The sequence below is a fragment of the Diorhabda sublineata genome, chromosome 10, assembly GCF_026230105.1.
Source record: "Diorhabda sublineata isolate icDioSubl1.1 chromosome 10, icDioSubl1.1, whole genome shotgun sequence".
Lineage (NCBI taxonomy): Eukaryota > Metazoa > Arthropoda > Insecta > Coleoptera > Chrysomelidae > Diorhabda > Diorhabda sublineata.
Genome location: NC_079483.1, coordinates 10,807,268 through 10,870,691, shown reverse-complemented (window position 1 = coordinate 10,870,691; position 63,424 = coordinate 10,807,268). Strand labels below are relative to the sequence as shown.

At 30.4% G+C, this 63,424-nt stretch overlaps 7 protein-coding genes across 10 annotated transcripts; 3 read left to right on the top strand and 4 right to left on the bottom strand.

The window, feature by feature from the left end:
- Positions 1-3,095: 3,095 nt before the first annotated feature.
- On the bottom strand, positions 3,096-13,577 carry LOC130449677 (transmembrane protein 145). Its single transcript, XM_056787632.1, has 5 exons — positions 12,992-13,577; positions 10,589-10,994; positions 10,086-10,223; positions 9,633-9,888; positions 3,096-6,613 (listed from the first exon to the last, which is right to left on the bottom strand). The coding sequence occupies exons 1-5, from the start codon at positions 13,468-13,470 to the stop codon at positions 6,363-6,365; spliced, it is 1,530 nt and encodes a 509-aa protein (XP_056643610.1). The 5' UTR covers positions 13,471-13,577; the 3' UTR covers positions 3,096-6,362.
- Positions 13,578-13,743: 166 nt separating this feature from the next.
- Positions 13,744-20,259, top strand: LOC130449675 (suppressor of cytokine signaling 7). The gene is made up of 4 exons (XM_056787629.1): positions 13,744-14,269; positions 14,423-14,536; positions 16,002-16,231; positions 16,663-20,259. The coding sequence occupies exons 1-4, from the start codon at positions 13,964-13,966 to the stop codon at positions 17,021-17,023; spliced, it is 1,011 nt and encodes a 336-aa protein (XP_056643607.1). The 5' UTR covers positions 13,744-13,963; the 3' UTR covers positions 17,024-20,259.
- Positions 20,260-21,008: 749 nt separating this feature from the next.
- Positions 21,009-28,542, bottom strand: LOC130449676 (ubiquinone biosynthesis protein COQ9, mitochondrial). Of its 2 annotated transcripts, XM_056787631.1 has the most exons (5): positions 28,272-28,542; positions 24,769-25,049; positions 24,491-24,703; positions 22,276-22,485; positions 21,009-21,147 (listed from the first exon to the last, which is right to left on the bottom strand). In XM_056787631.1, the coding sequence occupies exons 1-5, from the start codon at positions 28,315-28,317 to the stop codon at positions 21,112-21,114; spliced, it is 786 nt and encodes a 261-aa protein (XP_056643609.1). In that variant the 5' UTR covers positions 28,318-28,542; the 3' UTR covers positions 21,009-21,111. The 2 variants fall into 2 exon arrangements, with proteins under 2 accessions (XP_056643609.1, XP_056643608.1); XM_056787630.1 differs by having other exon boundaries at positions 21,009-22,485; positions 28,272-28,493.
- On the bottom strand, positions 26,336-28,156 carry LOC130449673 (glomulin). Its single transcript, XM_056787628.1, has one exon. It carries the CDS (start codon positions 28,113-28,115, stop codon positions 26,409-26,411), a length of 1,707 nt encoding a protein of 568 aa, XP_056643606.1. The 5' UTR covers positions 28,116-28,156; the 3' UTR covers positions 26,336-26,408.
- A 1,031-nt stretch (positions 28,543-29,573) lies between the features above and the next one.
- Positions 29,574-62,631, top strand: LOC130449670 (F-actin-uncapping protein LRRC16A). Of its 3 annotated transcripts, XM_056787623.1 has the most exons (23): positions 29,574-29,819; positions 30,419-30,516; positions 35,705-35,755; positions 36,974-37,183; positions 38,063-38,292; positions 38,739-38,998; positions 39,052-39,239; positions 39,293-39,370; positions 39,437-39,618; positions 40,267-40,418; positions 40,483-40,835; positions 42,010-42,231; positions 42,357-42,602; positions 42,791-42,966; positions 45,886-46,108; positions 48,236-48,256; positions 49,009-49,225; positions 49,306-49,557; positions 49,617-49,847; positions 52,027-52,272; positions 53,322-53,380; positions 55,087-55,183; positions 56,185-62,631. In XM_056787623.1, the coding sequence occupies exons 1-23, from the start codon at positions 29,783-29,785 to the stop codon at positions 56,217-56,219; spliced, it is 3,864 nt and encodes a 1,287-aa protein (XP_056643601.1). In that variant the 5' UTR covers positions 29,574-29,782; the 3' UTR covers positions 56,220-62,631. The 3 variants fall into 3 exon arrangements, with proteins under 3 accessions (XP_056643601.1, XP_056643602.1, XP_056643603.1); XM_056787624.1 differs by lacking the exon at positions 48,236-48,256 and having other exon boundaries at positions 29,631-29,819; XM_056787625.1 differs by lacking the exons at positions 48,236-48,256; positions 53,322-53,380; positions 55,087-55,183; positions 56,185-62,631 and adding an exon at positions 53,007-53,225 and having other exon boundaries at positions 29,631-29,819.
- Positions 30,645-34,015, top strand: LOC130449671 (DNA/RNA-binding protein KIN17). Its single transcript, XM_056787626.1, has one exon. It carries the CDS (start codon positions 30,737-30,739, stop codon positions 31,883-31,885), a length of 1,149 nt encoding a protein of 382 aa, XP_056643604.1. The 5' UTR covers positions 30,645-30,736; the 3' UTR covers positions 31,886-34,015.
- Positions 42,975-45,277, bottom strand: LOC130449672 (adenylate kinase isoenzyme 6). Its single transcript, XM_056787627.1, has 2 exons — positions 45,033-45,277; positions 42,975-43,510 (listed from the first exon to the last, which is right to left on the bottom strand). The coding sequence occupies exons 1-2, from the start codon at positions 45,226-45,228 to the stop codon at positions 43,161-43,163; spliced, it is 546 nt and encodes a 181-aa protein (XP_056643605.1). The 5' UTR covers positions 45,229-45,277; the 3' UTR covers positions 42,975-43,160.
- Positions 62,632-63,424: the final 793 nt, after the last annotated feature.

The following is a 63,424-nucleotide window of genomic DNA, read 5'->3' as shown; positions in this document are numbered from 1 at the left end:
AAAACTAAAAATTCAGAACCAAGCTAATCGTAAACGACCATTTTGTGAAACTGATTCGGAATCAGATCCGCAAATTAAGCTTTCACGGCATCCAATATCCTACACGCTAAGTTGACCGATGTTGACCGAATAAGATACTGTAGAGACAAACTTTACTTCAATTCGTGTAACCTAACCTCGCTCAACTTTCCTTTTTAATTATCCTAGTATGACGATGGTCCCAGAACCCATCCTTGGTGTGGCTAAAAGCGTTGCTGTGAAGGTTTACTCGCAAGGCGGGCTTGACTAAAGACATCTAGCATGAGACAAGCGAAGGTACACATTTCTAGCTAGACACTGCCGTGTAAGACGCCATACCCACACCATGGACATCACGGAGTGTCGTTGGCGCATGGAGGAGGACGAAACCGCAGAGCATGTCATCTGTGAGTGTCTTGCACTCATACGAGCGCGGTTTAAATACTCGGTCAAGCCTCACAGCTTGCCTAATGACATCAAAGTGTTCCAGCCAAAGCGCCTGATCGGCTTCTCAAAGGACATCTACGACTTCACTTAACTTCGTCGGAGCGAGGAATTTGGGGACACTTAACCGTTCGTTGTCGCTATAGTAATTGATTTCCGGTAATTTAACGGCAAGACATTGCCTGAGTGAGTGTTTTCTTGGTTAATTAGCAAAAATTCAGGAATATAGAATCGTTCTAGATCGTTTTGACGTTATTTTTTTCTAGATGTTTTACCAAAATGGTAGTCCATGTAACTGTACGGTCTAATGTTAGTTCTTATTATGAAAATCGCAGACCATTACATAAAATCTAATATGCCAGTTCAAAAATGGACGTGTGAAATTGTATTTGAGCAATAAATTATCTTAAAATGTGCATCACGTATCACTCCTAAAGTTAAAAATACAATAAAATAAATATTCTTATAACTACTTACATACTTTTGTGATGATGTCATCACATATCAAAAACGTTTTTTTAATAGATTACACTGAAATTAATAATAAATTTTTTATTGATTCGGATCCATTCATAGAACAAGAACAAATACCAATAAATATACACTGTTTACAATAGTGTAAAGTATGAGGATGGTCCCAGAAGGCCTGACCGAAAGATGGTGGTAGTTGATTGAAAAATACCACTGTATAGAAAGTACAAGATCTATACAGCATACGTTGTTTGGTAAAATTTTGGGTAACATAGTTTAAACGAGACCGTACGAACTACGAAGACTATCATCGCAGTGGTAGGTCAAATGAGGTGACGATTCAAAAAATGTTGAAGAAAATCCACAAAGCGGTACTAGATGATCGTCGACTGAAAGTGCGCGAGCGAGATATAGTAGACATTCCAAAAAGTGCAGTACATCGCATATTAACTGAAAATTCAGACATAAGAAAACTCAGCGTCGTGAAGATGCTTCCATCGAGTGTTCGGCAATGTTTCACAGACATTTTACGCCGTTTCATAACCATGAATGAAACGCGAGTTTATCACTTCAAACCCGAAACAAAAAAACAATTGAAGCAATGGACAAAGAAGGGAGAACCGGCTCCAGAGAAGGCAAAGTCATGGCGTCGATTTTATTGGGATACACGTCGGATAATTTTAATTTAGTATAATGCGTTGAAGCAAAGAAATCGAGCAAAAACGGCCGCATTTGGTTAAGAAGAAAGTGTTTCATCAAGACCATGCACCAGCTCACACATCCGTTATTGCAATGACAAAAATTAAAGTAAAAATTTCTAACTATTGCACGCTATTCGCCAGATTTAGTCCCCTCGGATCATTTTCTTTTCCCAGACTTGCAAAAATGTCTCCGTTGTCAAAGATTTTCTAACAATAGAGATGTGATTTCGGCATGAAGAGCATCACGATTCTTATTATAAAAAGGGTATTGAACTTACACTACTAACTATATATTTTTTTCCATAATTGTTGTATTTTTTTTATTGGGCCTTACTTCTGAGACCATCCTCGTATGATTATCACCAACGGTTCCAAAAATTGAAAAGAAAGATTGGTAATAGGTATTAAGGATCTTAGTCGAAGATACCAAAACGCGAAAAGAGAGGAATAGAGGGAAAGAGACTCTTGTACGAGAGATTTAAGACCACTTGACATGGTGCAAGACATGTGCACGTTGATCATAATATTGCATAGACGAATATTGCTTGTCGCTTGACATTACGAAGGTCTCTTGCCACTGCATCCTTTGTGGGCGGTTAAAAAAGTAAAATAACAAAGCTAGGTAAATTAAACAAGAAAAAAGTGGTCAGTACATCAAAAGCAAAAAATATAGGCCTTGATTTTGGAATCTTATTATCAGAAAAGAGCATCCCAGCAGTTTATAGATGATGATGAAAACAACAGAATTTCAACTGAAAAACAAGACAATTACTGAAAAAATAGTTAAAAGCAGGCGATTATCTGTAATTTCTATTCCTCAATAACTACATAATTTTAAAAGTTTGTTCTATAAAACATTGATGCGTTGTTCTCCGTCAATATTACAATTCTTCTATAGTTGTCCATATATCTCATGGATTTTTATCGTTTATATTGTTTTCAAATAAAAAAACAAATGAAATTACTCTGTTTCCAATTCTATCTTCATTGGCATATATTAACTTGATACATGCATTTTATAGTAATTGAAACTTACACGTTGTCTAATTTTATTAATGGGAGTACTATGTTTCCTTCTACCGAACATAACAGAAAAACTAATTTTTAAATTTCTCCATTTTAAAACTGTTGTTGTGTATGTTTTAATAAATCATTTATTTGTTGATTTTCTATGTACTTGATTCCATATTCATAAAAACAAATACAGAAAAATTTTTTGTTCTAATTCTTATTTCTAGGTATAAAAGCAATAAAAATAAATAACGTATAACCCGTGCGCAAAAATGTTGTAGACCAGTGTAATATTTTATTTTGTTTTATTCATGTTATTTGTTAGCTTATATCAAACAAAACTGCCAAAAATTATTTGTTAATTAAAAAACAAAAAACTCCGTCCTTTAAGGGTAATTATGACCAATCAAAATCGAACTTTCAATTCGATGGGAAATAATAACAAAAAAATTAATTTCTAGTTGTTGTATTCACAATTGTGTCATTTGAAAAAAACTGTTTTTGTAGAAATATTACTTATTGTAAACACTGTATTAAACTTAATCTAATAATTTTTAAAATTATTATGTCATCACATAAAATAGTAGTAGTGCTTAAATAATACATCAACCACAATGTAAATTATGTCAAAGTATATACAAATATCTATAAAATAATGTTTAAGATTTAAATATTAACATCACATATAAATATTTTTTTGCTTCGTTTTTCATTTTTTTAAACAAGTTTTCTTTCTAAACGGTAAATGTAAATAACACCTTTCAAAATGTGCTTGACAAAAAAATATCACAACAAGTTGTTAAAAAAAAACTTGAAATAGAATACAAAAGAATCATCTGATTGGAGAACGTGCAACTACGAACTTCACAACATGGCAACTATGCAACAAAAACTGTATTTTAAAAATCTAATGATTATTTTGTAGTTTTGTAATTAGGGTTATTGGATTGATTTCATATTCTGAAAATATTACAGGAGATATCAATAAAAAAGTAATTAAATTCTATCATAAAATCGTAAATTGGAATTTGTTGAAATGAAAAAAATTGTAGTCGGTGAATTCCATGTAAAATAAAATATACTGAGCCGCCAAAATTAATGCACAATCCTAAAAAACAGAAAAATCACCTTCTAAATCTAATGAACCAAACATATTTTTAAATAGCTTGATTATTTTAAAAACAATCCAATTATATCTTATGATTACTAGCCACTCTTTTATACTTGTTTATAATAGGGCTAATTAGTGGTAATTGACCGTTAGAAAAGGTTATCTACCTGATCCACCACTATCAGTTAGCTATGGAACACAACAACAAAGAATTCTACCTGCAAATGGACACAACAAATGATGAAGCTGCTCAATTGGACTGACGAACAATAGGACTCCGTTCTCTTCTCAGACAAAAGTAAAGTGTGGTAGCGATAGAGAGGAAGACCTGAAGAAAGATTCGCGCAGTCTGTATGAAAGAAAACGTGTCTTCTGGAGGAGGTTTGGGCGGGAATTTCAATGGAAACAAAAACCGAGTTGGTTTTTATTGAAATTGGTGGTGGAGCAGAACGATTAACGGCGAAGCGATATACAGAAGAAATTTTAGGGGATATCAACATCTATGGGAAAAAAGTTCTGGCTAGACATTCTGTAACCAGTCACGAAATCGGACCTCAAAAATGAGATAGCATTGAATAAGATCAAGTAAATAAACTTATTCGATCCATGAAAAAGCGATTGGAAGCTGTTCTTAGGACCAGACGAGGAAACACTAAATATTGATAACCTAATTTTAAATAACTTATTATTTTGACGAATTGTATTTGATAGATTTAATACCATGTACTGTCTCTCCTTGATATGATTACTGCTTAGCATCTTCGAAGCGTATTTAAAATCTGGTTCCTAAATGTATTTCTATTTATGTGAAGGTAGTAAAGCTCCAACCCGAGGATCCATCTTCTTCTTCTATGGTGCTGCTACAGCACACTGCGAGACGTGACCTCGCTTTCTTCCCCAATTGTCTCTGACCCAGAATCGCTCTCTTCCAATTGCATATCTCTAGAAGACTCATTGCGTCTTGTGTCTACCACCTTTTCTTCAATTGGCCTACGCCCTTCAAAAATTGTTTTCTCGGCATTCTTTGTCCATCAATTCGCACTATTTGTTGCGCACTCTGTACTCAAACAAAGTCCGAGATCTACAGTTTCTTGGATTTTTGATATAACTCATTTTATCTTCATTTTCATGGTATTTATGTAATCTGGCATTCATTGACACAAACTCATACGTGATTCTTCTTCTAATCTCTATGTTTTCGTTTCCATCCTTAGTAAGCTGTAGACCCAGACATTTGTTACTCTTTTCAAATTATCATCTCCTATCGTAACGTTTTGAAGCATACTATTCCTACTAGCTAGTGTTGATAATTCTGTTGTACTATGGTGACAATATATTCCTTGGTTGAAATAAAGGTATCTTGTACCGTTTTACTTAATAAAACTTAGACTTTGAATAATTTTATTAAATATTGTAAAAATACGACTCAACACAAAAACGGTGTATCAAAACATAAAAAAAAGATTTGAAAGAGATACCTTCTATTCAATTTTTCTATTTTATAAAAAGATGCATCAATTTTGGGGCGCAATGTTGATAAACTTTTTGTTTTTCGATAAGAAGTAAATGTCAAAACCTAACAAGTATTAAATATTTAAAATATTATAAATATTGATAAGATATTTTCTCAAAATCAATATAAAAGCAATAAAATAAAAATTATAAGCAATCTACAAATTGGAATTTAAGAAAAAGTATTTCTTCATGTACATATGGAACCCAACATATAACGAATAAATTGGGAAAATGTTCCTTGTGTAATTCGAAAAGAGCTGAGCCCAAAATTCACTTGGTTTCTGACAAGCTTTGAAAATAAACACGTAAGTGCACTACTTGATAATAGAAAACAAACAAATCACTATCTACACTATAATCACAACTGATATAACCTATCAAAGCCTAGTGATTATATAGACTCGCCATCTTTAGAAAAAATTGAGTAGCTAACGAATTTAGTTTTTTGCTCAAATTCAATGGTACTAGATGAAGTGTAGAATCATTTCTGAACCACTTCTACGACGTACTTTCAATGCGTCGACAAGAATAACTACTGAAAGCCATGGAACCGCTAATTGTGCTTTTCTTAAATGGTAAACGAAGCATGAAAAGACCTAACCTAAAAAAAGTATGATCTATATGAACATACAAAGAAAGGATTTGATATCTGGTATCTGAAATACTTAATTTAAAAATACCTTGCATTTTGTATTCCAGATACTTTGTATTTTGTACATCTCTGACTATCAAATATGATAAATGGAACCATTTAGTAAAACCTGTCTCAAATCAAAATCATAGATAGTGTACAGGTGAAGTTGGGCTTTGCAATGTCAATACTATGGCACTTTTAATTAATTTAGAAAAAAAACGATATTAGTGTTTTTTATAACCTTTCAGATGCTCTCATTCAATTCAATTTATACAAAAAAATCCAACTTTGATAAGTTAAGAGAAAAAAATCTCAGTCATCAAGTACTTACAGTTAAAATCGTACCTAGTCTTTGTATATAGTAATAGATAACTTAATTTAACCACACTTTCTTTTTCATTTCAACATTATCATTATCGAATATTGAAAAACAAAAAAAAATCTTTTTCCTTTTTTTTCACGTATTTATATTGATAAGTTTAGTTTTTTGGGTTTCGCTAGCATCGTATTTACAAATTTCATAAGAATTGATGCTGGACATTGAAGTGTAGGAATTATTGACGATATGAGGTGCTTCGTTGAATTCATCCAGTTCCTCCAAATCTGCTGAAGAAGGCCCCTTCAGTAGGAAATATTGTTCGGAACGAGTCGGCCATAGCAGATGGGCCATCACGCAATATGCAAAACAGTCTGCTGAATATGTTATACCTAAAAAAAATTATTTTTAAATTAACATATATTGTGAAATATTAAAACAATACTAAGATAGGGAAAACAGAGGAGACAGCAAGGGAAATAAAAAAATATAAAATAGATATTATGGCAATTCAAGAAATAAGATGGGAAATAGAGTTGAATTATATGTAAAAAAGGAATTGGAATTCCTACCTGTAAATGGACGGATAACACTTTTGAGGTTATAAATAAAAGGAAGTAATATATCAATAGTAAACATATATACGCCCATAGGGTCAAAACAAAAAGAAAAGGAAGAATTCTATGAAACGCTCAAAGAATTACCAAAAATTTGATGGGAGATGCTAATGTATAAATAAAGTCACTTGAAGACACCCGACAGAAAAAATAGAAGATCCCTGTTCTCGTACGTTTGCTCCGCCACTGTTTTGAAGAAAGATAAGACAAAAATAGTCTAGCAACACTGACCTAACCTCACTTTTATATTAGGCAATAATAAAAATTTATTGAACACAAAACAAATCGCTACCTCGAGCCGACAAGGTTTTAACTGACCATCTGCTATTTTTGACAAAAACGTTGTTAAATTTTCCAATTCTTTCAGAGTTTATAGCTTTTTACTTAAAATGTTTAGATTTTTTAGAATTTCATCTCTCCACTTCTTCCCTGCTCTCATACTTTCTAGTATAGCGTATACCTTCTAGAATATTCAGACACAATCAAAACAGTCTAGAAAACCTTCAAATTATTCAGTAGCTGCATAATCAAACAGATTCTAGTCACTGATTAGGATAGACAAATACACCAACGGCTCCAGAACCCATTCTTAGTGTAACCAAAAGTGTTGCTATCACTCAACTTGCAAAGTAGGATAATAAGAGGTAAATAGAGACACCTGACATGCCTAGCTAATGCACACATAGATGGGGGTCTTTTGTCTTTCTTATCAAACAGCTGCTCCTCTTAAATAGGCGCGAAATTCGACTAGAGACTGAACTTTTAACCAGTCAGGGTTATTTAAGACGCCATCTCCACACTTTAGGCGTCACGGAAGACCCAGAGTTTCACTGGTGCACGGAATAGGAAAAAACTGCAGATTGCATCATCTGTGACTACCCAGTATTCACACAGGCGTCATTCAAACACTTGGGCAAGCTCTATAGCTTACCTAATGACGCTAAAGATTCGAGGTAAGGCAACTAATCTGCTTTTTATAGGTCATTTATCTTTGGTAATGTCAAGTGGGGCTTATCAGAAGCCCTATGTGCTTAACGGTTCTTAACCGCCCACTATTCAACTATAAACTATGAATCATATAGATAAAAGTTTAAGTTACTGGAAGTAAGAAGAAGAACAACCTATCTAGTCTCATTACAATACTATTTTTAATTGTTTGAATAAAACCAATATTCCGCATTTATGCTTTTATCAAAATACGTCACTTTATCAACCATATTTATATATAAACTGGATGCGAACGAACAATAAATCAATTTCAATTAGTTTTTCTCATTTTTTTATATGATTATATATATAATTTATGATCGAAATTAAAAAGAGATAAAATTTTCACATTTACTTCAAATAAATCCACTGAAGTATAGTTTTTAACCTAGCCCAGTGTGGCCATAACTGAAAGATTTCCTTAAATACTTTTTATAACTGAAGGATCAAAGGATCAAATCAAAATTGTATATTTAGCAAATATTTAAGTACTGTTTACACTAACACTACACACTCACAATTACATTGTTTAAAGCGCGTTTCGATAACCAAGTTTTCTTCTTCAAAGACTGAAGATGAACTAAAACCTATTGACTTGTTTTATACTAAATTGTTCAACCAATAAACCTTCTGTCGCGAAAAATAATTATTAATCTTTATTCAAAACGTTTATTTCTCTTTTGTTTTGTCAACTTTAGGTTTTAAGTCGACCACAGTTGTAAGCATACTTGATTCTTTTCCCTTTGCACTGCAGTTAAAATTCATAGGCTCAAACACCATGCGGGAAGATTTTGAAAACGGCACACTTTTGTAGTACATCAACTTTGATATTATTAAAAAATCTTTAAAATCTGATTCTTTTATCTGAAAGATTCGAGTATTGTCTACCATCTGAAGGTAAGTATGTCCAGGCATAAAATACTTCATAGTAAGTGAGTTTCCTTAGTGACTTCCTTAAGGAAGTCCGTAATTGAGTTTCTGTTTTGAAGCACATATAAATCCGACCTTATAGTCAAGTTAGATAAATCTTCCTACTGCACTTGCAATAACGTTGCCCTCCCTTCCACTCATGGTTTCTATCCACAGAGCACAATAGACCTGGTTTGTAACACTGTAACAGCTGTCATAGAATACTTAGCAGTTTTGACTTCTCTGCGCAATGAGTTTTTGGTAAGTATATAAGCATTTTACTCATTAGTTAGATCTACAGATAATGTACTAGTTTTCTCTGTTACTGTACTCTGTACTGTTATTATATGACATAGAGGAATAGAAGCTGGTAAAGAAATATAAACTGAGTTATAGTGAATAAAAACACAAATTTTTGCAAAAATTCAGAAACCAAGATAACAAAATGTGATTAAGGGTTACCTTGTTTATGTATAAAAATTTCTCCCAAATCGTTTTGTCTTTCTAATGCAAAACACCGGTATATGCGGTGTTAAGTATAGGTATCAAAATGTGTTATTACAGAATTTAAATATCGATAATTTCCTAATAGTAACATTAAAGAAAACACAATGTTGTGCAGTTCCCTATGCTTCGAAAAAAGGCTTTTCTGAAAGACAAAACTTCCTCAAATCCTTTCAAAATATTCACTTATCTGAGATATACATTTCTAACCTGAAAATTATGTTTCAAAGCCTTTACACAAACAGGAAAATTTGACATGTCCTTTCAGGGACTTCACACAAGCACCTTCGGCAACAGAAGCCCTAATTAAGTAATTTTATGCCATAAAATACTAGTTTTAATGTTGGTTAATAGATTCAGAAATGTAAAAAAAATATTTCAATAAAATACTCACCTAATAATAATTTGAATCTCCATAAGGCGGACACATGTAAAGCTATAAGTGCCAATATCGGTAAATATATGAACCAAACTAAACTAGATGCACCGAAGTGGAGCAAAAAATTCAATTTTTGAGTGTTATGTTCGTATAACATAGTAGTACGAAGTTCATATAAAAACCAAATCATTATCAACGATCTAAATACGATTATCAACCATCCAGGCCATGTTTGATATTCATCTATATCTTCTATTATATCCACTTCAGTCTGAAATAATATTTATAATACTACGACAAAAAATAGTTAAATATTTAAGAATTTTACAAGAAATTATAATTTGATTAAAAGATTCTTCAAATTTTTTTCTTCTGTACCTTTTTAAAACCTCAACGGTTCCGGAGAAATAATCATTTACTTCTAAATATAAATACTAAAAAAATAATATATATTCATTGTATACTCACTAAATTCCAAACGTATAGAAGAATGTGTACTATACCATAGCACAACCATATAGCAAAAACAAGAGGTTTCCATGTCAATTCTAAACGAGTTACAGCCCACCCCTTAGCTAAAAGAAGCAGTAGAAGCATAAATGTAGTCTGAAATAAAGTTAGTATCACAGAAAGAACTGTAAAGTGTAAACACAGTGTAATCTAAAAATAAACTCTAAAATAATACCCCATCTATTAAATAGTGGCAGATTTGTTTTCGTTCAAATTCATCACAATTATATTTTAATAAAAGCAATTTTTGTAAAAACATAGTGGAACTTGAGAATAATTACAAATTGTTAAAAAGTTATTGTATGCAATTTAAATGTAATAAACAAAATACTTTTATTGGATAACAAAAAGTTTGATTATTTTTAGATCACATTAAAAAATTTTTGTTTCAATATATATTTCAAATATTAACAGGTATAGTATTATAATCAGGAACAATTTTTAAGAAAAAGATTACTCACCCTGGATAAAATATCAAATATATCTCCAGCCAAAGCTAATTTAGGATACCCTTCTCCATCTAAAGCATACCTCAATGTGTGTACCAAAATGAGACAAAGTGCTATGAAATCCAATAATAAACTTGCTGTGAAGAGTCTAGTTACTGGATGTTTCTGGGTTTTAACTGCGTGACATTGAAGTGGTACCAATACCATGTAACACAACCAAAATACAAAGTAAAGTTCTAGAGTGTTTTGTCTGTCGAAAGAAAATTGGTATGTTAGTGAACTATATGACGAACTGTTAGGATTGCCATTTACAAGCCAGATATCATACTCTATTTCGTAATCAGTGTAGGTTTTGTATTCGTGCCATTCGCAGGTTGTTGTATCATGGTAGCAAGCTACTATTGAAAGGTACCAAAATCTAAAATTAAAATTATATTTGTACTTGGAAACAACTAGCGTTGATTCATTATAAAAATTGTAACTAAGTTTATTTTTGTAATTTCACCAAAAATTACTTTACGATCATTATATTAGTAAATTTAAAGTTTGAACAGTTTCATGAATAAAACTTCATTCAAACGCTTATATTTGGATGCAGTCCTAATTTATTTGTTCTAAAAAATTCATGCATGTTTTGTAAAATTAAAAATTGACAGTATAAAATTTTTAAAGTAAAATCAATGAATAGAAGATATATCTGTAGAGTTAAAGAACAAATTCATAGAAAATAGCAGTTGTGAAAGTCCGATTACTATTAAAGAGTGAAAGGCTTCACAAAAAAATTAGATGAACCTATTGATTCTACTGAAAGTAGATTTAGAATTGATTTTTTATTACACTGGTTGATGCAGTTATACAAGACATTAACACAAGATTTACTGCACTCACTGAATATTTCAACAATTTTGGATTTCTGTAAGACATGAATAACTTAAAATCTTTGCCAAATATTGATGTTTTGATTTGAAGCAATGTAATGATTTAGATCTAGTATTCAAGATGGAGATGGAGCTTCATGAAGAACTACAACTTTTAGTGCCTATTTTACCAAACTCCATCAAAGACACCAGTCAGATGATTTAATAAATAGTTACAAATGAACTGGAAGATATATATCCTAATGTTTACATTGCTATCAGAATTATGTTGACTACACCTGTAAGTACAACTTCCACAGAAAGAAGTTTTTATATGAAGCAGGACTGACTTAGTCGAAGCAGATTTAGCAGCAAAAATTAATTACAAATTTTTATTAGAGGACTTTAGTAAATAAAAAGCCGAATAACATTACTTTTATTAGAAATTACATTAATTACAAAATTACATTTATTGGTAGATCTTGAGAACAAAAGAAGTCTATATTAGTCCATGCTATGCCACTGTATATAAGACAGTGAACCAACAGCATGTTATGGCATTCTGGTGTGTGAAAATACTTATTTCATTAAAAGAAATGCATTAAAAACAAAAACATAGTATAAAAATCTTCTAAATAACATACCAGAAAATCCCCAATGTTAACGAATTATCCCTATTTTTTTGGTCTTTAATCTAAGGAGAATTAATATAATAATAATTCTTTACATCTAATACATATTTGATTATACTTCCAATTCATCTATATCCACAAGAATTTTTTCACAATCATGTTTCTGTTTATTTTTTTATATTTTTGTAGGTTTTTGAATGAATTTTTGACCAGATATATGGTTTCCTAATGAGATGCTATTTTTTTCTTAATACCATATGTTTTCATTTTCAAGTTGTTTAGTATTCAAATTAATTGTACATGTACAGAATTTAAAACGTGGATTTATCTTGGAATCAAAATACTATGGTGAAAAAGAGAAAGTGATTTGGAAATTACAATTATATAAACACAAAAAAGCATGAAAGTTTCACTAATTTATGTAATAAGCAAAAGATAGGAACTATATTCTAACACATAATATATTTTTATCAGTAAAGCCATATCACCAGAATGTTTGATAATATTTGCAACACAAGTTTTTTCTATATAGAGGAAAACTCATATTTATTTAAACACATGAAAGCTAAACTTACTAATAATAGTAGAAAAATGGGTAATCAAAAATGAAAACACAAGAATAAAATTACTCTAAATATTACCTATTATTACTCAATTAACTTTTATGGTCCCATGTTGTTTATTAAATTTTAAATACAATAATCATATTTTATATTTAAATTAATAACTGATAATGTAATTGAATACTAATAATAATTTAGAAAATTGTTCAAAAATAATATACTATTTTCAGAATTTTTCAAAAATATTTATGTACTAGTAAAACAAAATATTTTGACATTGTTAGGATTCATGTACAGTTGCAGTATAGTTTTATTGAATTATTAAATATTTGTAAGAGATTGAAACATATTTATTGTACTTACGATGGTTGTTTGAAATCTTGAATCACATATGTGAACTGATAATTTTTAACAACATTCCATGAGTTGTCCTCATCTTCACACAATTTATTTTTCGGGCAAGGAATTCTTCGCAAATAATCTTTTCCATCTATACTGCACTTACTATCGTATGCTCTGGTTTTAAGTGTACTAAACATTCTTTTGCAAGCCTCATTTTTATCCAATATTACTCTGTTCTTATAATAATCCAGAAAATAGGGCCTATCCAACACAGCAAATGTTATAGGAACTGAAAATTGTTGTTTGGATGTAATATTTCCAAATATATATCCATGAGTAACTTCTGCTTGATGTTGATCAGTCTTTTGGAAACCAAATTTTATTAGAAATTTAAAAAAATCACTAGATTTAAATGTCCCTTTTAAATGTGTACATTCCCCTTCTTCACTAAACATAAAAATCAACAGAACAAACAGCGAAAATATGTGTTTTCTATACATTTTTTTTTGAAAATATATAATTTTGACATGGTACCTCCACCACAGTGCCAAATGTTATGGTTGTCTAATTTTAAGTGGACATATGTTATATTATTCTTCTTTTTAACAACTCAAATGTCAGTAATTCATCTATTGTTTTAAAATTTACGGTTTATTCGTACATATTAAATATTTAATAATATACATGTTGTGAATGATTTGAACAATGAATGTAATTACAGGCCGACTTTAATAATTAAGACTGGTTACAAGGTCTAGGTGAATGAAGACTTTGTTAAAAGAAGATTTTTGACATAACAAAGCTAGAAACGTCAAAGCTGTTGAAAGAAAAATCAAAAAGTAAATTGGTTCCGTAATTTAGTTTAAAGTTTATGAGAGACAATTATCTAATTTTAATTGCTAGGACTTTCCCCTGACGGTGTTCCACTCGTGAACGATGACTGAAAGATAGTACCATATTCATTATAGTGATCATTATTGTTTTCTTTGAGGTATGGCAAACTCCAACAATAAAACCAACAATTGGTTGTCACGCCTACGGCAGTTGAGTATACGAAGAAGATCTACAGATAATATTCATAATAGTATTTCCGATGGGCATGTTGCGTATAGGAGAGGTACTACATCTTATAGTGCAGATAATATGGCACATCCTAATAGTAACAGTGTTCGAAGAAGTATTATCAAGATGCACATAAGGGTTAAAAACGCATTTAAAAATAGAGGATCTAGTAGCAACACTAATAGAAATAGCGTTCTGGCTCCCACCAATTCCAACTCATCAAATTCGAACAGTAGAGTAAGTATTTAGATAGATTATCATTTAAAATTTAATGCTGTAAAGAAATGAGTAAATTTGATGTAACTGTCTGATTTAGGCAACCGCTTATTTCTGGAATAAATATATCTGATAGATAAACTATTCAATGGTAAACACTGTACTCCTTTTTAGGTGACACTAGCAACTACAGTGCTTCCTAAAGAAAATATATATTTACTAGAACCAGTAAGGAGAGATAGTTCTATTCCTCAGTACGACGATTCACCTTTATGCTTACCAGTGCAGGTAAAGTCACACACAATTTTTTTTCCAAATGTATATATTATTTAGAACTTAAGACTAAATATTTTGATAAATACAGAAAAAGAAAACCAGATGAAGACTGAAATAGATGTTTTAGTAATATGTGCAAAACAATTTGACACAAAAAGTATCATAGTACTACACCAAAAAATAACATGGAAAAAGATAAAGCAGAGAAGAAATAAGCAAAAAGCAAGGTGAAAAAGAAATTTAAAAAACTGGAAAAAGTTATGGAGAGAATGAAATAACACAGGAAAATATAATATGGATGAATAAAGAAGAAAAGAATGGCTGGGAAATAAATAAAGAAGAAAGAAAAACATGAGGGATTCCAAAACAGTGGGAACATGCACTCAAACTCAAAAAAGAGGATTGGGAGAATTACAGATTGATATGTTTGGCTCAAAGTCGATTTAGAAGATAAAAAAAAGAAATCCAGTAAGAAGAATAATTAGATCTACATACATTGATGTGAGCTTGACTATTAACACAATAAATATTGAGGGAATGTGAAAAAGCTTTGGAAAAATCAGAATACCAACAACACTAATAATAAAAATTAACAAACATAACAGAAAGATGCCAGATACAGATATGTGGAAAAAGATTGGATGAATTTATAAACAAAAAATAAATGAAAAAAGGAGACAGTCTAAGTCCATTTTTTAGATATGAAAAAGAATTAAAAGCAAAATGTAGCTGTACAAAAATGAAGATTGAATAATAAACAAGAGATACAAAGATAGTCAAAACAGTGGATATATTTGGCTCCAACTCCATTAAATTCATATATAAATCAAATAAACTTAAGGAAATATTTGCAGAATAGGTTAGAAGGCAACCAGATTTTTAACCAGACAATCAAGCAATAAAATTATACTTAGAAGACAATAACGGAACTAAAATCTGGGAAGGAAAATAATTAGATCTACATACATAGATCTGAGCATGACTTTTGGCATTATATATAAAAAGAGAATGTGGAAAAGTTTAGGAGAAGTCAAAATACCAACAGCACAAATAATAATAGTAATAAAACATAAACCAAGAAGAGATAAGTTTGACCAAATAAAGAAAATAAGAGGTAACAAAGGGAAAGCAATGGAGGAAATGAAATATATATCAGGTGCAGAAAAGCTTGAAAAAAAATAGGTAACACCTTAGACGGCATAAGGATAAAAGGTTTCAAATCAAATTGTGCAAATAAAACATTTTGTTTAAGGAACTTCATATTTGAGATTTTAGTCTAATAAGTGCTTCTAAACTTCTGCCATTTTTTTATCAATTCATAATTTAACAGAAAAATTATATCAATATAAATGGATAAATATTTTTATCTACGAAAAGTAATACATAGCATTAGAATGCCTCTCTAATATTATATCATTTTATGCAGTATTTATTTCATGAACTTGTAGCATTTTTTTCCAAAATTTATATAATATAGGCATTGATAGAAGATAACCAAAGCACAACTGCTCCTGTGATACCACCTAGAAGACGAAATTTTCCACAATTATTATCAGAAGTACAAAATGGTAGGATACCAAAATATGAAATAGCAAATCTTTCAAATTTCTACTGGTATTGGGGACCAATATCCAGATCTCAGGCTGAGGAAAGACTTAAAGAGTCACCAGATGGTGCTTTTCTTGTTCGTGATTCCACTTCTGATAGGTATGTAAATTAAGATTGTTATTAATATCAATACCAATCAGTATGTTATGTTTCCCATCAAATGTTTTTTCTATTTTGTCAATGATTTTTTAAGTGCTTAGCCCATTGGGCATTTGCCAGGCCCACATCACTAATCAGGAGGCCTATGTGCACAAAGGTTCTTGACTGCCCGTTTTTACGAGTGTATATCTGAATTTTTGTTTCAATTTTGTTACACAAATATTCATAATCAGTTTTTGAAATTAAAAACCCTATATATGAAGGTACTTTGACTGAATTATTAAGTATTAAAAATTTGTACAGTAGAGTCAAGTTCCAGTACTGATTTTTCACCCACTTTATTTGTAAATATCATATTTTGAATTACAAAAAAAAATTGTTTATATATTTTATTCATTATTCTTTTCATGTTTAATCAAAGTATATTTTAGGTATTTATTCACAATGAGTTTTCGGAACATTGGAAAGATCCTCCATTCACGGATAGACTACAGCAACTCAGGCTACAGTTTATTTGATCAAGTAGGTTATAACAGTATCGTAGAACTTGTAGAAGATGCAATATCGAAATCAAAACACGGCGTCTATTGCTACACGAAAACAAAAGATGAAATTCACCCGAATTTTCCCGTTAGACTGACATTACCCGTATCTAGGTACGACAAGGTACCGTCGTTAAAGTACCTAGCTCGTTTCGTTATCAGACAGTACGTCATTATTAACGATATGGACCAATTACCGTTGCCTGTATCGTTAGTGAAATATTTACAAGAAGACGGACCTTATTTTTAGTTTTTTTTTTTATAATCGAATAATATATGGAGATGCTGAGTACTTATTTTAATTCTCATTCTTAAGTTTTCAAATTTTATGGAATCTATATCAAATTATATGAACGAACCTTTTGTTAGTCTTTTGAAAGAGTTTCCAAATTTGATTTGGGTTAACTTTTCCTCGTTTTTCTATACCACATTATTAGAAATCAAAATTTTCTTTTTGACTATTTCAATCAATAACACTAGTAGTTATATGAGGCGCCTCGAATCAAAACCCGCCAAGTCCATCTCAAGAAATTTTTGGAAAAGTGGAAAAACTGTCACAAACAGACCAATCATAAGAAGTTATTGATTTTTTTAGCAAAAAATTATAAATCGTCTATGATGTAGATCCCCAAAATGGTTTCATAAATAATTAGAAAAATTTAAAATCAATATCTGGACTTTTCGGATTTTGATACTAAGATTGGGATTTTACGGGATTTGAAAGAAAAATAAACTTAGGCTGCAAAGGGATTGAGCTATAAAAGCTGTACTAATTGTAATTTAATATTTTATTAAAAATAAACAAAGTCTTTATTGTTATACTAGATCACACAATATCTGTATCAATTTCCTCATCAACAATAATGTTTTCATTTTCTTCATTGTTGAGATCTTCGCCTTCATTGTTAAGACCTTCGGCTTCTTGGTTTTCCCAATCGGGATATAATTTTAATGTCTCGTGTTTTCTCCACCCTTGTCCAAAGTGTTTTGTTAGCAGTTTCGCAACATCCTGTATTTTAGCAGCCTTAAGGCTAACCCCCTTGTTTATGGCTTTTGGGTTTATGTGAGACATATTAAACTCTTGGTTTTGTGACAGATTTCGCTTGACAAGTTTCAGTTCTATAAAAGATTTCACCCTAGACCAGAATGTTATTTTTCTTCTTGTTCTTTTTTAGCATATTTCTTTTTGATTAATTGAACTTGAAGTGCCACAAGTTCGGTTTTTTTGAACTTTTTTAGAATTCAAATTTTCAGACTTTAACCGGGATAGTGACTCTTAACATGTTTCCCCAGAACTTCTTTATACTCTTCTGTCTTAAGAATAGTGTTGTTCTTCAATTTGCTACAAAATAACAGTTGTACTGAATTCAGTATAGAAAAATCTATAAGAAATAATATCAAACTCACGTTCAAAAAATATGAACTTGACGGTTTTTGATTCTAGGCTCCTCATATACTAGTTCGATATATTATGTAGCTTTAGGCACTGGTTAACTTATATTCTTGCTGTAGTATCTAAAATTCACAAGGAGTTGGTGATTTAATGTTTTCAACTGACCAACGTCAATGCAGATTGTTTCATGGCATTGTTTTTGACTAGAACTCAACCAACAAAGTTTATTTCAAAAGACAAACAAAATTAATAGGAATTAATACTGTAAAGTAATTTTTCATTTCTTAAAATAACAAGAAAAGAATTTAAAATCAGAAATCAAATGATTTATACCATTTTTAGGTATATTTTTTTAAAAGACAAAACTTTTATACATTTTCGAACAAAATTTATATATTTTTCAGTCAAAAAAGTGATGATTTGACAATTTGAAAAAAACTGACTTCTTTTTACTTAATTATTTTTAGAAATGAAGAAAACTTCATGTAATCAATCATCGTTTTATTTTAATAAATGTTATTGTAAATATTTTCTTCTATATACATATACAGGGTTTTTTAAAAGTCTTGTATAACATCATTATGGTTACTTTATTTCTATTAGTTAGTCCTTATATTTTGTTTACATTTCCACGCTATCTTGGACGTACTCTCAGTAGCCTTCAAGGCTGTTTGGCTAACCTGAGAAAATGTAAATGTGCTGCTGATTCTAGTTAAATTTTGTACAATACTAGTGGAGTGGTAAGACTCCGCTTTACGGACAGCCCTTCACTTTATTCCGTTTAGTTCTGCCCTATTTTCAAATAGGAATTTTCATGTCCTGTTCTTCTAAAGCCCTTTTGATGCATTGAGGTGAAATGTTGTCAGGGAAGGCTACTTAGATACGTTTTGCTGTCAACTAGGCAATGTAGTAAGGCATATGAAACAAATTCGCTCTCTAAAAGAAAATCTTCGGTGTATGAAAATTTTGAATCATTTGAAAGTATGTTTATACGGCTTACTCAAGGTAAGAATCTTTTTTTTTCATTGTCTCTTTTACGAAACCCTGTATATACTTTTATACATAATATGGTGCCTTGACAATTCGTGATCATTATTATAAATATGTAGCACATATTTTGTTACTAGAGTAAATCATAAATACCAAATATTTTACACTTTTGACGCTTTGTTTTGCATTAACCGAAGCCGAAATTTTAAATTCGATTTTTTTGTATAAAAAATAAACTTTCTTTTGTTAATACATTTTTATTACTAATTAAGAAATTGGATTAAAAGATTTTAATATATGGATAAATTTCGTATTTAAAAATTCCACTCTCAAAGAACATATCTATATATTTATATCCTTAATAATGTTCTGCTGTTTGGTTCTTCAACTTTATTACCATAATGTCCGAGTTAGCAGTTTGCACAATAAATAATTAACTGGCGATCCATTAGATACTGGTAGAAGTTATTTACCGACCAATAAATAGTTAAAGTTTCTTTACGAATAACCGAATATTTCACCTCAAGCTTATTAAAAACTCTAGAGGCGAAACTAGTTGGTTCTCCTTGACAATAATGAGGCATCACGTGTCAACTTCAAAGTATCAGGATCATAATGTACTAGACTAACATCAGAACACATGGTTTTTTAGATTTAACTAAAGCACTCGCTCAAATAGCCCAAGTTACATTATTTCTTAATAATGTAATGATTCACCATAATAACTCAAAATATCAACATTAAGTCTTACTTATGAGGTCTAGGACATTCCATAATTACCTTGATTTTATATCATGCTTATATAGTCTTACTTCTGAAGTCTAGGACATTCTATAATTGCCTTGACTTTATCCGGATTCTCGCGCAAGCCCTCCTTATTAATAATAAAATACTTATTTTAAATTTAAACATTTTTATAGATTTAGCTTCAAACCGGAAGACCTCACTCTCCTTAATACTAGGTCTAGATTTTCTAAATTCTGTTTTTTATCGTTATCACAATATTTTCATTGAGAACCTACTCTACAATCTTTTGAGATATGCTATAAGTTGGGTTGGTACCATTTGACAACCGATTTAATTATTAAATACTCCTAGGGCGTGTTCCGACATAATTTTGTTTGTCTCTTCAGAAAGCTGATTTTTAAAATTTTCAGTGAAACATTCACCACTTTCGAAAGCTGCAAGTAAATGCTCTATTCTAGGCAAAGGATGCTCAACATTTAACAAATATATATATATATATATATATATATATATATATATATATATATATATATATATAATAATAATAATCAGCATATATTCCGAGCTTACATGTCTTCTGGACAACGGAAATTAAAGGAGTGTTCCAGTCTGAATAATCATCTAACTCTTCATTAATGACTTGTTAATGATAAATGTTGAAGCTTGCAAAAAATAGGCTTTGTCTCCTGATTTATTTTCAAATCAACCCTATAATGTCCCCACTCATCTTTGAATAAGTTCTTATGTATATATTCTTTCTTCAGGATTCGAGATATCTGCTATTGAATTTAAAAGCTCTTTACGACATTGAAATACTTCAGCATTTATATTCACGTCTTCGGTATAGGTCACTGAAAGTTTATTGAGAACTGGAACAAGATCCCACGAGTTGTTTTTTTCTTTTGTGAAGTGTTGTTTAGCATGAAATAGTATCAGATGATTAGTCCAATATGTTTTTAGTAGATTTTCATAACTATACTGTCCAATGCCTATTATCTGTTTTCTGCACTATCATACAGTTTCATCAGTTTCATTTTTTCCAAGGAAGGCTAAAAAACTACAATTTTCTTGAATTATAATTGTAATAAATAAAAAGTTCTCAAAATAAAACTCAATTTTTAATTATTGCAATAATACTAAAAATCACATCCATTTTGGTAAAGAGAGGAAATAAAAATATATTAACTGGTTTTTCCTAAATTATTTCTCTATCTAGTCCAGTTGAGTCCTAGTATATTGCGAGCCTAAAAAATTAAATATTTCACAATATATAACAAAACAAACACATTTTGTATAAATATTACATAAAGTTTGGTTTCAGTTATCTTTATTTTGGACAAACATGGAAAATCCTCGAATTTGTCATTTTTCTTTTAATCGAGGTGTTTTATAAACATAGCAAAATACCCCCTTCCCTTGACAGCTACCTCCTCAAATTTTTGAAAAAACATTGGATACTTCATCTGAAAGGGTTTGAAAAGCCTAAATCAAAAATGTATAATTTTTAAATTTTGAATTTTGACTTTCACATTTTCCCGGTTGAAATTTTATGAATTTACTACACTTTTATGAGGATGAATGTTTATTTCAGAAACTACAAGTATAATACACCAACCAAGTTATTTATTTTTAATTTAACTAATTAATTCGTTTTCTTTTTTTTAGTAAATCTAGTGATTTTTTGTCTTTTTGTGCTGCGCCATATCTTGAATAGGCATTCTTCATAGAGAAAATCATAGATTTTGAAATATTTACATTTTTCAATCCACAATACCCCCTACCCTTAACATCTACCTCCTCATAGTTTTTAATAGCAACGGAGGGTGCGATACTCAAAAATTGAAAAATAAATTGCTGTCTTTTTCATCCGAAATTTAAAAATTATACATTTTTGAGTTTTATTTTTCAAATCCTTTCCAACGAAGTATCACCCTTGCTAGTTAAAACATCTGAAGGGATAGTTGTCAAGGATAGCTGGTGAAAGGGGTGACAATTTTTTAATATGTTTATAATAAACCTCGGTTAAAATAAAAATTGAAGGATTCGAGGATTTTTCATCTTCGTCTAAAATAACGGAGATTCCTAGCGGGGTAAGACAAAACTTAATATCCACATCTTATATTCCATACTTTCACTTTATATTATAAATAAATTGAAAATATAATTAAAATCATAACCATGCAGTAGCCATTGTATTCAACAGACTTGGTCTTCTATGACTTTTTTTAAAACTTAAATCTTGTTTTATCAAGATTGACGAGCTAAATAAAGTAGATAAGACGCTTTAAGGATTAGAAAAAGGTACAAAAATAAATATTTACGATTTTTTTTGACATTATTCCAACAAATTGTAAATATTTTGTCAAACTTACCGTAATAAAAACTGATTGAACAGTATCTTTTGCCATTTGCGTACCGCTTTCCGATTTAATTAGCAAATCGTGTAATTGTACAGCTTCATGTAATCTTTTATTGAGAAATATCCAGGTATCTTGAAATTTCTCGGATTTATCTTGAATCATATACAATTCGGTAGCTTTATACACACCAGCTATTCCTATTCTTCTCAAATACCAATTATACTGAAACAAAAAATACACTTGAACAGTGGCGGAGATTAGGGAAGGACAGGGGGGCAGTCGTCGTCCCCCTTTCTGGGAAAACTATAAGGTTTAGTAGCGGATATGAAAGTTTACGAGCTGTCCAACAACACTTAGTAGATATACAGCACACTTGTAATGGATAGACATAAAATTTCCCTGGGGACTTTTCAGTAGGAACGGAAAAAAACGTAATACAATTATGTAATATTAGATACAGTTTGTTAAATCTGACAACAGTGTTAACCGTTACTCATTGTTAACACTTATAAAGGTGTCAGGACATGTTGTAGCAAGTCGCGGCTGATGGCTCTCTTAGCTCAGTTACTGTTATGAAATTGTAGGAACTAAAAAGGCTTTTAAATGCAATCATTGAAATTTGTTACATACAGTAAAAGAATAGAACTGTACCAAGAATTTGGTTTTACCAGTTACTACCTGTTGGGGTTCGCACTTGTTTTGCTCACAACCTATGTCTGCTTGTAAAGAAAATCGTCAAACTTTGGCTGAGATGAAGAGGCTAGTCATGTAATGGGTCTCTATTGGATGACGAAGTTTTTTGGGTGCGTGTAAAAAGTACCACAGCTCTTTTCGAACCAGTAGTCAACTAGATTTCAAAGTTAGAAAGTAACAAAGACACAATACATTTGGTCCTGTCAAGATATAAAAAAAGAAGAAAAGTGGACAGTGATAAAAAACATGGTGGCTTGTACTTGATAATGAAAGTACTAATAAATAAAACTAGTTAATAAATATAGTTTTAATAAGACATATAAAAACAAAGAAACATTACTGAGAAAACTAGTGGAGATGCTCATGGATTTTGATCACATGTATAATCAAGTATAATTTTGTATTGAAAAAACTAACATCAAAGTACATACATAATCATGATAAACGGTTTAAGAAAAGAAAAAGAGTGCCAAAAGTTTTTGACTGAAGCATTTGATTTTTGTAAAAGACACTGATTTGAGGGGCCGACAGATCAAAGCAAAAGTAAACCTTCTTTTAAAATGTTCGTCCTGAATATGATTCACTTCAAGCCTATTTTTTTTAAAACGTTTCACTATTCTCTGTTAGATACACCGAGTGAGAACATTATATCACGATTTGAAAAAAAACTTAACTGGTTCTACTCTGTAACATAGAATTGCTGTTGACGGTTTCGACAAATAACTCAGTTTGTAAATACCGCATCAAAGAAACATGTTTTGTAGAGGATTCCGCGTTTGGTATGGAAAATGACACTTTAGCCTCTGAAATTGATGTAGATTCAAAAATGGAGCACCATTTAGAGCTTCAAGTCTGAAAATGTTCACAATCATAATATATTCCCTAATTTATTCAAGCTTCTGCAACTGTTTGTGACTATCCCTGCATCCACTAAAACGGCAGAACGATTTTCCAGTGTTTCGAAACGCACAAGAAAAAATATTTAAGAAATTTTATGCCCCAACAATATTTAAATACACTAGCCATTGAAAATAATGTGATTAAAAACAACTTAGAGGAATGCATGGAAATTGAAGTCAGGCGGAAATTAAGACATTTAGAATTGTTTTAAAGCAATTACACTTTAGAGAAAACGTGTATCATGTACAATTGATTACTGCCTACTGTCTATTTTTTCTTATTTATACGTCCTTCGTTTGTATGTAACAGTTATATTCTTTCGATGACTTATTTAAACAACCTATCACAATTACAATTATTCAATTTTCCTCGTATCTTCTAGTAAAACTCTGTAGATGCAAAAATCAAACTATAACTTGAAACAATCTCTTACAAAGTCATTTTCGGTTTTATATTTTACCTTGCCCCCCACTTCTAACGTCCAATCGCCACCACTGCCCTTAAAAATTAAAATACTGCGTCACTGTTTCAATAAACGTTACTCCAACAAATAAGAACAACATAAAAATTGTTTAGACTTTGAACAAATTAGAATTGACATATTTGTAATACAAATAATAATTGCAATACTTACATCTACTGATCTGTCACCTGCATAATAACATATATCGTCTACCATAGTTAACAATGTTGCTAAACTATTAGGTACGTTAGGGGGTAAAGACATAATAGCTATAGCCTGAGGCCATTTTCCAATATAGGGACCAATCATCCTTAAACGTTGCTGGATAGCTCTCTCAGCAAACTCCGCAGGAGGAATGGGCTTATCCTGAGTTTCATTTTGATACTAAAAACGCACCAATTAACATGTCAATAATTAAAAAAATTATATTAATATATTGCTAGTCTTACCCTTTTTAAAAATTCAACTAACTTAGAATTAGAACTAGTTTGTAGATAATGAATTAAATCTCCACCACCCTTCGTAAACATTCCGTGTATGACACCAGGGTAACCAATACTTTGTGCTCCTTTACTGATACATTCCTTAGACCAACCATATTCTGGTACAAATGGTAATGAGGCCTCTAAAATTTTCTCCCTTATACCTTCTTCGTAACAACCATCACTTTGTTGATCTGAAGATGTCGTAGATGAAAATAAACGAGTTGAGGACCATACTCTACTAACATCTATAAAAAATAAATATAATCTGCATTAGAACGATGTTACAAAAAACCAGTGGATGCAAAAGGTATTTGGATCTCAGTAAGACGATGCTAAATCTCCTCACGTGGCACTGTCGCACTGTTTTATCGGGGAGAACTCTAAGAGTTTAGATATAGTAGAAACTAACACATATATTAGAGTTCTTAGAACTGTGGAGATCTGAAAAGGGCACAATCAACCCCAAAATTGTAATGAGATTAATTTGAATCTTATATTTGTTGAGCTTCCTGATATCAAAACATATTCTTATCAGAGGATATCATTTTTAGATGTTAAAAAACTGGACAGATGAAGAATTTTAACTCTACTCCGACTATGAGGATTAAGAATGCTGTTTCATTTGTAGTCTATTTATATAAAGTTTACTTGATAATACAAAATTGTATTTTTGTAAGGCAAATTTTGAACCAAAAAGAGTCTGTGACATTTTTTTTTGGAATAATACATTATTTAGCAGAAATTATCGAAAAGTATTAAAAACTTTACTGTATGTTCCATCAGGTAAAAATACTATAAAAAATGATTGCACAGATTTTACAATAATCAACTAATTTTGACTTCTAACTTACCCCTTCATATGATTATTTAAAAAAAAAATCAGTTGGTTTAAATCATGTGATTTAAATCCCAACTCTGTTAAAAATTCATTTGATAAATCCACTTTCGTGTGATTTTGCAAACAAATTCATAAAAGGCAATACTTCTTTTAAAATAAACCACGGACCAGCCATACAATCTTTCAAGGATATAGAATAGTTGAGCTATCCTTAGATATATACCATTGAGTATAGATTCAAATGCATTGATTTGTTATAATTCAAAAGTACTAGGCAGCTTTTTTGATGAAAGCTCATTGACGGTTTCACTTTCAAAAACTATCATCGTGATACAACCAACTCACACAAAATCTGGACAAATTATTTATCTGAACCTTTCCCTATGAATCACTCATATCTATTGGGAAAAACTGCATGAACATTCGTTTAGGTTTTCTTGAATTCATCTAGTATTTTCAAAACATTTTTCCTACACCATATCCCATAGGTATCTGTTTGTATTTTTATCCACAGCATATTTTACTGAGAAGAAAATATTCATCTCAATTTCTAATTTATATTCGGTACATAATGTAAAATCTAAATCAACTGTGTAAATGTTACTACACATAATTCAGTATTATATAATCTCATTTTTAAGAGCGTACTGGTTAATAAAAAATGGTCCCAATTTAAAAACAATTAAAATCAAATTAAAAATTGTGGAAGTCTTTATTATCAAAAGTGTTAATGATTATAAAGTAATTTCATACCAATACAAAATAATCAAGAAACTTTTCTTTCAACCTCAATACATTCCTTAAGTCTACACAGAAGGCTATCTAATATATCAAAAACAGTTAAAGATGAGTTTAGAACCTGCATTTTCTCTTCTTCACTTAATTTAGATAAACTCTTGCCTTTTACTATAACATTCACATCAGAGTCAATATTTGGTTTATTGGAATTATTCAGACGTAGTTCCTCAATTTTCAGTTTGTAATGAGCTCTAGATAGATCTATACCTTTTCTTAAATGCTGGAAATATGATTCTTCGAGAATAGGAAAGAAATCCCAAATTTTTGTTTCATTTGAGGAATCTCTTATCGATAAATATCTCAAAAGGTTTAAAGTAGCTATAATTTCATCTGATAATTCAATTAAGTCACTCTCCTCTTTTTTGTCCAGAAAACAAAATTTTTTTAGTAAAGTGAATAGTTTGTTACCTTTTACATAGCAAGACATTTCATTTAAGTGTTTTTTAGTGGAAAATTCTCTATACACTAGATCTTTATACAAAGTAATTGTATAACCTCTTAAACTTGAATGAGTTATATCTGATATCAAATTATTAACTAACAAGTAAAACCCTTTGTTTTCAAATGATAATAAATACGTTTTATATACCTCTACACCTGATTTTCTTAAAGACACAACTTCATTATAAATAATAATGTTGAATAAAGCTTTAAAAAATTTTTTGTGATCTTCAGAATCTAACAAAAGGTAAGAGAGTTTTCTATAACGAATATGCTGCAATAATTTCATTGCTAATTTAAGACCTTTCTCAATAACAATCTGGTGATTAGTATTTAAAAGAATAGTAACTAGATGCAAACTATTTTGACAAAAATATATGGCTTCATAAACTTTGGGTATCTCATTGATACATATTTCTTCAACAAATACTTGATAGTATAAAGAAGCTAGACCTAAATCACATAATTTATAAACACAATCAGTATTGTCATCTTTAGTTTGTAATAATGCTACAGGATCTCGACATATTTCAAAAACTTGGGTAACTAAAATTTCTGAGGAAATCCTTGCTCTGTTTTTAATAGCATTGAAAATTTCTATATCTAAATAAACCAAAGGTCTTCCTAATAATGTTATCAAAAATTCAAGTTTAATTTTTTTCTCTTCACTATTTTTATCTTCTACTGGAAACATATCTTTTAACAGTTGATAGAATTGTACAAGATTTATATACAATTTGTTGATATTACGAGTTTCTTCTGAATTGTCCAGTAATAATTTCTCTTTTCCTTCTAAGTTTTCACTTTCAGGCACTGGATACTTTTTCAAATAATTATGTACAGCATTAAATCCCCAAGCGATAGATATTAATTTTTTGTTTGGAATCCTCATTAAAATTTTTCTTAATGGATCCAACATCATAACAAATTTAATATCATTGTCACTCTCTTCCACTTCTTCAATGAATTGGAGTAAAGCTTCTTCAGGATTCGAGATGTCTGCTATTGAATTTAAAAGCTCTTTACAACACTGAAATACTTCGGCATTAATATTCCCATCTTCAGTATAAGTCACTGAATGTTTACTGAGAACGGGAACAAGATCCCACGAGTTGTTTTTTACTTTGGTTGTATGTTCTTTAGCATGAAATAGTGAAATTGCTTCTAACGTACGACCAGATTTCAGTAGTTCTTCTACACTTTTCACAAAATCACTATCACTTTCTCCGGACATGATTAGTTCAATATGCTTCACCACTTAATAATAGCGAATTCCAGAGTCTGTAAAGAGATTTTTTGTTTCGAAAACTACGAATCCTGTGTTGTGTAAGGAAAAAAATTATAAAATACCCCTATTTTTAAAATGATTGAAATAAAATGATGAACTTACTTTTTACATTAAATCTTCTAGAAATAGAAACAACCACAAAAGACATCTTCTATACGAAGTATAAACCAATTTTTGTCATCTGATATTTAACTACCACATTCGTTTTCAAGTATTTTATTTTGGTTGAAATTATGAACTTGAAATTGTCAATTATTCAGTCATCCAACACCTACACTGCGTAAAAAATCGAGAAGTTCTCCTTCCTCTTTTCTCTAACTGCCAATGAAGAACATGTATACATTTTGAATGATATGTAACCCAACAACTGATTGGTTATTTTGAAACACAACGTCATATTTAGAAAAATAAAGTTAGCGCTATCATAGTCACTACTACTTAAAGTTGTGTATAATGGTACAATCGAACGGTTAATTATGTAAAGAATAAATAATAACTTTTAAATATATTACTACCTTTTCTATTCTCATTTAATAACTTTATTACAGGTTTTTTAATATAATTAGTATCACAATTCTTTTCGATTCTATACTATGTCCTACAGTATCTTTCTGTTTCTTCTTCCTAATGTGTAAATAAATTAATCTATGTTTTTAAATCATCTTGATTTTAGTCTCTTATATATAATATAAAATTAGTTTTTTTATAATTTTTGAAAGATAAAAATGGTGACGTCCATGTTCCTGTATTTTTGAAATATGGCCTATCAAATTAAAAAATTTATTTCATTCAGACCATTTGGTTGGTATATATAAATCATTAATAGTACATTACAAAGTTAATCAGATTCTACATTACGTGCAGTGCATATTGGAGAAGATAGTGAATAGCAAGTTAAAAAATTTTCAATTCCAGTATATACTTCAAATAATACCTCATTATTTTTTACGTAACTTAACCCATATATAAATTTTACACTTCACATGCTGAAGTTTATTGTTGAATTTCATTTGTCGGAATTCTGAAGCATTATTTTTTAATTATGTCATTTTTTGAACTTTTTACGTCTTACACGTTTTAATTTGGTTTTCAAGATGGATCTTCTCGACTTTAAGTCTTATTTGATACAAATTCAGTATAAAATAACAGGTAAAAAATTGTCATTATGATCTGTTTTGGTCATTATCAATTTATGTCAAATGGTATTTCGATTAAGACGAAACAATTTTTATCTGTTATTTTGAACTGATTTTCTATCAAAAATATAATATAAATATAAAATCAAGAGGATTCATCACGAAAATAAATTATAAATGTCGATTTAAAAAATAAATACAGAACTCATACTTCAAATACGTATGTTTGTAGTTGTATACACTTCCATTTAGCCAACTGTAATAGTCTGATGCAAAATTTACTAAGATATTGCAGTTTGTACCAATCAAAAGAAGGCGTAGGTGACATAGGGCTCACCAAAACACAAAAACCTACTAACATCCTGAAGTTTGGAAATGACAGTGACAGTAATTTTAGAGAAAAAACTGAGGTGTTTTCAATTAAAATGTTAATAATATCAAATAATTAGATGTGTATGTGTTTTGTTTGTATAAATTATGTCTACCAGGTCACAGCTTACTAAAGATTTAAATGGTGAGTGAAGATTTTCTTTGACAAATTAATTGAATTTGTGCATTGTAATTTGCAAAGGGGAGTGTCAGAATGACAAAAATTTAGCAAATTATTATTATACTGTTTATCTTATCTAAATGTAATAAAATTCTGAATATAAATGATCTATGATAGTCTTTGAATTCATTATATACATATGACTCATACAGATAATCTGATTTTGAAGCCTCGATTTATAAGGCACAAATTATTCCAAGAATTAATTAGTAAACAAAATTGGTATCTCCAACTTGATAATATTGACCTAATGACCTCTTGTTTAATATTTCGTAATCCGAAACCTTGAACAGGGCTTAAAAATTCAAACAGCAAGTAAATAACAATTACACAAATAAATATATACTATTATTTTAAAATTCTATGCATACTATTTTTTATTTCAATTCCTGTTACTGTGTTCATAGAATATTATCAATTATTGATAAATACATCGTTTCAAATATCCTGTTGAATATTTATAACCACATATAAATAAAAACATATTCCAATGCTAGTAGAATTATTTTGTTAGTGTTAATTATAATTCACATGCTCAATTAAGCAAAATTTTGTATTTACAGAAAGTATTAAATCTTCAGTTGGAAATAAGGTGAAAATTCTTTTCAAAAATGTGGTTAGACTGGAAACCAAAGGTGATAAGACTGAAAACAGAGTTTTGGTAAGTCATTTTGTATTTTTATAACTTATTCCTTTATGTAATATAATCAATAGTTAACTATTTTTGAACTATCCTCTTAAATTTAGTGATAATTTGTTTTTATGTTGGCACTATTGAAAAATGTCACTGTCATAAGTTAATGCACCTAACTTCACTTCAGTGATTAAGTTTATTGTGAATTAAGTAGTGATTCTCAGTTATTCGAAAATAATCGAATAAAATGGGTAAAAAGGCGGAAGTAGGTACTCCTAAGTACCTTGCCAATAAAATGAAAGCAAAAGGTCTTCAAAAACTTAGATGGTATTGTCAGATGTGTCAAAAACAGTGCAGAGATGAAAATGGTTTTAAATGTCACACCACATCTGAATCACATCAAAGGCAATTACTTTTATTTGCGGATAATTCTAAACGATACATAGATGATTTTTCATATGAATTTGCGAAGGGCTATATGGAAATACTCCGCAGACAATTTGGAACCAAGAGAGTTAATGCAAATAAAGTATATCAGGAATACATTCATGACAGAGATCATGTACACATGAATGGTACCAGATGGGTTACCCTAACTGGTTTCGTTAAATGGCTAGGGAAAACAGGGCAAGCTGTTGTAGATGAAACAGAAAAAGGTTGGTTTATAACTTATATTGATAGGAGTCCTGAAACTGTAGAACGGGAAGAAATGAAAAAGAAAAAACAAAAAATGGATAAAAATGATGAAGAAAAACAAATGGAATTTGTAGAGAAACAAATACGGTTAGCCCAAAAACAAGGGCCATCTGTCGAACCTGTATATACAGAATTAGTCAGAGATAATGAAGAAGAGGTTTTGAAATTAGATATAAAGTTGAAAACTGATAAACAGGCAACACCAACCCCACAAAATATTTTTAAAATTCCCCCTACAGTACCTACAGAATCAAAGAAGAGGAAACTTGATGACAAGAAAAAATCTGCTCTAGATGAAATTAGGGAACTAGAAGAGAGTAAAAGAGAAAAACAAAATAGAAAAGACTATTGGATTGCTGAAAATATAATCGTAAAAGTAATTACAAGAAACTTGGGTGAAGAATACTATAAGCAAAAAGGAATAGTTAAAGAAGTTATAGATAAATATGTGGCAGTTGTAAAACTCTTAGACAGTGGTAAAAAGTTGAAAATTGATCAAGAACATTTAGAAACTGTGATACCAGCTTTAGGAAAATTAGTAAAAGTTGTAAATGGTGCTTATAGAGGAGAAACTGCTACATTGTGCAGTGTGGATGAAAAAAATTTTTGTGTTGAAATAGAGATCTACAGTGGGTTGTTGAAGGGCAGAAAAGTTAAAGGGGTACAATATGAAGATATATGTAAATTAAACGATCATTAATAATCAATCAATATAATACATAGAAAAACATCTTATTTAAAATTCCAACTATCAACAGGAATACTATCCTGTTTATTTGCCTTTATATTGGGTAATCTGTTTTTCTGATACAAATTCCTACAAAGAATTATCTTATAGATTTAGATTAGATGAGTGTAAGGTTGTGAATTTATCTGTCACACACTTTGATCTATTATGTACCCCGGACTGTATTCCAGTCAGCAACGACTTTGTAAAGTGAGTTACCTGTCTGGGGGCTATGTGGCTTACCTCTTATAGCTTTAAAAAGCTTAAATGTAAGTACCTTTGTTTTTGTTTATAGATTGCTTCGCACCCACAAAGAAGGTCTTTGGCACACAAGAGCTGTTGAGAGTTTCTTCCATGTTCTTGAGGTGATAGTTCCCAGATATAGGGAAACATTTTTTTATTCTTTCAGACCTGGGGCGTCTTTTTATATGTTTCTGATTTTTTCTTGTTTTCCCACTTTTTTATGACCATGACTTGATGACTTTTTGGGAAGTCTATGAAAGGTTGTGGTCCTATGAAAGGAATTATTGGGTAAAACTGTTGGACACTAATGTGACATATATTTTTTTACTTAGATAAAATTAACCACATTATATGGGAGTTGCTACAAATTTTGAGATAGACAAAAAAACAAATATTTATAATTGGATATGGTTTTATTATTTTTCTAAATATTCTCCATTCATATCAATACATTTTCGAATCCATTTGAACCAATTGTCAAAGCATTTTTTCCATTCCAATTGAAGTAAACGCTTCAATAGTGACGACATGTTTAGTTATTCCACTGAAACATGCGACTATTTGCTTTGAAGCTCTTCATGTGTTAACAATTTTTGACTCGAGCTTTTTTTGAGCGATGGTCAAATTATGCATTTTCCAACAAGAACAAATCTTTTTGACAGCCAATATGTTGTAATATTGAATGTATGCGAGTGGATCTAATGCCCAAGTAACCCTGAACTTCACAGTATCTATGTTTTCTGACACACCAGCAGATTTTGGATGACCTTCAGTAAACGCGGTGACTTGAGATGGTGCTTCATCACCAAAAGTCAAAGCGAGTTGATTGGCACACTACTGTATAGAAAATCATCTCATGAAAATGTTTGCGAATTCATTTTTTGACTAAGTTTCAAATATTTGTAAACAAGTTAGGTTAGTTAAATAGCACTTGTATGACAACACGTTCTGAGTTCGTTCACCATTAAAAATTCTAAACTTTATGAAGGCAAAGATTTGACATATCAGTATTGCCTTATCTAAAAACTTAGTAGTAACCCTCATATTTTCTGTCAAAGAGAAAATGATGAAAATTTTCATCGATTAATTAGTTGGGATTTTAAGATGTATGCCAAACCACCAATGGTAGTCCTTAAGATAGTTAAATTACCAATTTGTTTCTTTATTTGAAAGGATCCCAAATACTTTTTCACTGACTATTCCTATTCCAGAGCAGCATTTAAACAAAATGTTTGGTGATTCCCAATATTAGAGTGTGTAATAAACTATCAATTTTAGTTTTTATAGGATGAAAAGATACTGATATTATAGCCCCATCTTCTTTTTCATGAATTTTATTTATTTATATCATCTAACAAATTATGACATTTGAAATGTAATACATATTTGTTATTAAATATTTATATATAATAAATGTTCAATTTTGTACTCCTATGTTCCCAAACTTTCCCCTCATAAAATTCTTTGTAATTTATACAGTGTGCTGGTACAATGTACCTCCAATTTTTGTTATTTAAATGAAACTTAATTTTAACATAATTATACAGGTTAATGGCACTCTTTTTCGTAATTCCTGATTAATTAAATAAATATTTTGATAGAAGCATTAAATTCAGACATTTTAAAGTCTTTTGAAATCAAATTCAAATGATTTTAATGGAAGAACTGGAAATAATCCAATTGTTTGGACATCATGCTCCTATCAATTGGAAAAATGCTGTAATGTTTAACTTGAAAATGTAAAAGTGATTCTATTCCCCATAACAAACAACTAAAATCGATAATGCAAACCCAAAATATAATATTAAATTTAGGTAGTAGGTAGTTAACTCTAATAGAAATAAAATAATCTTCGGATAGATAACGTATTTAGTTTTTTTTTTCATAAATACACCCTTACCTAATGCATGATCCCAACAAATTTCCAATTATCTTTGATAATTCTATTTAAAGCAAATATTGTGGGTTTATTTTTTCTTTTTATTTCGAGCAAATTGTGTAGGTTTATTTTCGCATAAATTCCTATTTTGGCATTGAAAAATGTAGATAGAGGACGTTTTAGAATCGGCACTGGGTTTCATCGAATTCGTAGACTTGAGTGGGAAGTCAATAACAAACTAAATTTTTCAAAAACGTTAAAATAAATAAATCAGTAACTACTGTACCACTATAAGTGAACTAAGAAATATTAAAATATTGTAATAAAAACGTAACAGTTCGAATGGCATGTTACTTACACATTGTGCCAAATTATTACTTTTCAATACAAAACTAACATCAAATTAAAAAGAAAAATATGAAATAATTTTACGTTCACATCAAAATTTAAAAAAATGTAAAATTCTTTAAGAAGAAAATGGTGTGATGGTATATCCCAAACTTACCTATTTTTTTGATAAATTTGAACTTAATGTTCAGGGTGTTATCGCCCCTCACTAGGGTGGAGTAGCAATAAAATGTATTTAAAAAAAACATGTTGAATAAATGACCTGGAGATAAATGAAAAATTTTCCAAAAATCTTTTGGTCGCAAAGGTTTGAGCTGTAGTGTGTCACAATAGCCTTGATTTATAAAAAAAATTCCAGAGTGAGTAGATGACGTGAAAATAATACTGTGACAAACAAAATTTTTTCAAGAATTTTTTCTCATACGACCCAACGTTTTTGAGTTATAAGGCATTAAAGTTGCGAAATCAGAACTTATACAGGATTTTCCGGGTCTTGATGCCGAAAATTCGGTAGTGAGCAGATGACGTGAAAATAATGCTGTGACATAAACAAAATTTTCTCATACGACTCCTCGTTTTTGAGTTATAAGGCCTTAAAGTTGCGAAATCAGAACTTACGGGTCTTGATGCCAAAATTTCGTGATGCGTTTCAGAGCTTATACAAGGTGTTCCGATAGTTGATGCTAAAAATTCGATAGTAGACTCCGGAAGTGTCTAGAAGTGCAAAGTGCTCATTTCGAACATTGATTATAGTTTTTTCTTGTTTTTATTTGATAATAAATAATAAATAAATAATAATTTCTTTTGTGTTTCTATATCCCCTATAAGTATTTTCAATGAATAATTACAATTTACGATAATTTTCTTCAGAATGTCTATTTACGGCATGTACAACATTTCTCCTAAACCATAAATTCTACCGAGTTGAACAAAGAGTAACTTTTTGTTGAAAAATCGATTGAAAATTTCATTTTTGCCATCTTTAAATAGTACAGATTGTCCCTGTAAAAGTTACGCATTGTTAACCATTGAACATGAGCCATCTCTGGCCTTCAGATAGTAGTGTAGAATTATTTATTCCGTCAAAGACACTACATGAACATACGTAATCATCCATTACAAATTCATAATGTTCGAATGTACAATTTAGAAAATATACTTAAATATAAGTTCTGATTTCGCAACTTTAAATGTCTATAACTCAGAAACGAGGGTTATACAATCTTTCAAAAATTTTGTTTGTCACATGACGCATTTAGGAAATTTTGAAATCTAACATAAAGATGTTTTAATATTTTAATTACTCTCTTTTATTCTTACAGGTATTTTCACCATGCCGAATACTATTACTTACAGCAAAAGTGCCAACCAAGGTACGTTTTTGAATAATTTCTTATCGATATAATAGTATATTTTCAAATTAAAGCAACCATTGTTTAATAATTTTAAACTAGGATATCCCCATGTATATAATTTTATATTTAAATAAAAAACGTCGTCGCCACATATAAATAATATGATACCAGTGTTGCTACGTAAGTTTTGAGATATATTTATAATTTGATACGGCTTTATTGTTTTTGAAAAGATTCGCCAACAAGATCTATACCCTTTTGCATACGTTTAAACCAGTTGTCGAAGTATTTTTCCATTCCTATTGAAGATCAACATCAACCGCTTCTTCAGGTGTAGAAAAACGTTGATCTTGCAGTTTATTTTTAATCTGCGGGAATAAGAAGAAATCATTAGGTGCCAAACAAAAATTATACGATGGGTGACCCATCAATTCGATGTTTTGAGTGTCCAAAACATTTTTGTTTCTGCGATTGGTTTTCGAACACTTCTGGCAAACAAATTCTGGTGTATCATTCATAATTGACCGTTCTAAGTTGCTCTAATGGAACGGTGGCGAAATGGCCAGCTATTTTCTTCGTGCGCGAAAAACTTTCGTTGGATTTGGCTCGTCTTGAAAGACGATTGTTGTTTAGTTTCGGATTGACATGCATAAATCCATGATTCGTCGCCTGTCAAGATCTTACAGACGTTTTTTCAACTACTTAGAATTTTTTCAGCATTGCTTCGCATCAATTAAACGACCTTTTTTGAGCGATTTTATAATTATGAATTAGTGTTTTAACTTTGCCTTAAATAGATGGCATTACCTGTTGTATAATTTTGGAGCAACTTAAAAGATTAAGTAGATAAACCTAAATACTTAAATGGTGAGATATATAAAGTGGAGAGGCAAGTTAATCGGCTCTAGCTTGGCGTCGCATTCAGTAATTTTTGACATTTAATGTTGGTAATACCACCGAGTGAGTTTTTTTTCTGATTCATCTATCTTTACACATTTTCTCGTCTCATTTAAATATGCAAATGTAGCTGCTTCAAACTTTAAATTAACCGCTAAAACACGTTCCAATATGACGCAATGGTTGCTTAATCTTTCAAGTTAGGTTAGGTTAAAATAAAATATCAAACTGTGAATGTTTTGTATTGATGGGATTTTCTTATCATTCATGAAAAACTGTTTTATAAAAAAGGATTTTCTTATAAATCTTGTATCTTTTGAAATGTTTCTAATTCTATAGATCGACAGTCATTTTCATTACTTGGAGATTCAAGCCTTGGAAAGCAAAAGAGGTAATCAATTAAGTCTAACAATTAACGATAAAGTTTACTCGTTTCTTGTTGGAGAAGATTCGAAATGCAGTACAGAAGTAGACAATATGATAGGAGCACTTAACAATGCTATTAGAAATATTTTTCCCACTGTACCATTACAACATATTATTAGGAAGGTAAGTAGATAGATTTTTTTTGGATCTAGGTACTGTGACATAGAAGATTATAAAACCACGCTCAAAATTTTCCCTTGGAGTATAATAGTAAACACCAGTGGCAGATTTACCGATTTGATACCTGTAGGCTATTCTACAGATTTCTGAAGTTCGATACCTTCGTTCGAAATTATTCAAATTTCATTTTCTATCGATAAAATTTGAGATTTAAGATCCTCAATTTAAGCAAATAACATTTCATACATGTACAGTTCAAGTTTAGAGTAAGTAAGAACCTCACAACACATTTTTGCGGTATTTGAATTCGCAAAGTCATTAATTATTTGTCATTTGGTTGTGGAAAAAAAAACTGAGTTAATATTCAAGTTGACACGAACTGCTGATAGAGAGTGAAATAACATCGGTATACCACCATCTCCTTCTTTCTATTCTCTTCTGATTGGATCGATACGACGTCGAAGTTTCGAGTAGTGGGAACGGCAAAGGATTTCAATGGCGTGCAGAGAGAAATAGAAAGCGGTAAACCGATACTCTTTCCTCCCCTTCCAGTACTACGAATCCATTCACACGCCTCTCTTGACTTTAACAGTGGTGGATTTACTAGCAAACTTAGTAGGGTGCAACCTAGGGCGGCAAATTTTAGAGTCAGAATTAACAAGATTTCATACGACAATATAATTAATGATTTTGCGAAGTTAAATACCGCAAAAATGTATTGGATTGGACGAGAGGATTTTAATGGCGTGTAGAGATATAATTTGTGCCCATCCGGTACAATTTTCCTCTATCTTTAAGTTCCACAAATTTCTTTGTTCATACATTCATGCTCCTATTCTGCTTTCCAATTATATCCCCACGTATCGTATGAATTTTTTTTAGATTGAAGTAATACCAAATACGAGGCTACAACAATTACGTGATTTGGAGGCTATAGCCAGCAGTAGAAGAGAAGTCGGTCCGTGCGGGGGTTTCTCGAACCAATATGCTTGTATGTGTGATTACCATGGTCTCACTTATAGAGAAGAAGTAGCATGGGACATAGATAATATTTACGTTTCTTTAAATACCCGTGAACTTAGCCTTAAGGATTTTGAATACCTAGATCAAAAGTAAGTAATATTCCTCATATTGTATTTTAAAAAGTTTGATTTGGGTTTTTGTTTGTTTCTTCATCTTTTTTTCCATCTTATTTATGTTAGTATCCATTGAATTCAGTATATTTGTTTTCAAAAACATTAATACTCTATTTTATGGGCAACGATTTTATTTGGTTAGCAATATTTTTTCCATTTTATCCATATTATTATTTACTGGTTCCAGTAAATTTATATTTCGTTTCTATGGATTTCACAACTTAGTTTACAAATTATTATTAACAAATACTTCCCCATGAAAAATTCCCTAAATCTATCACTGCCTTTGGTTACACATTCTTACAAAGAACTTAGTTGTAGTTTGGTTCTTACAATCTGATTTTTCCTTGTTTGATCTCGATATATTTTTATTTATTTTAATAATTTTTATACAGATTTGACAAATATTTCCTTATTTTTAGAGATTTAATCCCAATAATCAGTGCACTGGAATATAATACTTGGTTTACAAAATTAAGAGCGAATCAAGTGAAGTTATCACATGATAATATAGATAGAATTCTTCACGTACTACGCAAATCTCTAAATTTAGAAGAGATATATCTCGATAATTTAGGTTTAAAGTCTGATTTTCTAAACAAATTATCCAGTGTCCTAAAATTAAATCTTGGTTCAGCTTTACATACGTTAGATGTATCGTATAACCCAATAGAAGATAAAGGTGAATTGGATTTATTTATAAATTGTATAAGTCTAATATATTTAATTTTCCAGGTGCTACTTATTTGGGAAGTTGTATTCCCAAGCTCAATAAAGGTCTAGTCCATATAAATTTGTCTCATTGCGGTTTGAGCTCAAAAGGAGTCAATAATCTTTTCGCTGCTCTCTGTAACAATACGAGTAGTTTTACCACTTTGACCTACCTCAATTTGAGTGGTAACAATTTAAAAGATGATATCAGTGTAAGTTTAATGATATTTTATTCATATTTTAATAATCAGTACATTTTTTTCAGAATTTTCATAACTTTCTTTCTCAACCGAATGCTCTTCAGTACATTGATATTTCTTCCACTGATATAATTCTAGAAAACGTAAGTAAAATTATTTTTAGTCTATATATGAACAATCTTTAAATATTTTATTTGCGTTTTTTTTAGCTTTTTGGTGCTTTAGTAAAAGGCTGTACAACAAATCTAGTTCATTTGAATATTTCCAAAAATCCTTTCAGTAGTAAAAAGAATAAAGAAGCTCCAATTTCTTTCAAGCAATTTTTTAGCACTACGCTTAATCTGAAATATCTCAACATGTCACACTGTAAATTACCACAAGAGGCACTTAAGTAAGTTTATATTACTAACAAGACTGAAGCAAAAAAACTGAAACCACTACATCCTCGTGAATGGAATTCATTATGTTTATTGCTTATATTTAAACCTAAACTTTTTAAAAAAATGTTTTTAAATCATTTTGTTTGAAAATGGTCTCGAATAAATGAATTAATGATAAATAATTATCAATGGAGTTACGTCCAAGTAACTAAAGTTGCTTCTGATTTTTTAAGGAGAAATTTCTAGAATTCTGAATAACTGACAAGCTGTTAAAGTAGGGGCAGATGAACCCTATTGGAAAATATGGTATACAGACATTTTAAATTGCATACATACATGCAATTTTCTGATTTCCTTATCAGCATGTGCAGATATTTTAATTTTCTTGCTCTATAAACATAAAATCTTTGACTACAATTTTCATTTTATTTTTTTTTATATGAAATTGCTTTACAAACTTTTTCTTAAAATGTTGATGTACAAATCAAATGTTGGAATATTTTTGTGTTTAAAGAATATTGTTGATTTGTCTCCACTTTTTTTCTATTTTTTTTTTTCATTTTTTCCAACATCTATAGAAGTGTTGAAAGTTTATACAGTTGCTTTTAGTTAATTACACGTTGTTTATTAAACAATAAAATAATTATTATTTTTTCCAGAAATTTATTGTTGGGACTGGCATGTAATGAATTTACCAAAGAAATGACATTAGATATTAGTAATTGTGGACTCGGTAGTCAAGGTGCTCACGTTTTGGAATCATGTGTGCACGGTGTTAGGTGTATCTCTAGTCTTGATATTTCTGAAAACAGTGAGTATTTATTATATAATGAAGTTCATTAGTTCATAAAACAACCAATTTCTTATATTTTCAGATATGGATTCAGATTTGTGTAACGTTGTGATAGCAATAAGTAAAAATAAGTCACTAAAACACTTGAACATGGCACGTAGTATGAAAAAACACATGTCTCTTATTATGGACTCGGTAGTTCAAATAATACAGGACGACGAATGTCTTTTACAATCTTTAATTATTCCAGATTGTAGATTACGCTCGGATCTTTATAATCTTTTGAACGCACTCGGCGATAATAAATCTTTAGAAGTTCTAGATATAAGCGGAAATTTGATAGGCGATTCTGGAGCTAGGTTGTTAGCGAAAGCGTTACAAATTAATAACAAGTTGAAAAGTATTATCTTTGATAGAAACAATATAACTTTGCAGGTATATAATCTACTACCTAAAACGGCATCTGCTTCACTTGGTAAACCTGTTAACCAGAGTATCTAGGACCCTTGAAAACCAGGAAAGTGACGGGAATTTCGCATAGCCGGGAAATACCAGGGATTTGACGGGAATTTTCAGTAATTTTGAGTGAACCAACCAGGCATAGCAAGTTGGTGTTGCTATAGCTCAAATCATCATCATCCAATCGAAACAATATGTTGAACCTCCCTCGTAACTGCACTCTTACGAGCTCACTTATCTATGGTTGCCTAACTTTAGAGCATGTTATAAGACGAGGAATGTTCTTTTCTATTATTTGTTGCTCTGAGTTCCCTCTGAAATTTTGATCAGAACGATGGCTAGAAAACATACTTGTTTCTCATAATATTCAATCACTTTATCCGAACTTGAAAAAATTCATACTTCTCTGCAACACACGAATCAGAAGCCTTCTCATAAAGACTTGATTTCGTTACTGAATGAAGTGGTTCGTTGCAGGTGAAATTCTTCAAAGCACTCATATTTATAAAGCAGACATTTCCAAAAAGATGCCAACAGTCTATTTCGCAACCGCAAAAAAGATTTAGAGTATACCGCAAGAGAAGGTTTGAATTTGTGTCAAAAATAAGGACATGTTGATCTTTCCCGAGGATTGTAGAAACTGTTTGATGTATACAGTTTCCAAACTTCTGGAAAAATGCTCCTTAGCATTCAGATAAACTAAAGCAATAAGTTTCCTTAATACCAATAAGACTCTAAATAATAAGATAATAATAATGTGATACTTCGACAAGCACAGAAAAATCACCAGAATATACATCGTGGATTATCTGTATCTGTTAGTGTACCTCATTCTTGGCTTGTGGAGGTTTGCAGATTTACAAAGTCCGTCCAACTATTGTTAAGATTCCTTTCAACAACATTGAAGGGATGGTGAACAAATCTACATCTGCAAATCGGTCCAATTCTCACAGTACTGACAAAATACAGACTTTTGGGAAACCCTGTGTACACATAGTAATATCTATTTATATAATACTGCTACTCAAATAAGAGAACCTTTCCAATTTTATCTACTAGAAAAATGGTTTAAGGAATTCTGAAGTGAAGCAAATGTACTGATTGCTTACGAATCTTCAATTATTGTTCAAACACATTTTTTCCATTCAAGGGATATCACGATATAGCCTACGCCTTAGAAAGCAATTCAACTGTTCAGTATATGCCATTTCCAATTTATGATATCACACCTTGTATGAAAGCTAATGCGGAACGAACGGAATTGATAATGAGAAAAATCCAAGATTTACTGAATCGAAATGTTTCTCAAAAACAGCATTCTCTCAAAAGTTTTCCCATGCAACCAGGTTTCCTACTCACTTCTAAGCAACAGGTAATTATTCACAAATATTTATTTCAAAGACGTAACAATTGTTTTCTAATATAACGTTAGTATTAAAATTTATATTTTCCTCTGCACTTTTAAAATCTTGACCATTTGTTATTATTATTATCAAGGCATTAGAAAGGTTAGTTCAACAGACCCACGAGGCCATTAAAAATGTCACAACAGAATCAATTGCTTCTACCAATGACATTAACCATGCAACTGGAGTTATACAGGATGCTGAAAATGCTAGACAATTATTGGTGCGACTACAAGAAGTAGCCCAACATCGAGATGATAAACGTCCAAATCCAGTGGAAGAGAAACTCCATCAAGCGGCTTCTGACATTCATGCCAGTATTTGTGATTACATTCAAGTAAGTTGTAAATTTGAGTTTTTCAATGATAAACATTTTTGATCTTTAATATATTTAGGATATTATCAACTTGTTTTTAATCTTATTCCACTATTCGTCTTGATAAATAACAGAGTTGGAAATTATTGGTTACTGTCCATCTATTTTTTTTTGACAAGACTAAATCAGTTTCAAATTTTTGTTTTAAGGCTACAACTGAAAAAATGTTGAAATGTTGTAAAGAACAATGTCCATATGTATTGCATGATGAAGAAACAATTCAAGAAATAAAAAAGGAATGTAAAAGGAAGAAACAGATTCCGTTTGATTTTGTTACTACATGTATAAAGCAGCAGGCGGGAATAGATATTATGAATCGAACAAGGTAAGACATTTTTTATTTGGAAAAGAAAAATTTTTATTTACAAATCCAATACCTTTGGGGTTTCCAATACATATTTTGGAAACAAATAATATATAATAATATTGTATTCATACATTTTTTCATAATCCTCATAATCTTCTATTTATATAAAAACATCAGTTTAATAACTTAAATTTTCTTCACTAAATGAAACATCAAGTAGAATTATCCTGCAACCAATTTTGTATCCACAGACATATCCTATTTATGTTATCTTGTAACTCATTAGGTGTCCTACTGTACAATTCATGTACTATTTCAGGCTTATAGGACGCCCTTGCTTCTTCTAATATAGTTTGAAATATTTCACACTGTACATTGTCTTCTAATTTTTTTCCTGTGTATCCTCTTGCTGTTAACCTGTCATATAACACTGTGTTATCTGCTCTTAAAACGAATACAACATCAAACCAACGTTCAGGAAACAGTTCATTGCAGTGATAATCTACGATATTTCCTCCCTTACACATGACTTCTTCTAATCCATCTAGGAGCTTGTCTTCATCTAGAAAGATATGAAATGTATTTATCTGGAACTATTCTATCACATTTTTCTAACAGGTTTATTTCTAATTTATATAATTTGGTTCTGATTAGTGTTTTGTCAAGTGCTAAGGTATTATTTTTATTACTAGATATAGGTTTACCATTTTGGATTTATTCATTTATCTATAAAACAAAAAAGGCAATAATGTGACAATGGTTTTAGACGACTTAAACAAGGTATTGATTATTAATTTTCACTATTCCACCTAACACAGTTACCAATTCAAAATATTATGCCTAATATTACAATCTTTGATAAGTAATAAGTAGCTTTGTTTTCAATCAATTCTGTTGATGTCCTTCAAGTATATCATAAAATTCATTTGAATCTCTCTGGTGGAGTTGAATAGTACAAGTGGATTGACACACTTATGGATAAGATACAAGCTGCCAATCATTCAATTGAATTTCGTAACTGTTTGGAAGCATCTGAAATGGGAATGTATATTTTAACTTTAATAGTGGTTCAACTTCGATACTCATTTGCAATATGTATCCACTGAAATGTACAATTGAAGGAGTTACTGTTAAAAAACTATCTTCAAATTTAATCAAAACCACAATTATTAGTGAAAAATTTAAAAATGTGGTGATTCCACGAATTCCATCATCCGATTTTCAGTACATCTAAATTTCATTATATCCATAACTTAAAATAAATGTTATTATTGTGAACTTAAAAAATGATTTTTTTCACAGCCAATGTTTCTTGTACCAAAGTTGGAACACCGAAAAATTTTCATATTTACAGATATTAAAATATTGTTAATCAACTAGAATTGAGATAAAAAGTGAATAAATATGAAATTTATTTTTTCTAATTCTGAAAATTTTAATTAAGTAATGAAATTTTTAAAATTGTCAAAATTCCACTGTTAAATAGATATTTATGATATGGGCGTTAAAAGTGACGTTTTATTTTGTGAAATGAGCAGAACAAATCGAACAATATCACAAACAAAATAAATTCACTATCAACACAAATATCATACAATGTTATAGATATAGCTGCTGTTAGTGATTTAAATATGGTCTCGACTAGATATTTCATATAAAATTTTATTTTCAGAGTATGTCTTTAAATGACATTCTAAGTCAGTTGATAAATTTTTTTTGAAGTTTTAATAGTATAAACACATGAAATCAAATAGTTCTCTTAATACTGTAGAGAAAGATCATAGTACATTACTAACACAGCTTTATCTATAAACAGAAAATATTAATATCTTTCTTTTAAATATATAAATAATTCAATAGATATGTGAGAAAAGTATCAATAAAAATTATTTTCAACAGCGCAATTTTGACAATATTAAAAAATTTATAGTTTAAATAAGATTTCAATTCTCCAAATAAAATTTTTTCGGGGTTTCTAAAATGTATAACAAAGCAACAGAAAGATTAGATTCCTACTTATTCACTATTACTTAATAAATACCTTTATTTTATAAATAAATTCATCTAAATTTATTTGAATTTACCTAAATAGGGACATTGATACACTTCATCAAATTCTTCTAAACAATTATAATCTTTTGCTATCTTGGATATTTCCAACCATTGTAAACCAGTAACTTCAGCCAATTGTGCACATAATGTTGATTTTCCAACACCTGGTGTACCTGTTATCAATATATTTGGTACACTACGTTTAACATTTGGAACAGTTTGTGCCATTTTATTTACACACGTTTTCCAATTACTAACCTCACTTTTTGTTATTAATGACATTGATGCTAAAATACGATTAATCATGAATCATCATTTCGAGTAATCGATTATTCGATTCTCTCTTGAATACGTTTATAGTCTGGAAGAAAAAGTAAAATGTAGTGAAAATTTTCGTTAGAAGTATAGATTTATGGATTTGAAGGTTCAAAGAAAAAGTAAATTATGTGAAAAGTTTTGTTAAAAGAAAAAATTCCATATGTGTATACAGGGTTATTCATTAGAACTTATCTCACAGCGTTTTTCATTACAACTCATTTCTTATTATTATGGTGCGTTATAAAATATATTTTTCTTGAAAAAAACTACGTATTGAATATATATGTTTTCAAGTTATTAAACATTTTATTGCTATATATATATATATCAATACAATAAGAAAATATTGATCTTACTACATATGTGGCATGCAGAGGTGAAGATAGCAAAGATGCTGTTTTCTATAGTCTATTTTTATATACGAAAGAGTAATAAAACCTACTTATGAATCCAATAGTAAAATAGTCCTATATATATATATATATATATATATATATATATATATATATATATATATATATATATATATATATATATATATATATATATCTATATATTTCTTTCTAGAGAGTTGAATATAATGGTTGCTAATCAATTGAGTGAACAAGTTACTGACGAAGTATACGAAGTTTTAATGAGAAGCTACAAAATATTAGTAGGTGATGCAAGTGCAATAAGAATCGACTCGCCACCGAGGAGATCTAGGTTAAGTAGTTCGGATAGTTCTCGACATGGTGCCAGTGATATTTCTATAACGGACAGCAGTCATCAGTCAGACTTATCGCCATTGGTAAGTGTAATTGCAACAGTTATCAGTTTAGTAATTGAATGTTTAAAGAACTGAAAGATCAATTTATACGTGCATATGTTTGTTTGGTTGAATTCTTATACGAAAGATAATTTCCAAATTTCACCTCACATTATTCATAGTGAATCGTAAGTATTGAATTTTTCGAAAACCACTTTTTTAAAATACAAGGTATTTAATTTAATTGAAAACATTAATATCATGTTCGCTATATTTGTATTAGTGTCCATAATTTTTTTTAAAAATGACAAAAATAAATTGAGCAGTTTCCACATTGGACTGTATTTAAATATTATTCCGGTCAAGGTAACAGATAAGTATTTTATATTAGAAAACATGAAATTAGTCAATCGAATTGTGGAAACTTTATATATATACATAAAAAACCGAACATTTAGATTTGGTCTTATAATTTTGGTAAATATATTAATCTTTCCAATTTATGATAAGAATTGGTTAATTTATAGGTTATTTAAACAAAACCTGCCAAAAGTGAATAACTTTGATTAATTATTTACAAAAAAAATACAAAATTGAGAAAAAATGATAAATTAACAAATTTAAAAAAAACGTTATTCTTCTGCTACGGTGAAGGGCTCTATCCCTTTCAGGCACCGAAGAAATTAAAACCTGGACGTACCCCATTGGCATAGTGTCCCATTTTTCTCGAAGAGCAATTTGGAGTTGATTTAAGACACAAGGAGGAGAATGACGACGTCTAACACGCCTCCCTGTGCCCTAGTGCCATTAAATTTGAAACTTGAACAAACTAGTACCTAGCGTAAACATAAAATTATACAGAATTGTATTAATTGGATTTAAAATTCTCAAAAGAAGAGGATGATTACAAGCTTGTTTGAATTTATAGAGCTGTCTACCAGCTGTTTGAAATCATACATCCGTTAGGATACAGTTACTTTTTCTATCAGGCTTTAATTTGAATTTAAACCAGAGCTTGGAAGATCTTTAACAGCTTTGAAAGGTTTCAGATCTAACCCCCATACAACAGGAATCATTTTTACATCACCTTATATTGTTAACTCTTTGTCCAATTTAATGAACTGTTTTCAGAAAGAAAAATTGTATAGGAAGTAGCTAGAGAACCACGATCTACTAAAGTACTAAGGGTATTCCTTGAAGGAACTGTATTTTTTTTATTCAAAATAACATATGTTTATAATTGTAATGCTAAAAAATCAAGGGGTCGACAAACCATGTATAGATAATGATTATAATGGAACTCCTGAATTTCCAGCAGAGGAGTAAGATAGAAGACTCAATATCTCCCAAGATGTTCACAGTAACATTGGAAGAAATATTCTATAAATCAAAATGGAACAACAAAGGTCTGAGAATTAATGGTAAATACATTAACCATCTAAAATTCGCTGATGACATCGTTTTACTTGCCAATAATCCTGAAGAGTTTCAAGAAGAAAATAAATGAACTCACATACAGCTGGCGATAAAGTAGATACTTGGGTGAAAAAGCACAATAATATATGTATAAAATCTAGGATTCCATTTCATCTAATTTCATCTTCGACTAATGTATATTACCAGTCGTGGTATGCGAGACTAAGAAATTTCAGTTTGTACAAGATCAATGGGACGCAATATGCTCAATGGGCTTAAATGAAGGAACGATACATAATCCCGTAATGGAGAACGTTATGTGAAAAATCTTAATCGTCAATTAATCACCCACAGAATCGAATCCCTTAGATGGCAATGGACAGGTCACTTGACAAGAAGGACTGATAATAGATGGAACAAAAAAATTACAACATGGTACCCACGTGACATTAACAGACAACAAGAAGACGCCATTTCAAGTGAATAAAATGAAAGATCTTCGAATGAAATTAAATTAGAAAGGTTCTGATGTTGTAACTTACAGCATATCACAAAAATAAGTCTGAAAATAGTGCAACAGCTTGTAAATGAACTGTACATATTCAAATTCGCTTGGAACTTTACATTGGAAACGTACACTAGCTTAGTATAGTTAAGATTTATATTGTCAGAGGACGTATCGCTTGTGTTAATAACCGAATTGATTATGTACATTTGTTCGTTTTTAAATGTTATTGTTTGTTTATCACGCAGAAACTGGAGTATTTGAATTTAGTAAGTACAAATGTTTTGTGATTATTTTATTTTCCTAGAATTTGGATGTGTATCTTTTTTCTCATGCACCATTTTAAGTGTTACTTCTTGAGTGATTTGTTTTTTTATTTCTCTTCTTAAAATATTATTTGATATGTAAATTACTGCGATCCCCACGTTTTTCGAAATATAAAATAACTACTTTCATTATGTAACAATTATTATCTTTGATTGATTAAAATTTGAAAATTAATGACAAATATTTTCCTTTATGTCGATGATTTTTAAAAAATATTTTCAATGCTATGTAATAAACATTTAGAATCATATGGAAATGTGAAAGATCCATGTTAAATACTAAATACCATATGTACGATTTATAATTTATAACCTATTTTTATGAATGAGAGAGTAATAAAATGATGAAGCATCAATTTAAGATGACGTTCCAGTCCAAAATTGTACCACGTGACTTCATTTGGCGATCTAAGCCAGCTTCTAGCGTCAATATGAAATTACACCTTTATTCACTGCTTTTAGAAGCTAATTTTTTTGTAACCTACTTGAAAATGACCATATAATATATTTCTGAGAAAAAACACGTAGTACTAGAAGTACTCAAAATATTTTGAAATTTAAAAAAAAAATTTATAAAGTAACTTCATTTCACAGTAGAATTTCCTTCTTTTGTTTTGACTCACCTAGTCACTTTTACTTAATCATGTGCCTTTATCACAATTAAATTTCTATAACTTATTTTTTTTATTAATTAGGCGACACCACATTTATCAATCAAACGAAAAAGTCTACACGGACGTAAATTAAGGCCTAAATCAGTAGTCGACAGCGTCGAAGGTATATCCGCAGATGATATTCCTAGTTTGTTACCGTCTCTTCCGTGTAACTCCGAAGAAGAAGATTCCGTTACAGAGTTACCAAATACAAGTCATCAGCTTCAACACTTAGTCAAAGGAATTTTCCTCAACAAAGGTTAGTAAACTTTCAGAATATATAAACAGATTTTTAATTTAGCTTAGCAAACGATGAATACATATATTCTGGGGTTTCAGGTCGACCTAGAAGGGCGAAAACTCGAGCACCAACAAGACCGGTGGTCAATCCTCCCGATACTACAGACTCAGTTTCACAAGATTTGGTCGAAGGTTTGGATTCTTTCTTCCGTCCCGGTTCAGTAACACCAACTTCGGACGATTGTCATTCTTTTCACACTGCCGGAAGTCCGAATCACGATTTTTCTTCACCGACTCTTAGCGAGGATCGTAAAACTCCCAAATTGAGTAGAAATTCACCATTATTACGTGGTACTGAATTATCTTTGTAATTGTTCACCTTAATGTTGAAAATTTATACGTTTTTCTAGGATTAATGACGCCTACACCTCGGTCACGTTCTATAGACAATCTAGAAAAATGTTCACCATCATCGTTAAGAAGAAATAACGATATTACTTCTTCGCCGCTTACAAGAAGATTGACGGGAGATAGTATAGTGTCCAGAGATAGTAGTGATGGTAGTATCGCAGCGGAATCTAGCTTCGATCACTCACCGGGTAGTACTTTATCGAAAGGAATGTCATCAGATGGATCCAAAGGTAAAATTTAAGATTAGTTAACCTCCTGAAGTATCTTTCATCTTTTTGGGTGCATAAGGGTTGAAATGTCTCACTTGAATTCTATAGATGTTTGTATATCGATAGGGTAGTTTAAAACTTTTTAGCTTTTTTAGCTATTCTATACCAAATATTCATATTCAAGTGAAACATGTTTTTTATGATAGTTTATTTCACGTTTTTTAAAGCATTTTGAATCTCCCAACAAATTAAAATGTTGTCGAATGATGTAAAAGTGTTTGAGGTTATCTGATAACCAATTCACCTCAATACTAAACTGTAGAAGCAAGTGGGATCATAACATCGTACGAGAAATGAACATAAATACCAAATATCAAATGGTACACAGACTGAACTGGAATAGAACCAACGCTCCAAAAGCCTGGGCAGTACACCAATCATTTTTCAAGTCAAAATTTTATGCAATTGGAAATTGTATTCAGTCCAAACTAGAAAGGAATTATTGCAAGCAGCAATTAGAGTTCTAAGTTCCAATATAATTTTTGTGAATGCCTGAACAATTTAAACTAGTTAAGCAAGAAGAAGAGGATACCTTGCAATGGATTCGGGAACCTCTGGAGTGAAGAGAAACGAAATAGCTGACAGACTCGCTAAAGTAGGGGCAGAAGAACCCTTATGTGGTTGTAGAAAGTATTGGAAAAGATGGTAGAAAGGGGTAAAACCAGTTATTGGGACAATGTACATGGAATGAGACAGGTAAAGACTCCTGGGAAACTATAACCAGAGAAGATTTGCTAAATTGAACTGTCTAAGAGGATTGGAACTAATAGATCAGGTGTAAACACAGGGCTCCCAAGTATCGCATCAAGAAATGGGTACACAGTAGATCCTTAGGGTCGCAGTGTACATGGTACCCTAATGTGCACATATGCTTACATATGGGGTAACAAATCGAAAATACTCTCTCCTTAGAATGTTTTGTTTTACAAACTATGACGTTGAAAATATAAATTGATTTTCATCATTTTCAACAAATTAAATGATTTTATACATTAAATTAGCATAAAATATAAAAACATATCAATATTTGCCTATTTGTCATTTACCCTATTCTTATATCTTATTTTTGCTATATGTATTATGGTCAGAACTTTTTTGATGCACTTTGGATCTAAAATTTCAAATATCACAACTATATCCATGGTATCCTATAAATATATCTTTATCAATCCAATAATTCACACTACTTATACCTGTATAATGGATATATGTCACCATAAATCATATTTTTGAAGTACGGTCTTTCAAATTTGGAGCACACTTTCTTCAAAAGTTTGTTATTATGATTTTTTAAAGTGTGTTTAAAAAAAGAAAAACTTTGGTTTGAAAAGTATTATGGTGAAACTTTTCTGGAAACATAAACCGTCATTGACTGGTATGTGAAGTTTAAATGTGGTCTAGACGGTCAGAAGTAGTAGTTATATCAGAAAATCCTGAAAATCGTGGTGGAAAACCGCGAAGTTAAATTGACAGAGATAGCAGATTATATGGAAGGGTTTGCACTATTTAACATGACCGCTTGAGCTTTTTCCAAATGAGTGAGAGCTACAGTGAAATAAATAAGAAACGAATTTATTACTCAGAACCCTGTTCGGAGCTGCTTAGACAAAATAAAATGAAAAATTTGCATTACTATATAATCATCAATAAAGCCATGGTCGATCTGAATCAAAACATCAGTCATCTGGACAGCTTGTATGCAACTAAAACTATCCTCGGTGAACAAAATACAATAATTCGTTGGAAAGGTTATGGCCTTATTATTTTGTGTGTCTGTGATTATTACTGTACATTATTGGATCAAAATCACAGAGTAACAGCAAGAAAATTCTCTTTTATCAAGACAATGTCACGTGTTCATAAAATCTGGTCAAATTTAATAGATTGAACCTTGAAATGTTTCCCCAGCCACCATACTCTCCAGATCTAGACCCCCATTGCCTACTGGCTGTTTTCAGACTGGAAAAAAATTCTTCAACGACATAAATGTCAATTAAATGAACAAGTCGTCGCTGACAGAAAAGTCTATTTTGGTACCAAAGAAAAATCGAAGAAAGGTTGAATAAGGGTTGCTGAATAAAATAAAATTTGGCTAATAAACTATTGTGTATAATTACATTCATATTTATTTACATTTTAGACGAATCCGAAAACATTAGACAATCATTGAAACATCTTAAGAGCTGTTCATCTATAGCTTCTAAACCTCGACCTTGGTCGATGGTAAATTCAGAGGGAAAATCTAGTGATCTTGGTTTATTAAGCGATGGTTCGTCGCCGAATAATTCTACTGGGAATACACCGGATTCCGCGGAAGCTTTGGATAGTTCGGAATCGTCGTCAATCGATAGGCGGCTCGCTAAAGAAATGAAATTGAAAAGGACGAGTAAGTATAAACAATTTTTTATGTATAAAAAAATAATTAGAACAAATGATGTGAGTTTAAAGAGATTTTCGCATACTTTAGTCTTCTACTTACTCTGTTCTCTTCTCATTTCTTCTATTTTCACTTTGTTGCTCTCATTGTGTATTCCTAAGTATTTGTTCATAGCTCTTTCGTAGTGAACACACTGCTTACACTAACACTTACAATTATACTGCCTGACTCACGTTTCAATAACCAAGTTATCATCTTCAGAGTCTGAAGGTTTATCTTGGTTAATCAAACGCGCGTCAAATAGTGTAATTGTGAGTGTTGGTCTACTGGTGGTGTAAATAGTGTGTTAGTATATTTATCACCATCAGTTCCAAAAATTCCAACATAGTAAACTTTCGTTTTTAGCTATAGTATTAAACCAAGTATTCGAATGTCAGATTGTAACACTACACTTTTTTTGTCATAATTTTCACATCATTTGTTTAAATTTTCATATTTATTTCATTATGCGATAAAGCTTTGGTGCTCAGTGCTTGCAAAGGTAGTGGTTATTTAAATAAACAGTAATTGATAAGGTAAATGTAAACGAAATAGGTGCGAGATTATAAAGAAAAGTAATTCTTTTGTTAAATATGAAAGATCAAATTTAATGAGAATGAAGATGACGGCATCCTCTTCAAAACTGGCTTTGCTCATCTGCCACAAATAAAATTATTTTATCAAAAAGTTTTACTATCCACCAGGGTGGAAACAACTACAACCAAAAGTAAGAAGATATGACGAAATGCAAATAAACATCAAAGGACAAAGCCGATATGAAGAAATAGTATCAAGTCCTAAGTAGGATGAAAAAGAGAAGTGAACATCAAAAATAAAAATAATTTATCAACAGCTATGTAAAATATATAAAAAGATAAAGAGTGATAATTATTTATGGAATAATCATTGTTTTTGTTTGTTTCCTTTTCATTAAAATTTTGTATAATTTTAGTATGCTTATAAGTATTTATCTTTAGTTGCCTATTTATTTAATTTGTTTTGTTTTGGTTTTTTATAAGGTGGTTTGCAGACATATTTTCCAGATCGTGGAGATTTATCCTTTTTCTCTCGCTATAAGGTATTTTTTTTTAAATTTTATTTAGCTTTTGCTTGCAATCTCATTGCATCATTTTATCAAAATCCAAGTGAATATGAATCTTGGAAAACCTCTTATAAAAATAAATGTATAAAATACGGTTTCCAATATTCAATTCTCTTTTCGTTGGAAAATTGGATAAATTTGTTATTAGACACGAAAAATAAGGATTTTTTTAATTTTTTTTTCTCTATTTAAAACTTGAGTTAACTGTTGTATTTATATTGATCAAGATATTAAAATGAATCAGTCTATTGACAAATTTATTTGAAAATACAATGAATCTTAAAAAAAATCACAATTTCATTTAAATATTATAATAATTGGAATTCAATATTATAACAAGATTAAAGAGGTTCGATTGGTTAGGTTATTATTCAAGTAGACACCGCCATTTTCCATACTGGATCAATGCCCTTACTGTCTGTAATGTTCATATACATCCTGAACGTCGTTATCCTATACTCTAACTGGAACATTCCTCACTGTGACCTTTCATGAACATTATTGTCATTTATCTTTGGAGAGATCTTACCGGGTAGCGACCTGTTTCCATTGATACCTTCAGTATCTAATTGTTTTCTAACCTCAGCCATCTAAAATCTACTTTATTTTTTGGTGGGTTCATTACTTTTTCTCATAAACAACCCTTCTAACAATTAATTTGTAATACATCCTGCTTTTCCTCGACGTTAAGGGAAGAAGATTTAGAAAGAATAGGAATAGAGAACTGGCGTAAAGCTGCCATGAACAAAAATAGATAGAGGAAAGCAGTAGAGTGATTCCAAGCCTTGTGCTTACAAGGCCTGTTGAGCTGTTTATATATTGAAAAGACTATGATTTATAAAAACTTTCAAATTTATATATCTATCCACCAAAAAGATATGTTGAAGCGTGTACTTCTTCTGCACTGCTTTTCAGCTTGAATCTCACCAGTTCAAAATGTTAGATGAAAATTTTATTTAAATATTTCAATTATTTCATAATGATCTATACTTCCCCTTCATAATATACATTCTAAACACATGCAAACACCCATCTTCGATATTTCTACCCAAATACAAGATCTCTTGTCACAATGGAATACCAGAAAAAGAACCTACTATGTGAACTAACAATTATAGATGACTCACCTAACTACAACTGATAAATAAATTCTTTGCCACATCAATTCTTTACCGCAACAAAACTGTTCGAGGTTAAAAAAATCTTTTTCAATCCCTTTATATAATAATCCTCAGAAACGATCCAATCCCAATTGGCCCCTTCTGTATTTCCTTAATATTCTTAAAAAATATATTCAAATGTTTGAATGTTTTGCTAAACCCGAAAACTATTTAGATCCAAAATGTTATCTATATCTTCAATAATTTAAAGAAACACTATTGAATAATCAAATATATACAAATAAACCTTGTTCTACTAACATTTCCTTTCTTCTTTTGATTTACTTTATAATAATTTTTTCTTCTGTATATCAAGTTGTTCAGTTCGTAATCAGAATTGGAAAGATATACTTATCGAACTAGTGAAAGTTTTCCATTATATTAAGAGGGTTTCAGAATTTTTAATAATTTAATATATAATTTAAAAAAAATGAATTCCAAATAAAATATTTAAGTGAAGAACTGATTAGATTCTATAAAAATTATATGCTCTAATTTAATCTATTGAATCATTTTTTATAGGCGATAACGTCTAAAAAAGAGCAATCGGCAAATAATAGTGTAGGAACAAGAAGAGATAGTAATTACAATTGTAGAGAAACGGAAGATGCACACATAGGTAGATAGTTTCCAGAATTTTTAGGATTAACCTCGAAAATAAAATTAGGGATCGGAATACTTCCTTGTTGTATTTTTGTTACCTTGGCTTTTATAGTATGCATCTATTTTCGAAACGAAAAACATAATTACGAATATTTCTTATTAATGATTGTGAATTGGAGACTTGTTAGATTTTTGTATTTTAATTACCTTAAATAATATTTTTTGCGAATAAAAAAATCTATCCGATTGTAAAAAATGAAAAAATCAAATGCTCCGTTGAAATAAAAAAAAATGTGATATTTTGTAAATTGCATAAACTAAGAAAATTTATGGTCTAGAAAGATATTGTATAGAAAATATGTTACATAATTTATTATGAACCGTAATTAAAAATTGCAGCATTTCGTCGATGTATAAAATTGGTAGTTACAAGAAAAGTTATTCGCAATTTCTTTTGTTTTTCCTCATTATCCAGATATTTAAACAATCATGTTTTGCCACCAGTTGTTTATTTATAATGCTATGAAGAAGTGAGTATTTAATTTGAGCCAAACAACACATACACACACTTTTTTATCCATATCCAAATAATATCCGTATAGTTTCTAGTGTAAAATAAATTTGAATTTTCCAATAATTTTCTCCTTTAACTGTCAGTTTACAAAAATTACCCCTTGTTATTCTACTGCCTGCTCATTGCGGGCGTTTCTTCCCCGGAATACAAAGCCCAGAATCTTCCATTCTTTTTATATGTTTCTTCCAGAATTTTTGGCCCTCTATCGACCACCTTCCTATGTCTTGTGTTCCACTTTGATTATCAATATCTTCATTCTGTATTCTATTCAGTCGTGTAGAAGTTTGTTCTTGTATTCATCTTGTAGACATCCCAAAATTCCATCCACTCTTACTTCGTTAAAAAGTTTTTCATGACTCGTTTCCGCTATCTGGTAATAAAAATTATTTATTTGTTCGATAATTTTTGAGTGGATTTCCAACTTACATCGTATCGGTTTTTAGGATCTGCTCTCCTCGGTGTTGATGGGAATGTTTAGATTGTTCGCTTTAGTATTAAAGGAGTGTAGATTATCTTCAATATCAGCTATAAGGACAGCATTTTCAGCATAGCAGACGACGTGGAAGAATGTATTTTCTATTATTTTATCTATTATCAAATTAAATATTAAGGAACTAAATGAATATTTTTCTTTTATTCCTGTGTTTACATTCATATCTTCTGTTGTATGTCCCACTTTGATTTTTATTTTGCATTATTTCTAAGATATCATTCAATCTCACTTAGTCAAAAGCTTTGGTCATATCGATAAAACACATACATGCAAGTTTATTGTAGCTTAGATATTTTTTGGATATTTGTTTGATAATGAATATTGCGTCGATAGTGCATCTGTTCTTTTGGAAGCCTTGTTGCTCTCCCCGTATCCTTATGGTATCGGTGATTTCTTCCAGTAATTCTTCGTTTTGTAACTTTTTCCTTCTTTATTTAATCATTTCGTTGGTGATCTCATCTGGTCCAGGACTTCTTCTATTTATAAGAGCTTTCCAAATGTGTAAATATTTTTTTTATTGATAGCTCTACATCTTTATTTTCTCTTTATTCATTTTGTATATGTTCCATTTTTTGTTCTTCCTTTTATAGTTTTTTGAAGAATGTTTCCCATTCCTATGATGTGATTTATTAGTTCGTATTGTATCTTTGACTTCGAGCTTTCTTCTTCTTAGCATACCCTATTTTCTTATTTAACTCCTATATATGTTTTTCTTTTTTGTGGGTTTTTTTTCTATAGTTTTCATTTGGTTCTCTTATTTTTGCGTTTACTTAGTTTTGTTTTCTTCAGTAGCTGTTCCAGTCTTATTGATTGTATTGACATTTTTACCTATCTCCTTCCTACTGCTTCCAAGTAGCGTCTAATATGTTATTTTTTATTGTCTTCCATTGTTGGTCTATACTATATTGAGTATTAACTGATTTTTGCAATATTTTCTAGTTCAATCGGCTCTTTTTACAATTACCATATATTTAGGAATTAAAAGTTATTTTATAACCATTTCTTACTATAATACTAAATCAGACTTCGACGTAGTGTCTTCTTTCTGTTATGTTTCCACTCCTTTGTATCCCTGGCAATTTCTTCCTTTATTTCATCCTATTTCTTCTATACGGTTGATCGATTGGGTCCTTGGTATTTCTCTTTGCTTTTTTTTGAATTCACCTACTTCCTTTATTTTCCTAGAAATTTTTTGTTGTTTTAATTCCATTAAATGTCTACAATAGTTGAACGTTTCAGAGTTTTTTTTTATATTAAACACACCAAGTGATAAATTCTCACCAAATCAAGATAATTTATCAACAAAACCATACCAAAGAGGTCTGAGACGTAAATATTTTTATTTAATTTTGTACATGTGTCAAATTTTGATCTTATATAAATTTGGATTTGGACAAATTGATTTCTACTCTTCCTAAGTTATTGACAATGACAATAAATTAAACTCATATGCTTCTAACGTCTTTTTTGTCAAAAAAACAACAAAAATCTAACATTGTCCCAAGATATTGGATTAGTATTTAATGTTCTTGACTGCCATGTTTTTATAATAGTAACAAAATTATTTTTTAGACTCTCTTGTATTTTACTATATAACAATTCGAAGATTACCATTTAATATTAAGAGTGTTCAAAAAAAATAGAGATTTGCAATTTTAGAGTATTGTATATTGGCTTCAATAATTTATTGTTTTAAATTTATTTTTTGGATCTAAAATTTCACTAACATTCATAATTTTTATGAATATGTGTTGAAAATATAAATATGGATATTTTTTCTTACAAACAGATGTCAAATTTTTTAGTATTAGTAGTAGTATGTTTTCGAACTTCTTTTGTACTGATATCAGGGGCGCCTAGTGCATATAAGCTGCAGAGCTCAAAAAATTAAGAACTAAACACGTTATAATTATATAATTTTAATAACTATAATCTAAATTATACATTTCCCATTTCTTGATAAAAAACTGGATGGAAAATTCCAGAGTTCAGTAAAGATGACCAATTAAATAATCCACCTAACGATTGTTTTCTTCTGGTATACACAAACATGGTCGGCGCGCTCTTTCTTTATAACCCCAGTGATCTAAAGCAGTGTTGAGTGACTTAAATGGAGAATTTCGTTGCATTCAGTCCAGCGCAACGCTTAATACAACGGAGGATTATGTCTCAAGTATTTTTCCATCCTTAAGTTTTTTTCTCTACTTTCTGACTGATTTTTTAGGACTAAACTGAATTACAATATACTATAATAGAGTGTGTGTGATGTTGTGTAGCACGTTGTTTTCAACTTGAATACTAAAATATTTTGTAAAGATTCATACGTAGAAAAGACGAAGTTGAAAACGTGGTAGGCCTTTACCAAATACTATAAAAAACGGGTATAAGTAGGGGAAAAGCGGCATAAGAAAATTGTTGTCAAAAATAGAAAGTCACAGGTCTAAAGCCCTTTTGAAAATAAAATGACATGAAAACTCCAAAAGTCATTTTCAGAATGGCATAGAATATGCGTTATTAGGATCAACCAATATTGTAACCAAATCAAATTTTGCTTATTGATAGAATATACAGAGGTATCTTGAAAATGTGCCGACGAATAAGTCAAGAATTATTAATTGTCCCAAATTTTGTGGATCGTTCGAATTTCCTCACCGAGAACATGATAAAACCAATAATTTGTGGCTCTTTCCTTGGACCTATAAATGTTTCGACTAAATTAGATTGTACTCTAAATGAGTCCTGAAGTATACCTTAGTTTAGTCAACAATATCTAAATATAGTTAAATTATTGGAAGTTCTAAACTGCTTAAGTTTTTCGGGTCATTTTTGAAAATGGAAACATGAATTCAATAAAAGTAAAGTATAGTAAATACGTAAAATAATGCTTGGTTGTATATATTTTCTTTACGTGGTAGCCCTTTCAACAACCCCTAAATAAAATTAATGGAAATTTGACAAAGACAACAAATATTTTTGGGGACGTGCAAAAGCCTAAAAATGCTTCAACACGACCAACCACTGATTAATATCTGATATCGTTTTCTTCTGATTGATTAGCAAGGTTCGCACGTCCTTCATAGCTTGAAGGAACTAGTTCTTCATTCTTATTTTGAACATTGCTCATAAGGGAATGGCAAATGTAAAATATTTCGAAAAGGCTAACTATATTTGTTTGAAACAGCAACTATTAACAACGTAAAGGGTAGAACTAAACAGAGAAGCAATAAATATCTGTTAGGAGAACATGGAGTTTGTTGTAATAGTTTCTTCAAGTACCGGCATTGGTTATGATCGTTCATCGGATGTACCTCATATCATTGTTCATTGTTCTTTCATTTAGACACTGTTCATTTTTCCAAAAGTACCTCTTCCACACGATTGATTTCCAAAATTTTACCAGATGACATCAAAATAAAATATCCATATTATGTGTAAATTGCTTATCATGTTACATATTATAAAAATGACTGATTTTGAAATTTTTGTATTAAAAAAAATTGTTTTTAATTACAAGTTTGCTATGTCATAATTTAAATTTATTCCATATATTTGAAGAACGACAGTATTATGGAGATGCTTTTTTTAATTTGATATTTATCCATTTTTCAGTATATATTGTACTGGGATAAAAATATCCATTTAAAAATTCTAATATATTTTATCTATTACTACAATTTTTATATATTTCTCTCGTTTTTATTATGTATCTTATTTATTTATATATTTTACCTCTATATTTGTTTATCTTGCCTATTTTGGTTGATATTCTTGTCATCTTTTAGATCGTGACTATTGTATCTTAAAAAGAACAATTTTTTTGCAATTACTAAAAGTTATTAAATAAATTGAATCAGGTATATTTGAAAGATCATGAGTCCATGAGACCAAACTTTTCGGGAGACGTGAGAAACTAAATACTGAAAAAAAATCACATGATGTGCTTTTTATGAAAATATAAAATAGGCACATGTTTATATGTTTCATGTGTTTTGGACAATACAAAATGTGCACATTTTTTAAAAAAATAACATCAAAAGTGATGGACTTATGTTGTTACTCTTCTGACATAATAATTTCCTATTTAAAATTAGGCAACATTGCACGAATGTAACCCAGACAGAGATACAACCTCTGTGAATTATCTCACCACTCCTAGTGGAAACCATTAGGATCTGTTAATCATATAGTTAAGTGATACAAAGTGTCCCTTATTAACAAGGATTATGTCAAAATTGTGCATGTCAACAAACAGTAGTAGAGAAAACTCTAATTTAAAACAATTGGCCAGTACTTTTTCTAAAAATACACGCGGCGATTCAGTAACTATTAACTTGCTTAACAAGCTAAGTAAAAATATCTGTTTATTCCACAGAATAAAAAAATTGTACTTCTAAATAAAGTATGCACTGTCTGCAAATTACCAACTCAAATGTTTTAGAGCTTCGCATTTAATATCAGTAGTTAGGGTATCAGGGTATTCAGGGATCGTTGTCTTCTGATATGCCAGTCGTGCCCCACTCGAAACTATCAAAGGCCGATGTCCTTTGAGAAGTTAATCACGACACATTTGCGTTAACGTCACTAGGCAAACTGTGTGGCATGTCCAGGTGTTTGTCTCTCGCACGTAGGAGTACTGAACACTCACCGATGATGTAGTCTGCAGCTTCTTCCTCCTCCATGCACCATGATCGTGTCCGGTTGAATGACCGGTTACTTGTCAAATTTCGCATTTAAGTAGAGCAGTTCTTTTATAAGTGAGGTAGAAAGCTCATCTATGTGAGCCTTAGCTTGTCTGGTACCGGGTGTTTCCTTTCAACTTCGTAGTGTCTGTTTTGTGTGCAAACTACTAAGATATCTAATAGTAACACTTTTGGATCCATCAATATTGTGGTGATAACCCAATGGTGACTGGCGAGTGAGTTAGCCTCATCGTTGTGCGAGTGGCTGGACACTTACTATTAAAGGTCGCAGGTGTCTAATTTGTTCACTGCTCATTAAAATGATTGGATATTCATTCGCAGCTTACATCCAGATTTTCACATGACTAGTTACTCCAGCCTGCAAATCGTTGAGGAAGATATGTTCCTCCAGTTTATTGTGATTTGGAGAATTCCTTATTCAATTTTTGGTAACTATCCAAGGTGTCAATGTAAAATCGTACCGCCCTCTAGAGAAAAATCAAAAATGTGCAAAGCCACGTTACATTTATTTTTACGCGAAACAATTGCCTAATTTTCTATTAAATTATATGAACCCTCTGGTGTTGCTCATCTACTTTCTCAAAAACACCCCATCGTTGAACATATTGTGATATTATTTAACGTATTAGATAACTGTAAATTAATGTAGTGTTTTTCGAATTAACTTACAATCTTTCTATTCGGGGGATTAATTAATAAGCACTGTCTAAGACGTTCTCAATTTATTTAAATACTTCACACTACATTAACTTATAATATGATTCACTTATCACTTAACTAACTTAAATAATTTATTTAAATTCTTCGATTACTTTCTATTTCGGTCTGTTCACTATTTATTATAAACTGCGCTAAACGAACCTGCCTGTATATCCAAACGAAGTTCTCAAAAATAAAGAAACAAAACAAAAGAATAAATAGACCTTCCTGGAAATTATTCAAAAGAAACAATGTAAATAAAGTGCTTGCTGTAAAAACTGATAAAAAAACAAAGTTCCAACGAATTCCGGGTATTTCATCAAAGGCGAATTTTAGAATTCTTCTATATCCAAGCGGGGCCGGCTCCAGGGCGTAATATTAATTAAAGAGCAATATTTAACAAAATAATAAGCACTATTTAATCAGAATGGCTGTAATTTACCAAAATTGAACTTTTTGTAGTCTTACAAGTCCTAGTAGGTAATATGTAATTCTAGTCCACCCTCAAAGTCGAATTTCCTATGATACAAGTTCAGTACTATTAAATGGGGTTAATATTCACTCATTACTTTAAAGGTATTTTCTAATTATGTCAACAATTAGAAATTATTATTGTTGATTAATTCTCTATTTTGAGGAATTTAAATCTAAATTTGATTTTACCCTAACCCTATCTTGACAGATAATATGGAGAAAATATTCTTTTTTATAATAGAATATGATCTAAAACGTTGAGCATTTTCTAATTATTATTTAACACCCTGCATGGGATGAATATATAAAAAGGGAAGTTTTCTATGTATTGTTTATTATATTTTTTTGTGATATTCGTTGTATATCATTTTGACGTTCTCTTTAAAACATTTAGTATTTCAAATTCAAATGAAATATATTTTAAATTTATCTTTATATTGTATTATATGTAATAATTTCACACTTGTAGTGTACATGCTTCCATTTTGCGTAATCTTTTTTATACTTTAAATAAAGAGTTTCATTATTTAGTCAATTCTTTTCATTATAAAACCTACTTGAAATAGGGACTAAACAAATGTATCAAAAAATTCATTGCAAGGTGCTCTAAATCTTAATTTGCAAGTTCCATAAATGGTCGGAATTTTATCCTAGAAGAAAATTTTTAAAAAGCTTCTATGTCTTGTTTAACATGAGTATCAAAAAAGAACAGGTTCCTGGAATCAAATGAAATGAAAAGACCATTACACACCGTGGAAAATAAGCACAAACAAAGCCAGAAGAATCTTTTTACTGGAAAAAACTACTAGAAAAGAGAATTACGGAAGAAAGAGTGAGGTTATCTCGCCTCTACAAACACAGGTTCATAGTTGGGTAGTCAGGTACCGTTGCACCTTCTGATAGACCCATTGTATCCTACTAAAGATACGATTTATTGACTAACATAAATAAAAAGGCTTTTGTGTAGTCTCAATAGTAAATCACTAAGCAATTATCACTAACATGAAATAATGAAGTAGATAATTTTAATAATATTTTCAACAAGTTGATTTTTAACATATGCGCAAGAATGAATAATTAATTGTGAAAATTGAAAAATATGTAGTCCCCAAATGTATAAAAACAATTTTGAGTTTATAGAGCCAACTCTGGCTCATACTTTCCACTTTCTTATCAATATGCAAATCTAGAAACTTGTCATACAGTCTAATGTCAAGTTTGTTATATATTTTTCGATGCAGCCTAGAATATGGTACAATGAGTCTACTTGTCCCCCTGGTGGCATAACTGTGAACATCAGAATAAGTTGCCTTATTC

Bases quoted from the DNA above. Each gene is read 5' to 3' on its own strand.
- LOC130449672 (XM_056787627.1), bottom strand. From the start codon at position 45,228: ATGGCACAAACTGTTCCAAATGTTAAACGTAGTGTACCAAATATATTG. The intron at 43,511-45,032 runs GTAAATTCAAAT...ATATCTTTCTAG, and splicing joins GTATCAATGTCCCTATTTAG to ATGAAGACAAGCTCCTAGAT.
- LOC130449673 (XM_056787628.1), bottom strand. From the start codon at position 28,115: ATGTCCGGAGAAAGTGATAGTGATTTTGTGAAAAGTGTAGAAGAACTA.
- LOC130449671 (XM_056787626.1), top strand. From the start codon at position 30,737: ATGGGTAAAAAGGCGGAAGTAGGTACTCCTAAGTACCTTGCCAATAAA.
- LOC130449670 (XM_056787623.1), top strand. From the start codon at position 29,783: ATGTCTACCAGGTCACAGCTTACTAAAGATTTAAATG. The intron at 49,558-49,616 runs GTACTGAATTAT...ACGTTTTTCTAG, and splicing joins AAATTCACCATTATTACGTG to GATTAATGACGCCTACACCT. The intron at 55,184-56,184 runs GTAGATAGTTTC...ATCGGTTTTTAG, and splicing joins AACGGAAGATGCACACATAG to GATCTGCTCTCCTCGGTGTT.
- LOC130449675 (XM_056787629.1), top strand. From the start codon at position 13,964: ATGGCAAACTCCAACAATAAAACCAACAATTGGTTGTCACGCCTACGG. The intron at 14,270-14,422 runs GTAAGTATTTAG...ACTCCTTTTTAG, and splicing joins CATCAAATTCGAACAGTAGA to GTGACACTAGCAACTACAGT. The intron at 16,232-16,662 runs GTATGTAAATTA...AGTATATTTTAG, and splicing joins CGTGATTCCACTTCTGATAG to GTATTTATTCACAATGAGTT.
- LOC130449677 (XM_056787632.1), bottom strand. From the start codon at position 13,470: ATGTATAGAAAACACATATTTTCGCTGTTTGTTCTGTTGATTTTTATG. The intron at 10,995-12,991 runs GTAAGTACAATA...TTTTAATTTTAG, and splicing joins CAAGATTTCAAACAACCATC to ATTTTGGTACCTTTCAATAG. The intron at 10,224-10,588 runs GTGAGTAATCTT...ACTTTATTTCAG, and splicing joins TATTTGATATTTTATCCAGG to ACTACATTTATGCTTCTACT.
- LOC130449676 (XM_056787630.1), bottom strand. From the start codon at position 28,317: ATGTCTTTTGTGGTTGTTTCTATTTCTAGAAGATTTAATGTAAAAA. The intron at 25,050-28,271 runs GTAAGTTCATCA...TATTTTTTATAG, and splicing joins TAGAAGATTTAATGTAAAAA to ATGTTAGTAGAGTATGGTCC. The intron at 22,486-24,490 runs GTAAGTATTGCA...TTTTTGTTTCAG, and splicing joins CAGGTGACAGATCAGTAGAT to TATAATTGGTATTTGAGAAG.